Source organism: Lotus japonicus, chromosome 2 (assembly GCF_012489685.1).
Source record: "Lotus japonicus ecotype B-129 chromosome 2, LjGifu_v1.2".
Classification (NCBI taxonomy): Eukaryota; Viridiplantae; Streptophyta; class Magnoliopsida; order Fabales; family Fabaceae; genus Lotus; species Lotus japonicus.
In genome coordinates this window covers 24,787,272-24,853,661 of record NC_080042.1, presented here as the reverse complement: position 1 = coordinate 24,853,661, position 66,390 = coordinate 24,787,272, and the positions used below count along the sequence as shown (strand labels likewise).

Below are 66,390 nucleotides of genomic sequence, written 5' to 3'. Positions count from 1 at the left end.
GTCAACCAACGGATCCATTTCCAATCTCGCTCGTAGGGCTGGTGGGCTTTGTTATTCCTCGTCACTAGAGAACCTTCTTTGCACTACCAGATGTCAGGAGTTGGACCGCCCTTGGCAACATCGTGAACTTAACAACCCCAAGTATTCTCACTTCTTCTTTGTGTATGAATCATCGTTTCTCGATTTGGGCATTAAACTCCCTTTTTCACCTTTTCTCACCCAAATGCTATGCGACATCAACGTTTCTCCCTGCCAACTTCATCCTTGTTCCTGGACCTATTTGCGGGTTTTGAAATTCTTTGCCATAGTGTTGATGTGGCGCCTTCCCTCGCCCTCTTCTCCTTCTTCTTTGGAGTAGATTCTCAGCCTCGGGGGACCCACGGCTGGGTCACTCTGGTGCCCCGGCTAGGCCGAGAGCGGTTTATTCCTCATCAGGTCGGCTCTGAATCTTATTTGGCTCGCCGGTACTTCTGGGTCGTTGTCCACCCTGCTTATCCCTCGCTGTTTACACAGAGAGGAGGAAAAGCCCTCTTTCCGTTTTACTGGACACTGCGCCCCAAACTTTTATCCGATTTCCCCAAAATGTCCTCTTCTTCAAGAGAAAGTTTCGCTATTGGGGTCTTATCCCAAGTTCCCCTTTTTAGTTGTGCCAAACTGCTTGGCGCCTCCCCTGGATCTAAGTTGATCCCTCGAATAGGTTTCCTTCTTTTTCCCTCCATTGTCCCCTTCTCTCTTTTCTTTTAAGATTTTTATTTCTAATGGCTGTCCTTTGTCTTTTTGTCAGGAAAAATGAAATTCTCTACTGCTGAACTGTTGGAGGCCTTCCTCTCTGGGAACGTCAAGGCTCCTACTCCTGTTCGCGCCGAAGAGAAAAGGCAAGACTTGCCGGCAGACGATGGCTCCTCAAAAAATAAGAAATTAAGTGAGCCATACTCTCAAGCTTCTCAACTGGATACTGCGGGCGGAGGGGAAGTTATTCCCGCCCTCTCTGCTTCAGTTGGTTCACATGACTCCTCCCTTCCTGTTCAAGGCGACGAAGTGAACACTTCCTCGGCCGAGGATTTTCCTTACCCACTGGCTCAGACGAAGACTCAGCAATCGCCATCTTTCATTCGTCCTTCTTCTCCCGCCCATGTGACTCCAGATTCGTCTAACCCCGATTCCTCAAAGGTTGGTGACGGAGAAGGGGGGCCTTCTTCAAGCTGTCCAAAGAATCCTTCCCGCGATTCCACTTCTGACCCCTTTTCCTTTTTGCTTTCTCACCCCTATCTTGAGAAACTGAGGGAGGTTCCCAGTCAGAACCCACAGGATGCCGCTCAAGAGCCTGTGTCAAACCTTCTCCGTGCCGACTGTTTGTTCGCCCAGGTGGCCTGGCAGGACGAACCCCTCACCGGGATCGCGGGGCTTTGTCAGGAGGTGGAGAAACTGCTTGCTGCCAATCTCCAGGCCGATGAGACCTGTTCCAAGCTGTCCAACCAGCTGGCTTGTGAGGTAGACAAAAACAAGAAGATGCAGAAAGCCCTCACAGAGGCAAAATTTGCCCAAGCTGCAGCGGATGAAAAAGAAAAACGACTTGAGGACCAGGTTGAAGGGCTCTGCAAAGACCTCAGCTCCAAGGAAGCCATTGTCGCTTCTCAAGAGAATGACCTTTCCGCTAAGAGCGAGGAAGTTGCTGATTTGCGCAGAAGATTGGCAGATAGGAGCAAGACGCTCGCCGACGCCCAGTTGGATCTGGAGTCCAAGTGCAAGCTCTTGTTGGAGAAAGATGCTCAGGCCCTCGCCTTGGAGGAGAAGATAATGAGTGAAGCCGCCCACGCAGTTGCCAATGAACGTATCCGTGGCTTCCTGATCGCCAAAGCTCAAGTCAAGCACCTCCATCCTACCATCAACCTTGACCCTATGGGAGTTTTCAAGAAGATTACCCCCGCCGGGCTGGAGGGCCTTGATGATCCGCCAGAGGTCGCCTGTGTTGACCTTGGAGATGCTGTGGAACAAGAGGAAAAAGACAAATAGATATGAAACTTTCTAAATTTGGATTCTTGTAATGTCAGTACTTCTTTGTTTGATTTGCATTTTACTTTGAGTTAGTTAGTTCGATTTTAATTCCCTTATATTTTTATGCACGCTTTAGCGCTTTCCAATTTTTTTCTCTTGGGCCCTCACGATTTCCTTGTTTCTGAATTACGTCTGACGACATTGATGGTGTGCTGGGTTCAACTAGGACTTTTTGCTCAATTTTTGAACCGAGACTTTTGTTTTGTACACACGTATTTCCCGTAAAATCAGGTGTGGCCCCACAAGCCTTATTAGGCGGGGTCTTACAATTGCTCAGGGCCCAATGGCCATATGGGTTTACCCGAGACTTTGAAGCCTAGTTGAAAAATGATCGCCCATATTTCGGGGAGATTATTGGGATAAGAAGCTTATCCGCACACATCGCCGACGAGTGACGATGAGTTGCGTCGGCTTCTCTGGAGCAATCCCCAGACATCAAGGTCGTGTTGGGATTGCCACTTTCAGGGAAGTTTTCCCACCGAGCTCTCGCCGCAATTCAGTGTGATTGAAATTGCTGGATACAATTTTTGTATTTTCAATCAGACGTGATAGTCAACAAACTCCCGAGATGGAGAACAAGAACGTGTCTTTGCTTTTACCATTTAGGCACTTTGGCCAATAACTTCTTGAAATGGAGACCAAAAGTATACTTCTTCATTTTCATTTTCAACTCTTCAGCCTACGTGAGGCGCGCTCCTTGCCCTTGCATCAAATCCAGCTTTCTATCAATCCATTAGCTGTTGTAGTATTTTAAGCTCGCTGCGTTCCAGGATCGTGGCAATCGTTTCCCGTCCAAGCTTTCCTGGTGATAAGCTCCCTTTCCCAAAACTATCAAGATTTTGTAAGGTCCTTCCCAAATTGGGCTTAGCTTGTTTCCGGTGATCCCAGTTCGTTTCTTAAGCACCAAGTCCCCCTTCTGCATTTCCCTCGGCCGTACTTTCGAGACATATTTGGCCGCATCTCGTTGCTTCATCGCGGCCTCCCTGAGGCGGGCTTCATCGTGCGTTTCTGATACCAAATCTAGCTCTACCGCCATGTTTGAAGAATTCTCGCCCTCGAACTTCGGCGTTGTTCGCCACGAACTGTTGTCTATTTCCACGGGAAGCATGGCGTCCGCCCCATAAGTCATCCTGAATGGAGTTTCCCCCGTAGTTGAGTGTTGCGTAGTGTTGTACGACCAGATTACAATCGGGAGCTCATCCAACCAGGCCCCCTTTGCCTCTGAGAGCCGGCACTTCAAACCTCGCAAGATGACTTTGTTCGCGGACTCCGCCTGCCCGTTAGTTTGTGGATGTTCCACCGAAGAGAACCTCCTCTGAATACCCATCTCTTCACAGAACTCTCTGGTTTGATTACTCGCAAACTGCATTCCATTATCTGAGATGATCGCCCTCGGCACCCCGAACTGGCACACGATCCTTTTGCAGTAAAAACTTATGATCTTGGCCGTTGTAATGCTCGCAAGGGGCTCAGCCTCCACCCACTTGGTAAAATAATCCACCGCCACGAGGATGAACTTCATTTGTGACCTGGCGGTAGGGAAAGGTCTGACAAGGTCAACTCCCCACATGGCAAAGGGTCAGGCGAAGCTGATTGTGGTCAATTGCTTCGGCGGGGCTCTGGGCAAGTCCGCGAATACTTGACACTTTTCGCATTTCTTTACGAATTCCGCACAGTCTTTCTTTATTGTGGGCCAGTAAAAACCCGCTCTGAGAACTTTGCTCGCCAGTGACCTTCCTCCGATGTGGCTAGCGCAAACTCCTTCGTGAACTTCTGTCATAACAGCCTCGTATTTCCCCGGCGGGAGACACCTCAAGAGGGGCGAACTGAATCCCCGTCGAAAGAGAATCCCATCAAGTAATGTGTAGTGCCCAGCTTCTCTCCTTTGTGCCTTTGAGTATTTCACTACATCGCTTGGTTCCCCCGCTAGGATGTCGACGATGGGATCCATCCAAGTTTCCTGGCGATCAACCGACGCCACCAACTCTCCTTCTATGCTGGGATTGGCAAGCGTCTCCTGAATCACGCTTCGATTGTTTCCAGGTTTTCGAGTGCTCCAAATGTTCTATCCTGAGAACATTGAATGAGGTAGAGTACCCAAAGTGTGAGGAAAGTGATACGAATGTTTTAGAGAGAGAAGCTCTAACCGCTAGAGAAAGATAGAGTAACTGAATTTCAATCTGAATATTTCTCAATTGGTATTCCCCTCCTATTTATAGAGGCAGAGTTGGGCTTTCGCGCCTTTAATCTATCTAAATGGGTCGGTTGGGCCTTGGAGTTAGAGAGGCCCAAGTCCTTGGCGCGCTCCCTGTACGAGGTTAGTGCTCTTGGGCGAGGGACCCCAGTCCATGAAGTATAGATGTTATAATGTACATGTTGAAAACATTAACAAGGTGAAAGAATTCTGTATAATATAGTGTGATGAGTTGAAATATAGTCAAGAATATATCTGATAATGTGTGTGTGAAACAAAGAATTTGTGGTAGAAGTGTGATTTTATGTATGAAATTCAAATTTCAGTTTCCCGATAAAGACATGCATGTTTAGTATAAATAGTAGGGCAATTGATGTATTGAGCACATCAACTTGAACGCACATAGCATTTGAGAGGAGGTCATAGACATGGTTTTTGTTGTTGAGTTTTGTTTTGATGGCGAAGATGTTTCAGGTTGGTGATGAGGTTGCGAAAATTACCCATAAGAAAATTTATGTGGGTTATTATTATTTTTTTATATTAATTTAAATTTAAATTCTAAGTTAAAATAAGATGAATTTTAAAGATAGGTAGGTATATCATTGCTTTCCTAACAAATGAAAGAGTGATTTACATTTTTTTTTTAGCTTGAGGCTCATGCTGAGGTTAATGATGACGGTACAAATAATGGTGTTGATACTAAAGCAGTCAACAATGCAAATGGAATAGTTAAGGTTTAGTTATATATTTTTATGATATATATACGCATATATTTTTATGATATATATACGTATCTATATGAGAGGATTGTTCTCGTAATTTTTCTTCTTATATATTCATTTATTTTGCTCTTGAAAAAAAAAAAAGTTTTCTCTCTCAACAATATATTTCGTTAGATTTATTATAGGAAAACAAATATGTTATTAAGAAAGTAATAAATCTATTTATGAAGTCAAACTTAATTTTAAATTTTAGATTGACATATTGCATAAAAAGTGGCATAATTTTAGGAGATTCCAAATTAGGTCTGCTGTCAATTATGAAAACCTATAAAATTTATATAAAAACTCAAGTTGGAAAAGTGGAGATACTGTACCTCACGTTCATTTTGAATGGTTTTATTGGCAGGAAAGAAAATAATGTTTTTTCATCACTTTTTCCTTACATTGGAACTATAAGCAAGTTAGTTTTGTATATTCAAACGCTGCATGCTTTAAAATTTACCTTCCATGTCTCCTCATAATTTCAAAGGCTAATTTGTTGTGGACTGCATCAAACGTGTGCAGTGAGTTGGTTTGAAAATGGGGTCTGAACATATTTGTGAAATTCAGGAATATAACCTCTAAAAGAAGCAATCTGACAGACATTTTGTATATGATTAGAATGATATCAACAACTTTGTCTGTAATACTACAAAAATTAAAATACCATGTTGCGCTACTAAAAAAATGTGATTTACCGACGGATTTTAGCGAGGGAAAGAAATCCGTCGCTATTAGCGACGGAATGCGACGGATCGGCGTTTTGAAAATAAACATTCAATTTTAATATTTAGCGACGGATTTTACCCCTCGCTGTTGTTCCGTCGCTAATTCCCTCGTTAATTCCATTTTAATATTTTATATTGCAAATTAGCGACGAATTTATACCGTCGCTGATTACCTCTCGTCGCTAATACCCTCGGTAAATTTCGTAAGAAGTTAGCGACGGAAATGTAACAGAAATTCCGTCGCTAAATGAATTGTTTTTAAAAATGAATAATTTTCTCCAGGATTCGAACCTGGGTCTTGTCAGCCAAAGGGAATGCCTTAGCCATTTGAACTACATGATATTTTATGTTTTATGTTTTGAAATAAATATATTTAACTTTAAAAACACTAATAGGTTAAAAGATTTCCAAACACTTAACCAATCCCTCATGCTCGCACAGTACCATTTCCAAACACTGAAAACTCTCACATGGCTGCCGCCGCCCTCTCCTCTCATCTCACCTTCCCTTCGCGTGTCTGAACATGGCCGTCGCCGCCCTCTCCTCTCATCTCACCTTCCCTTCGCGTGTCTCGCGTGTCTGAATCTCACGTGGCCGCTGTCGCCCTCTCCTCTCCACCGCTAGTCGCTTGCAAACCACAATAAGCTTAAGGGAAAGATCCTCTCCTCTCCACCGCCGCCGCCCTCATCCTCCATTGCCAGTTAAGGAAAACGAAAAGGGGTAGTGTAAAGAAAACGAAAGGGGCAGAAAAGGGGCAAGAGAAACACAAGGAACAACAAGAGGTATGATATTGTTTTTAGGATTTTTCAATATTTGTGACTTTTCCTTTCAGATTTTGATTGTTTAAAATACAATGTAAAACATTTCATATACATTCATTCACCCAAATGCTTTATGGGAAAGATAGAGCATATCGCAGAGCTGATACTCTATGGGAATGCTATGACATTTCATATACATTCATTTCATATGTTGATTTGCTGCCAGTGGTGTTTTATGGGTCCTGATCTTTCCTGGGTAGAGAGGACAGCCGTGACTTGGCAGCTTTGGCGGGTGTTGTTATTTAAAACATTTGTTTCTGTCTTCTCTACTTTCTAGTGAAGTTGTGCTTCAGTTCACAAAATAAGAGTTTTATTTGAGATGTAAACATGAATTAATTAACATATTTAGTTGTATCATTACTCCATAGAATAGTTTTATTACAGAATGTTGCAATTGTGAAATTACTTCAATTGTGAAATTACTTGCTCATGAAACACATTGTAGAAATGGTGTTACTTGTTTGAAGTATTCTATCTTCTGTACCTTGTTCATTCATGCTATGGTGCAGATAGGACTAGAGAAGGCATCATTTAGATGTAAAAAGAGAGTAACATGCTTAAACTGGGTTGCTTTGAGTAGAAACATTTCCTGTTTACATTATAAGTTTTATGCTTCTAGTTTTATCATTAGTCTTCGTTTCTGTTGTATTTTTGTTCTGTTGTGTTAGGCTTCTTAGTTTTATCATTAGCCTTTTAGATTTTAGCTATTAGTTTTAGTTGGCTACTGTTCTATTTCTATTTGCCTATTTTTTGCACTCTGTAATGTTGAGCAAGCTCATCAATCTTCTTTTTAATATGTAATGTTGAGAAGTGTGATATACTGGCAGAGTGGCAGTGCTTGATTAACTTATTTTGGTAATTGACTTGTCTTAGTCACATTGATGAAATCTCTCGAATCAGTTCACATGTTGTGTCATATTTATTTCAGTTACCCTTGCATAATTAATTTTTTATGACGTGAAGGCTTACCAGTTAGTTCTTCTTGTAGATCCAGCTGTTGCCAGAACCAGAACACCAAGCCAAGAGGAACCAGTACAACTTTTAATATCAAGGTTTTTTTACTCAATCTGTCACTAACTGTCTTCTTCTCAATTCAGTATGGTGACAACTGTGATGAGGTTATTATTATAATATGTTTAGGGTTTATGATTATTCTTTTCAAGTGAGGAAAGTTCTGACCTCTTTTTAGTGAAAATTGCACTGTAAATGAAGCAACTTTTCATCCTCTTTACAAAACCTTTTAGTTAATCATGGTTGTAATCATGGCTTGTGATGTTTTCACTTTCTACCCCAGTACTTGGATATTCTGAAAATAATTATTAGAGTACAAAAGTGTAAGCCTATGCTGTATAATTATTAGAGTACAAAAGTGTAAGCCTATGTTGTTTTCATAGCAGCTACTAATATTTGGTACACCATTAAATTTAACAGGCCCAGAAATAATCAGAGCATAATAAAGTAAGCCTAAAGTAAGCATATGTTGTATATGTGTATATAATACCACGAAAGTTATTAGAAATACTTATTGGTTGATTAAAGTAATAGGGTTTCATTGAATGAACTAATACTTATTGGTTGATTAATGTGTTTGTGTGTTAGAAGCATAGATGTGCCTGAAAGTAGGAGATGGATGGATAATAGATTGGATTGTGATAGGCATGTGACTGAAGAATTCATTATAGGAATTCATGATTTTATTAAGTATGGTTGTGAACAAGATCAATTTGTTGTCGGAGGTCAGAAAATCAGGTGCCCTTGTAAGAAATGCAAGTGCATGAGATTTGAAGAAACAGACTTGGTGAAAGTCCATCTATGTAAGAAAGGTTTCATGCCTAATTATTACCATTGGACAAATCATGGAGAACCGATTCCTCAAATGCCCCCAATGGTTGATGATCACTCTTACTACAGTAATAGTGGGCCAAGGGAAATGTATAATACTTATGAGCAGTTGGTGATGGATGCTGCTGGACCAGTAGTTGGTAACTATCTTGAGCAAGAGGACATGATGACCGAAGATCCTAACCCTGAAGCATCTCAATTCTTTAATTTGCTGAACGCCGCAAATTCTTCTCTATAGGATGGTTGTGATAAATATTCTATGCTGTCAGCTTCTCTAAAAGCCCTAAGTTTGAAGGCAGACTATGGTTTATCTGAGGGGTGCTTTAATGAATGGGTGCAATTTATGGGTGATGCAATGCCCGATGGTAACTGTATGCCTAAAAATTTATACCATGCGAAGAAATCAGTTGCTGAACTAGGGCTAGAATGTGTGAAGATTGAATGTTGTCCGGGGGGTTGTATGTTGTATTATAAAGAAGATGAGATGTTGCAAAGTTGTAAGTTTTGTAAGGAGAAGCGATATAAAGAGGTAAAGAAACAAAGTAAGGTAAAGTTGGTTCCACTGAAAAATATGTGGTACTTCCCGCTTGTTCCAAGGCTACAATGATTGTATTCTTCGACACAAACAGCTAGTCAAATGAGATGGCATCATGAGCATCACAGGGAGCCAGATATCTTGTGTCATCCATCAGATGCAGAAGCTTGGATTCACTTTGATAAAGTCGAGGAGAACTTTTCTTTTGCTAAGGAACCCCGAAACGTAAGATTAGGCTTATGTTCCGATGGCTTTGCTACATTTGACATATCGGGAAAGAAATATTCTTGTTGGCCTATGATTATTACTCTGTATAATTTGCCACCATGAATGTGTAACACCCCGATTTCCGAGTGTCACTTTAGTAACTCAAAAATAAAATAAAGCGGAAAAGCAGGTATATTTTTTTTTCGATATTTGTTTTAAGTAAATAAAAGACTTGACGAATTAAAGACTCAACCCAATCGCGATTAACAGCGACTAATATACAGTATAAGTACAGCCCTCGCTGCAACTAAAAACATCGTCACGATAGTCCTCAAGTGACGGAAAGTAACATCAAATAACTGAAAGTAGTGCCCGCAGGCAAATAAGTGTGACTCATAAATAGAGTCATAAGTTTTATAAATACAGTCCTCCGAAGAGTAAGTCAGCCCAAAACGGCTTCCAAAAGAAAGACTTCTACGTCCGACAAACTCCTTGTGATCCTCATGGAAGAGAACCACACAAAAAGCTAATAGTCGGGGACCTACCCTGCCCCAAAATAAGAAATGACAGTCAGAGCTATGACAACGACACCCGATGTACTACACCCCTAACATCGACCCTCATCTGATCCTGCATGAAGTCCGGGTCCACGTCGAAGGCTCAGTAGTAGTCATTTCGCACCGGGTCCTCCCCGAACGACGAACCATCTCGAATCGGCTGTTGAACGTCTGGCAGCAGGCCGACCGCCCAAACACAAACATGAACACAAAGCCAAGGCGCGAGGGTCAACTCACAGAATAAAATAGATAATACAAGTGTAAGGCCCAAGTTTTAAAGCTTTGGATAAGTGAATAAAATAAAAGAGTTTATTTGATTAAGATAAATTTGTGAAGGAAAAAGGTTCAGGAAAAGTCCAAGAATTTATCGAAACACCGATAAGAGTTATTGCACGACTAACATACGCTTAATCCTAGGTCAAAGGTATTAGTGAATAGTTAATTTACGCTTTAGGACACGATGGAAACTAATTCCAAAAATCCTCAGATAAATGTTAGAACTTCTCTTTTCCGTCCTTAAACAATTATTTCGATGCGAAATCCTGGAAAGTACGAACGTCAAATTCCAATTCTCGGAAGTTTGCCGAAACAGAATCCCTGATAGTTCGAGAAAACCTAAGATCGACAGACGATGAAGACTTTTTCTATTCGGAGCTGCAAAAGAAGATTCCACCCGCGTTCTCCTATTTCTCTCGTCATTCCTAATCTTTCTTCAGAAGGAAGTTTTCTCGTCCGACGATCACTGCAAAAAGTAGTTTTTAGGGATAAACCGACTTACACCGACTCATGCCGACTTTGGATCATTTGGTTTAATTCCAAGAATCCTACTTTGAGTTCTGGAATTCTGTCGCCAGAACCTATCTTAGAATGCGCAGAGGAACGCGCAGGAAAAATCGGAATCGCAAAAAAATCATTTTTCCGTTTTTTTCCAAAACCTATAAATAGCTTGAAAATTTGTTTTTTTGCAAAAAAATACCCATTTCCCCTCCCCAAACCCGCGAGCATCAAGAGAGAGAGAGAGATCCGGATCTTCGTCGTTTCTTGCCCGTTTGCTTCACCGATCGTCGCTAATCGAAGACCTCGAGGTAGGTAAACTATACTCTCCTTCGAATCGTCGTTTCCGTCCACTTCTCCTACGTCTTTCTGAGTTCAAAATTTTGAGGTTTTTGAAAAACTGTTCAAATACGCTGATTTCAGTGTCTAAACTTCTTCCCTGCATGCTCCTGAGCGTGTTCTGCGGATTAGATTTTGTCAAATGTCGACGAAATGCCGCCGGGATCAATTTCTACCTTAAATACCCATTTTTCGGCAAAGTCGCAACCTTTGGGCTGAAATCTATCGACCTGGCTTAGTGCTAGTAGGATTTATCGTCATAAACGTCGTTGTTGACGTCCCCATCCAATTTGTTTTTCAAAAATCCAGTTTTGAAATTCTGAGTTTAAAATAATGACCAAACTACCCCTATATCAGTTTTCGATCCGGAAATTTTTCTGAGCTTAGATCCGCCTTAGTTACGACTTATGATAACCTAGGAACCAAGTTTGATCGAAGAAAAATCGACCCTCCCAATTAAGGAAAGTGGCCGAGAGCTATACCAAGGGGGGGAGGAAATCCGACTTTTTCGAAAACTTGTCTTAACGCGTTAGATTGTCGTACCGCGGAGTTTGTAATGTACCGTGTAATCCTAGGACTTATCGTTTGCTGAGTTTCTGATTCATCGTGTTAATTTCCGTGATTTTTGCTTAAGGTTCTGTTGAGGAGGTTCCTGGAGATCAAGGCGAGGAACGTGAAGGAGTTTGTGAGGAAAACGCTGGAGGAGCTACAGGTGAGGGCTACTCTCTGAATTACTAGATAATGCTTTAGGTGTCGATGAAATTCGACTTGATTTATGTGTTATGCACCTAATTGCTAAATGTCTGAAATGATTTCTGAGGCTTCGGCCGAACTTGTTGAGTACTTGATGCCATGATATTGTGTGCTAAATGATTCGCATGCTATGTGCTACATGGTTAACTTAGGATGTGTTGGAATATGCTGTTTATGCCTATTGGTTGAGCTGTTTCATTGATGCTATTCCACTCGTGCCTATGTTTCTGGAAAGTGAGGATTACGGGCAAGTCATGCCGAATTTTTATGAGATTTTGAGAGAGTTTGAAAGGACGAACGAAGTTCGGACCTTGTTATATTTTAATGGATCGAGACCTTCTCAGAAATTAATTGGTATTATGGGATCCCTGAAACTCATAGGAAGTATAATAAGACTAAACGAAATCTATTTTCTCAAAGAAAATTCATAAGACATTAATCAATCTCTAAACCCCTTGAACAATGATAACAACTTTAGATAAGAGCTTAGAGCCTGAATATTAGTCTTGAAGATATGATAAGTGTCGTCGAGTCCAAGTTTTGAGGAACTTACAAGTTTTCGAGTATGTTGATACTCTTTTCGCTCGATGAGCAGTTTATTGTTTGGCTATCTAAAGTTTAGCCGGAGACTATAAGTTTCCAAGTACTTCGGTACCTTTTCGCTCGATGAGCAGTTTATTGATTGGCTATCTAAAGTTTAGCCGGGAACCATGAGTTCCAAAGTATCTTCTTCTTCTTTTGATTAATTCATTTTGTCGCAGAATCGACGTTTGCCTTAGGGTAGGCTTTTTAGAGACAATAAGTTAGCTAGAACACGTGACGACGTGTCGAGTGAGGTCGGAGACGTTGTTTGGCTAATCACTTGCATTCATGCACTCATTTTGAGGTTAATACACGGCGTGATACCGGACCTCGGTGGATTCCAAAATGGTCATAAGACCCGGATTTCCATATTTAGGACACTACGGTGGTCCTTAGTAGCAGACGGAATGGCAGACCTACGGGTTCACTGCTGATCTGACTACTTTTGTGTGGTGTAAGAGGCGCCCGAGCGGAATGGTCCCACTTTGGCCGGTGTTAGGGCTGACTCGATGGTGTCCATCCTTCTTCCGGAATGCATTTTGTTACCCAGCATTGCATTTCATGCAACATACATGCTGACTTAGTTGCTGAGTGTGATTGGTACCTGTTTATCCTACTTGAGGCATGCTAATTGTTATTATGATCTTTATATTCATTGTGATATATGCAACCCTAGGATGTTATCCCTAAACGTATAAGCCTGAGAGGCTAAATAATTATTACCCTATATATCTGGTTTTATTATTTATATAATTCTTTGGAGTTGACCCTCGCGTCTTCTGTGTGTGTTTGGGCGGACTACGCCATTGTCAGTTGAGTATGGCGGACCGGTTCACGATGGTTCACCCTTCAGGGGAAACTAGGTTGAAGAAGCTTGATCAGGAGGACTACGGTTCGGGGGTGGTCGACCCCACTGGCCACCGAGAGACTTACTCGAGATGGGATTAGTGTAGGAGTAGTGTCGATGCTCTGACCGTCATGCTTCAGTTTTGGGGACATGGTAGTTTCCTACCGGTAGCTTTTTGTGTGGTTTCCTATGGAGATCACAGAGAGCTGGTTGGATTTAGGGGGTCTTTTCTTAGGCCGCTGGGCCAACTTGTTCTCAGATTTTGAGGTTTAGTGTTGCGGACACAGTATTTTTACCTTGGTTTGTACTTTTGCCTACGGGCGTTACTCTCTTTTACTTTCCGTCACTGGAGGGTTACTCGTGACGTGGTTTACAACTTACAGTGGGGGCTGTAATCATATTGTATATTAGTTCTGTTATCTTCGTTTTAGAGTTTCATCTCTTTCTGTCTTTACTTACATTATCGAAAAAAAATAATTCACGTTTTTCCGCTTAAGTTATTTCTTTGGTTACTAAAGTGACGCCACCGAAATCGGGGTGTTACACTGTGGTATCAGAGCTTGTCGAGTCTTTCGGGAGTCTTTGGGGAATAAGTTGATATGTAAATAAGTAACACAAGAAAGGGGGGTTTGAATTGTGTTCTTAAAAATTACTTGTTAAAACTTTAGTTTATGAAAAGAAGATAAGTTCTTAAGAAAATTGTTCTGGTGACTTTTCAAAAACTGTTTAGTGCAGCGGAAGTAAGTAAATAAAGCAGAACGATCAGCACACAGGAATTTATACTGGTTCACCCTAAACGATTGGGCTACGTCCAGTACTTGGCCACCACCAAGATTTTCACTAGCAAGTATCAAGGACTTCTCCAATACAAGTATTAGACAGGACTTCTCCAAGTATTATCACGGACTTCTCCAAGTATTGTACAGGACTCCTCCTAGTATTATCACAGACTTCTCCAAGTATTGTACAGGACTCCTCCTACAATCAACAAGATTGTTTGGCTCTACAAGAAATCTCTTCTCAAAAGAGTTGGTGTAGACAATTTATGGCACTGGAACTCTCAAGTGTTTTGGGTTCTGAAAAGACGTTGGAACACACAGGAGTTCAGAATCTAAGAGAGAAGTAAGGGAAGAGGTTTGACTCTTTTAAGGTTTGGTATTCTCTCTTGATTTAGCAGAGGTATGAGATCGGATTTGACTCTTAGGAAATCTGCTGTGAGCTTTTAATGCTTTGAAGAATGTTTTGATTAACTGCTCTGAGTTCTTTCTTTTCTCGCAATAAATTTTTCTCTTCTTCTTTTCTTCAATCTTCAGATATGTCCTTTATATATGACCTTGCTAGTTGTGTAGCCGTTGAGACACAAAATCTGGCCTTTGTTCGTAGCCGTTGTGAGTGTCATCTAACCATTGATTCAAATCTCCGGTTGGTAGCTTCATTAAATGCATGCTGCTGTTCAAAGCTATCCTTTAGCCAAAAAGGTGTACTTTGTCAGCTAGTAGGTGGTGATAGCTTTGGGCTACTTTGCAGAAGAGAGACATTTTGGAAAAGTGATGTTGACGTGTTGTCCTTTTTCCTCTTCATTGGTCATCGAGACTTCTCTCTTCAAAGTAAATCAGTTTGCACGTGACCAGTTTAGTTTCCTTCTGACTAAAGCATGGAGCAAATAGTTGAGATACAATTTTGACTTTCCCGCTCAAAGGCATCTTCTGAAATTCTGAGGTATGACGTGGCATGAAACGATACAGAACAAGTGTCTTCCTTGTTTACTAGACGATGCGGTCATATCTTGTGTAAACTTCTTTTTCCTTATAAGGCTTAGACATATTCGTTGAAGCATGCGACCTTATAATATATATTTCCTGAAAAATGTCATTAACATCTGGAATTAGATTTTAGTAGAGAAAAGTATTTATAAAAATTGTTAGGATCAAAATAAGATTGAAACACGTAACACGTTTGAACTTAACAATCTCCCCCTTTTTGATAATGACAATTTTTATTGAAAAGGATAATGATCAAGAGTAAAAAGAATTTATGCTCCCCCTCAATTGGGTAAGATAAATGTTAAAAAACAACTTATTCAAAACATATTACTCCCCCTGAGTTGTATAAAACTATGGTGTTAGGTTAAGGAAGCAACCTTGAACTTGATCTTAACTTTTCTATAATTCCTAATTCCTATTTTCTCCCCCTTTGGCATTATTAAAATGAAAGGGAAAAGAATGTAGTAGAAAGGTATAATATGCATAGTAAACATGGCAAACGTTAGTTATAAAACGATAAGCATGATGGAACGATAAAAATATGCATAATCAGAGAACAATTGTCTGAAAACATAAAAGTAAATGCGAATTGTTCAGGATAGAGAGTTGGCCATTAGCCAAAGCGTGTCAGCAGCTGATCGATTTTCTGGGCAAGAGTCATGAACTGCTGGTTGATGTGGTCACGGTGGTCTTCAAAGTCTTCTCTGGTGACAAATTGAGTCGCCAAGACTTGAGCACTTGAGCTTCCACCTTCAGTCTTGAAATCAGCTTGGAGTCCCTCAGATTCATCTTCATCAGCAGAACTGTTCAGTTGTGACTCTGTATCATCTGCCTCTTCAAGCATCTTCTCCTTTCCTTTGTCAGCGTTGGCTTTCTTAGGATGAGAAACAACTTCAGGAATGTGAGTGGGTAGGAGTACAAACACCCAAGTTCCAAATTTCAGTGAGAGCGCGGAGGTCCGATTCATGAGAGAATATGGCAGAGTACCAACATATCCCTCAGGGACACTCAATTTCCAGAACTCTGGATCAGGAACTTTGCAAGCGTGAAGTTGGAACAAGTAGTTGTCATCCTCTTGTCGTTTCCATGTGGCGGTGAGTTGATTGCTTGAAGACTTGTCAATCTTTCTTGCCAGAAGGTTCAGGTAGCTTTTGAACGATCCCTTGGTAGTCCTCAAGGTGCGTCTGCGTTGGATAGCAGAGGACACTTGCGTCTGAAGGCGCCTCTTTCTTGCTTGAGAAAAATAGAGAACAGTACCGGATCTGCTTGCCTTCTTAGTGCTTGCTTCCGTGAACGGTTTGGGAGTAGAAGTCATATGCTCATCAGCAATCAATGACTTAGGCAAAGATTGAACAAGTTGGAATGCAGAGGCATTCTCTTGTGCAACGACAGTTTGGTCAGAGATGAAAGCAGTGTTCATGGTAGGGTTTGGTTGAGATGTGAGGGGTTCATTTGTTGTTTCAGTCAAGGGTTCATTGAGGTTTGTGTTTGGTGGGAGTTTTGGCAATGGTTCAGTGTGGTGTTGTGAATGTGTTGGAGAGGAGTGTGGTGTTTCAGTATTGTCAACAAACAGTGAATCCAGAAATTCTTTGTTGGACATTTCAGAAGGAATTTCTTGATAAGGTAAGAGAGAGTTTGCTAACCTTGTGTGAAGGACAAAGTCCTCATCAAAGAAGGGCTCCTCAGGTTCAGCAGAGAGAATCTTCCTTTTCTGATATGCAGGTTGTGGTTCAACAGTAACTTGAGATTCTTCAAATTGCTTCCTCAATCTCTTTAGCTTTTTGGGTTCAGCATTCTTGACAGGCGGAGAACCTTTTCCTGATCTGGTTCTGGAAGCGATGGGGTTGGATTGAGACTGCAATGGTTCACCACTCTTCACAATCTTGATTCGAACAGACTGTTCTACCTCGTCCTCAGGGAACGGTGCGATGCGGAGAGATGCAGGAACAGTTCTCTTGGACGGTTCCTTCTTTGACACATCGGACAGTTCTGTCAGATTTTTCTTCCTTGTCTGGACAGTCTGTACATCAGATACCTTTTCTTTTCCTCTGGTGTTTTTCCTTGTTCTGGGCAAGTATTCTTCAGGAACTTCAGAGGCATCAAAGGGAATGTGCATTTTGCTCACATCTCCCAGTCTGATTGGTGAAGGAAAGATCACATCTTCATTCAAGCGATCCTCTGATTCCAGAAACTCTTTGATAACACCTTTCTTTTCGAAAATAACGGTCAGCAGCGAGCCAAAAGGAAGGTATCCTTGGCTTTTCTCCAGATAGTTGATCAAGTAGTTCCACATCAAGTGTGCAGGGTTAATTTTCACTCTTTTCAAGATCTTGTACAATGCGTACCTTGCGTGCGCATTTACATAATTTCTTGCACCATCCTTTGGTAAGACAACCTTGCTAATCACAGCATTGTTGAACTTGACATCATCAATGAGATTGCCCACTTCCACAGTCAGTGGTTCCTCTTGGTTCTTCCAAATGCACTTCCAGTCATCAACTTTCGCAAACCAATTTGGGGAATATTTTTCACCAACTTCCAACTTCACATTCAGTGCTTCAGCCATGTCGTTGAGAGTCACTAAGATGATCTTGTCATTTACTTTGGACTTAATGACTTGTCTGTGATTTATCACAACGGCACAGTCATAAAATTCCTTTACCAAAGGCACATACACTTCTCGCTGAGCCATGGTGTACACCGTCTCCCAGTCCTGATGAAGTAAGTCTGCAAGCCCAGCCATCTTCACGAAGGCAAACACCTTCAGATCAAAGTACCTTGGGGACACAAGAGAGTTGTCACCTAGTTTCTCAGTTTTCACGGCTCCAACCTCCTTGAGTTGAACAGAGCGTTGGCGGTTGATCCTCTCTGATCTCCTCTGGATGATCTCCATTTCTTCAGCAGAGTAAGGTGTTTTACCACCTTTCTTGGATTGGGCCTTAGATTTGGAAGGGGCTTTGGAAGAGGTAGCAAGAACTCCGGCCATTTGGGAATGAGAGGAAGTTTCAGAGAAGGCTTAGGGTTTCTTTACTTGGAAGAGAGAGAGTAAGTGTCAAATGAAGTGAGGTGAAAGAGAGAGAAGGAAATCTTTTGGATATATTTGATTTGGAATAAGGAATGACAGTTTTGGATGGTGTGCAGATGGCGGTTTTCTTTTCATGAGTGAGAAACTATTAAACAATTGAGCAGTTGAGATCACGCGCGTTAAAAGTAAGAGAGATAACTGCTTCGCATTTAATGTGATGGGACCTTTCAAAGTTCACTGTTGTAGCACGTGCAAGAGTAATGATGCATTGAACTAAACAATGTCTTTGCCAGCTGTTAACCAAACGATATAGATTTCCTGAGAGCAACTTCATTGAACAGAGAGTTGTTGAACGATTTGATCTACTGGTTGAACAGTGAGGAGACAGAACAGTGCGGATGTTCTTCGAAGAACGAAACCTGCAAAATAGAAACCTTTGTTTCCATACCTTTTATTGAGCAGAGTGCATATTTATCCTTGTTCTTAGATCTGAGAATCTGCCTTCTAAAAGAGGTTTCGTGAGTATGTCAGCAAGTTGATCTTCTGTGTGTATATGAGATATATCAATGTTTCCCTTTGCCACAAGGTCTCTAATGAAATGATGTTTGATCTCAATGTGCTTTGTTCTTGAATGCTGAACTGGATTCTTGGCAATATTGATAGCACTTGTGTTATCACATAAAAGAGGTATCTTGTTTTCATGAATGTTGTAATCCTCAAGTTGATGCTTTATCCATAGGAGTTGTGTACAACAAGAACTTGCTGCCACATATTCAGCTTCAGCAGTGGATAAGGAAATAGTGCTTTGACGTTTACTTGTCCAGGATACTAAACAGTTTCCCAGAAAGTGACATCCTCCACTAGTGCTTTTCCGTTCAACTCGATCACCAGCATAATCCGCATCACAAAATCCTTTCAACCTGAAATCTTCACCTTTCTCATATAATAGACCAAGATTAGCAGTACCAATTAAATATCTAAAGATTCGCTTAACAGCACTAAGATGAGATTGTTGTGGGTTTACCTGAAACCTTGCACATAGACAAACACTAAACATTATGTCTGGTCTGCTGGACGTTAAATAAAGAAATGAACCAATCATCCCTCTGTACGATGTTGGGTCAACTTGTGAGCTTTCATCACTTTTGTCCAGAACAGTGTTGGGATACATAGGAGTACTCATTTCATTTGACTTGTGCATGTTGTATTTCTTGAGCATATCCTTTATGTACTTGGACTGATGTATGAAGATCTTGTCTTTCTCTTGCTTGATTTGAAGTCCCAGAAAGAATTTCAGTTCTCCCATCATACTCATTTCAAATTCACTTTGCATGAGAGTGGAAAATTCTTTACACAGTTTATCGCTAGTTGCACCGAAGATGATATCATCAACATACAATTGTACAAGGATGTAGTCGTCCTTCAATTGCTTCTTGAAGAGGGTGTTGTCAATCTTTCCTCTTGAAAAACCATTCTTCATGAGAAAGTTGCTTAGACGATCATACCAAGCCCTTGGGGCTTGTTTTAAACCGTACAGAGCTTTCTTCAACCTGTACACGTAGTCTGGAGTGGATGGTTCTTCAAAGCCTGGAGGTTGCTTCACATAGACTTCCTCTTCAATTACTCCGTTCAGAAAGGCGCTTTTGACATCCATTTGATATAGCTTGATGGAATGTTGACATGCAAAAGCTAGGAGTATCCTTATTGCTTCAATTCTTGCAACTGGTGCGAACGTTTCAGTGTAGTCAATTCCTTCTTATTGGTTGTAACCTTGTGCTACTAGTCTCGCTTTGTTTCTAGTGACTTTCCCATTTTCATCCATCTTGTTTCTGAAGACCCATTTAGTACCAATGATAGATTTTCCAGTTGGTCTTGGAACTAGGGTCCATACTTGACTTCTTTCAAATTGATTTAGTTCTTCTTGCATAGCCAGAATCCATCCTTCATCTTGTAGAGCCTCTTCAACGTTCTTTGGTTCAATCTCTGAGATGAATGTGCTGTTTGATTCTTCTCTGAATGCTGATCTGGTCTTTACTCTTTCTGATACACTTCCAATGATTTGTTCTGGTGGATGATCACTTCTGTACTTCCACTCCTTTGGAAGTGAGATTCCGCTTGAAGTCATGACTTGGTCAGACTGTTCAGGAATAGTACCAAGAGGTGACGGAGATTGATCTTTATGAACTGATTCTGATGGTTGAGCTCTTGTTGTGTCGTCATCTGCTTCATCATGATCTGATAGGTCTAGATTGAGAAAATCTCTTTCTAAACGATCAACGACCTTGATTGAACTATCATCGAACTTGACATTGATAGATTCTTCAACAACTTTTGTTCTTGAGTTGTAAACTCTATAGGCTTTGGAGTGAGAGGAATATCCAAGGAGAATTCCTTGATCAGACTTATTGTCAAATTTTCCGATGTTGTCCTTGGTGTTGAGAATGTAACACTTGCATCCAAATGGATGAAAGTACGATACAGTTGGCTTTCTATCTTTCCATAGTTCATATGGAGTCTTTTTCAACATGGGTCGCATAGATATTCTATTCTGAATGTAGCATGCAGTTTCAATAGCTTCAGCCCAGAAATACTTTGGTAGGGAAGTTTCACTGAGCATTGTCCTTGCCATTTCTTGAAGTGATCTGTTCTTCCGTTCAGCTACACCGTTTTGCTGTGGTGTCCTTGGAGCTGAGAACTGATGGCTGATACCTTCTTGTGCACAGAATTTTTCAAAATCTTCATTCACAAACTCTCCTCCTCTGTCACTGCGAATGGCAACAGTTCCTTCTCCAACAATGAATCCTTTTTGATTTCCACCAAAGGTTACAAATCCACCATCAGATCTAACTTGAATCTTGGGGAACATAGACTTTTCTCCCGTCATATGACGCGAGCATCCACTGTCCAGGTACCATTGTTGGCGTTTCCTTCGTTCTGTTAAGTAAATCTCATCATCTTCATCGTCATCTGATCCATCTACTGAAGCCATGAGAGCGAATAGAGATTCTTCATCTTCTTCTTCCTCGTCATCTTCAGAGTTGTTTTCAGAATCATCCCAGCCAGTTACTAGAGCTTTCTTCTTCTTGTAGAATGGTTTCCTGACAGGCTTTTTAGCTAGTCTAGGACAGTCTGGTTTGATGTGACCTGGCTTTTTGCATTCGAAACATGTAATGTTGCTTTTGTCTGCAGTTGAGGTGCTTTCACCTTTGTGTGGAAAGGATTTCTTTTTCTGACTTGATTCTCTTTTGTTGTCCTTCTTCAGGCCTTTTCCTCTTTGTTGTTTGATCCACATCTTTTTGAACTTTCTGTTGAACAGTGCTTGCTCATCATCGGACAGTTCTTCTGAGGAATCTTCTTCATCAGACATTTCTGTCGTCTGACTGTTTTTGGAGATGTTAGCTTTGAAGGCGATGCTTTTCTGCTTCTTTAGACTTTCATCTTGAGAAAGTTCAATCTCATGAACCTTCAGAGATCCCAGGAGATCTTCAAGTTTTAGTGTGCTAAGATCTCTTGCTTCTTGGATAGCAGTAACTTTGGCTCTCCATCTTTTAGGAAGGCACCTCAGTATTTTTGTGATTTGATCAATGTGTGCGTATGTGCGATCGAGATTTCGAAGACCATTGATAATGGTTTGAAATCTTGCGAACATTTCATCAATGGTTTCATTTTCCTTCATTTTGAAGGTTTCATATTCAGCCACTAGTAAACTTACTTTGGCTTGACGTACATTTGCTGTACCTTCATAGGCAAGCCCTAGAGCTTCCCATACTTCTTTGGCAGTTGCGAGTCCATCAACTTTGTCCAACTGAGCTTTGCTTAAGGCACATAAGAGAAATAGTTTTGCCTTTGAATTGAGTTGATAGTCTTTGCGTTGAGCTTCTGTCAGCTGATCTTTCTTGATGGGTTCACCAGCATCATCTTTATGGACGATGTTGCCATTTTCAATGATATCCCACAACTTGTAGCTTGAGGATTCTATGAAAAGTTGCATGTGCGTCTTCCAGTAGGGATATTCGGTTCCATCAAAGAAAGGAGGCTTGTTGGTGGATGAGCCCGTAGCGATAGCTTGATCTTCGGCCATGGATCTTTACTCTACACCTGTTAAGATGTTAGTTCTAGAGCCTAAGCTCTGATGCCAATTGATATGTAAATAAGTAACACAAGAAAGGGGGGTTTGAATTGTGTTCTTAAAAATTACTTGTTAAAACTTTAGTTTATGAAAAGAAGATAAGTTCTTAAGAAAATTGTTCTGGTGACTTTTCAAAAACTGTTTAGTGCAGCGGAAGTAAGTAAATAAAGCAGAACGATCAGCACACAGGAATTTATACTGGTTCACCCTAAACGATTGGGCTACGTCCAGTACTTGGCCACCACCAAGATTTTCACTAGCAAGTATCAAGGACTTCTCCAATACAAGTATTAGACAGGACTTCTCCAAGTATTATCACGGACTTCTCCAAGTATTGTACAGGACTCCTCCTAGTATTATCACGGACTTCTCCAAGTATTGTACAGGACTCCTCCTACAATCAACAAGATTGTTTGGCTCTACAAGAAATCTCTTCTCAAAAGAGTTGGTGTAGACAATTTATGGCACTGGAACTCTCAAGTGTTTTGGGTTCTGAAAAGACGTTGGAACACACAGGAGTTCAGAATCTAAGAGAGAAGTAAGGGAAGAGGTTTGACTCTTTTAAGGTTTGGTATTCTCTCTTGATTTAGCAGAGGTATGAGATCGGATTTGACTCTTAGGAAATCTGCTGTGAGCTTTTAATGCTTTGAAGAATGTTTTGATTAACTGCTCTGAGTTCTTTCTTTTCTCGCAATAAATTTTTCTCTTCTTCTTTTCTTCAATCTTCAGATATGTCCTTTATATATGACCTTGCTAGTTGTGTAGCCGTTGAGACACAAAATCTGGCCGTTGTTCGTAGCCGTTGTGAGTGTCATCTAACCATTGATTCAAATCTCCGGTTGGTAGCTTCATTAAATGCATGCTGCTGTTCAAAGCTATCCTTTAGCCAAAAAGGTGTACTTTGTCAGCTAGTAGGTGGTGATAGCTTTGGGCTACTTTGCAGAAGAGAGACATTTTGGAAAAGTGATGTTGACGTGTTGTCCTTTTTCCTCTTCATTGGTCATCGAGACTTCTCTCTTCAAAGTAAATCAGTTTGCACGTGACCAGATTAGTTTCCTTCTGACTAAAGAATGGAGCAAATAGTTGAGATACAATTTTGACTTTCCCTCTCAAAGGCATCTTCTGAAATTCTGAGGTATGACGTGGCATGAAACGATACAGAACAAGTGTCTTCCTTGTTTACTGGACGATGCGGTCATATCTTGTGTAAACTTCTTTTTCCTTATAAGGCTTAGACATATTCGTTGAAGCATGCGACCTTATAATATATATTTCCTGAAAAATGTCATTAACATCTGGAATTAGATTTTAGTAGAGAAAAGTATTTATAAAAATTGTTAGGATCAAAATAAGATTGAAACACGTTGTAACACGTTTGAACTTAACATAAGTCTTCTGTGCTAGGTTGTGTGACTCTGCAAAGAGTAAAAATTGATTGTCTGCCAAGCGATTTGTCGCTTAGAATTGATTGAAGTTATTGCTTAATCATATTGTATAGTATGTTAGATGCTATCCGATGATGAGTACTAACTGTTTGTTGACTAAGCATAGGATGGTGAGCCCTGACCGTATGGCGAAGGCAATAGCTACCATGATTGAGGCAATGATGAATCAGGCTACTGAGGATGCTTACAGACGCGCTGAGGAGGCGGCACGTGAGCAACCTCAACCGCTAATCGAGGCGTCCCAGTACCAGCAAAGTAGGTTGGACCGAGCTGGAACTGGAGGACCAGTGAGGTCAGGTTCTCAGGAGTACCGTCAGTTGGGGCCGTATCAGCATCCGAAGGAGAGGGGTTTTACCCCAAGCTCTTTTAAGCCTTCGACTACTGCCACTCCAGGGGCAGGAAGCCAATCGGCACATCCTGAGGTGACATGTTTCAGGTGTGGAAAGAATGGACACTATGCTAATGCATGTCTGGACCAAGGGCCTCGATGTTTTAATTGCAACCAGATAGGGCACTTGGCCGTGAACTGTAGGACGTTCCAAGCGGGACCGTCAGACAACAAGATGAAGGGTAAACTTCCTGCCAAATCTAAAGGGGCGAGGAAGCAAGTAACGTGTTACAGGTGCAAGAAGGTGGGGCACCACTCTAACAAGTGTCCAGACGGGAGACCTCTATGTTTCAACTGCAATCGCCCGGGGCATCAAGCCAAGGATTGCAATGTAACCAGGGTTGAGCCATATGTGCCTACGGTAAGAGGAAGACATCCTGCTGCACGGGGAGGAGTCTATGTCTCGTGCGGCGAGGGAGCTGACGGACTAGTCAGAGGAGAGCGCACAAACGATGGTAACCTTCTAACTATTCCTTCTCATTCTAGTATAATACGCTCCATTACTCTCGTAGCACATGCGACGCACCAATTTTACTTAAATTGTTTAAGCATTGACTTTATAGTTATTACGCCTAATAATACTTTATTTGACCGTTGCTCGTGTTTAAACTATAGAAGTTACACGAGGTTCAGAATAACACGTTAAGCCTAGAAAGTAGTCTTGCACCGATGCGTTTAACAAGAAGCTAGAAGCTGAAGGATGAATCTCAGGGAGATTCCGTATGGATAGTATATGTATGGTGTCGAGAGTGTGTAGTTCCGTAGCGGCATCATTGAGGATTTAATATCAAGATCTCTGTGACTACTGGATGTTAGGAACTCATCGACTGTTCCAGTGGGTTTTTCTAAATCTTCACCTTCGATGTATTAGGCCTGATCAACTTAATATTGAGGGGGTGATATTCGGAATCAGAACTGGCAATGGACTTTGATAGATGGATTGGTAAGATTAATTTGATTGGATCGAGGATTAGTGGAGTCGGGAAGTAAAGTTTTTGTTAAGTAATTGATTTCCTTTGGGGAGGAGTTATGGTTTAAGAAATGGATATTCATTTAAGAAGTATTGAAGAATTAAAGGACATTTGAGGTCCAAACGTGGTGAAAGTTTAGATTTTAAGTCTATGAATTCTTGTCTTAAGTGCGTAGGACTCAAGGTTTGTCAGGTTTTGATCGAGAGACTAAGTATCGGATTGATGGGAGGACGATCTAGTTACGGAAATAAAGAGTTAGTATTAAGATTAATACTTGAGGTTGTTATATGTGGACAAATTTCTTAGAGTCTAAGAGTGAATGGAACTTTGTTATGGATTCCGATATTGCATGCTGGGGTTAGCAAGTGAATTTCACTAAGTTAAGTGAGGATTTAAGGGTTAAGATTGACCTTGGGAGGTGAAAATCATGTTCGAATCAGAGATTTAGTGGTGTTGGCATTAATGATTGTAGTTAAACCTCCGAATGTTGAGGGATCGGATGATAAAATGACTAGTTAAGTTTCCTGAGGTACAGCTATGGTTTGATCTTCTAGGGAATAAGTTCGGATTTGGGGGAAGTGTTAAGGATTTTAGGTAATTGTAAAGTGGGTTGTGAATAAGTGAAGGTTGGTTTTATGGTTCAAGTAAGGGAAGTCTCGAAAAAGGGGAGATGACAATAATGGATTGTAAGATATTAAGATGGTGATTAGCTTATAAGTTGCTGATGAATGGATGTTAAAAGGGATTGGGTCTAGCGATGCACAAGGTATTAAGACTCACGTCGAGTTTTACTTTGAGTGATGACTAAGTAGAAGATTGATTTCATGGTGCGAATGAGGATAGTTACGAAGTTGGAATCGACGTTAATGGACTAGTAGATTCCAAGGGAATAGTTCGTCTATGAGTTATAGAGCGATCGAGTTAAGTTTTGAATCATGAGTGGAGATCACGAGGACAGGTTGAACATTCACTCTGGAATGCCAGAGGTGTACTGAGTTTAAGCAGAATTTTTGGACGAACAAAAGTAAAGGATCAAGTGGTTAAGGTTGTGCAATTGCACGTAGCGTCAACCAATGTTATTTCCAACATAGAACCGACACGAGTGGTCGAGCAGGACGACATAGAGCTTAAAGTACTTGTTTGACCAGAAGGAGTTGAACATGAGACAACGACGCTGGATGAAATTTCTCAAGGATTACGATTTTACCTTACAATACCATCCTGGAAAGGCTAATGTCGTTACTGATGCATTGAGCAGGAAGATGCATATCTCATCAATGATGGTTAAGGAGCTGCAACTGCTGGAACAATTTTGAGATTTGAGCTTAGATGTGAGAGCATCTGAGGGAGAACTGAAGTTTGGGACGATCAAGATCACCAATGGATTGATGGAAGAAATCCGAGACCAACAGTTACAAGATGAATTTTTACTCGGAAAATAAGAATTTAGTAATTCAGGGTAAGGACCCGGAATTCAAGGTAGGGAGTGACAATATCCTGCGATGCAAGGATAGAGTGTGCGTACCTAACAACCCTGACTTAAGGAGGTTGATTATGGACGAAGGTCACAAAAGCAAGTTGAGCATTCACCCTGGAAGGAAAAAGATGTATCAGGACTTGAAGGTGAATTTTTGGTGGCCAGGGATGAAGAGACAAATGGCAGGATATGTAGCTGCATGTTTAATCTGTCAAAAGGCGAAGGTGGAACATCAGAAATCTTCGGGTATGCTACAAAGTTTGGATGTACCTCAATGGAAATGGGATAGCATATCGATGGATTTTGTCGTGGCATTGCCAAGGACTCAAAAGGGATATGATTCGATTTGGGTAATCGTGGATCGACTGACTAAGTCGGCTCATTTCATACCTGTGAGAACTACGTACAACGTGGAGAAGCTATCAGAGATATATAAAGCTGAGATTGTGCGACTTCATGGAGTGCCAACAAGTATCGTTTCCGATAGAGACCCGAAGCTTACTTCACATATGTGGAAAGCTCTTCATGAGGCTTTGGGGACGAGGCTGAGATTAAGTTCTGCTTATCACCCACAGACTGATGGACAGACTGAGAGAACTATCCAATCATTGGAGGATTTGCTACGAGCTTGCGTGTTAGACAACAAGGGCAGTTGGGATACCCTATTGCCACTGATTGAGTTCACATACAACAACAGTTTTCATACGACCATAGGCATGGCACCGTATGAGGCTTTGTATGGCCGCAAGTGTAGAACACCTTTATGTTGGTATCAAGATGGAGAGAATTTGTTAGTTGGACCGGAACTTCTGCAACAGACGACTGAGAAGATTAAACAGATCAGAGAGAAGATGAAGGCTTCTCAGAGTAGACAGAAGAGCTATGCAGATCAAAGGCGCAGAACCCTGGAATTTGAAGAAGGAGATCATGTGTTTCTGCGAGTTACTCAGACTACAGGAGTTGGTCGAGCAATCAAGTCAAGAAAGCTTACGCCAAAGTTCATTGGACCTTATCAGATTACTCGTCGTGTAGGACCGGTAGCTTATCAGATCGCACTACCGCCTTTTCTATCAAACATTCACGATGTATTCCATGTGTCACAACTGAGGAAGTATATTGCTGATCCGACACATGTTATCGAGCTGGATGACATTGAGTTGAAGGATAACTTGTCTTTCGAGACACCGCCAATCAGCATTGGTGACACAAGGATAAAGCAATTGAGGGGAAAAGAGATCGAGTGAGTGAAGGTTATCTGGAACAAGGACACCGGTGATGCGAAGTGGGAGCTGAAGGAAAAGATCAAGGAACAGTATCCAAAACTTTTTACTGAACCATAAGTTTCGAGGTCGAAACTTTCTTTTTGGAGGGTAGTAATGTAAGGCCCAAGTTTTAAAGCTTTGGATAAGTGAATAAAATAAAAGAGTTTATTTGATTAAGATAAATTTGTGAAGGAAAAAGGTTCAGGAAAAGTCCAAGAATTTAACGAAACACCGATAAGAGTTATCGCACGACTAACATACGCTTAATCCTAGGTCAAAGGTATTAGTGAATAGTTAATTTACGCTTTAGGACACGATGGAAACTAATTCCAAAAATCCTCAGAGAAATGTTAGAACTTCTCTTTTCCGTCCTTAAACAATTATTTCGATGCGAAATCCTGGAAAGTACGAACGTCAAATTCCAATTCTCGGAAGTTTGCCGAAACAGAATCCCTGATAGTTCGAGAAAACCTAAGATCGACAGACGATGAAGACTTTTTCTATTCGGAGCTGCAAAAGAAGATTCCACCCGCGTTCTCCTATTTCTCTCGTCATTCCTAATCTTTCTTCAGAAGGAAGTTTTCTCGTCCGACGATCACTGCAAAAAGTAGTTTTTCGGGATAAACCGACTTACCTCATGCCTACTTTGGATCATTTGGTTTAATTCCAAGAATCCTACTTTGAGTTCTGGAATTCTGTCGCCAGAACCTATCTTAGAATGCGCAGAGGAACGCGCAGGAAAAATCGGAATTGCAAAAAAATCATTTTTCCGTTTTTTTCCAAAACCTATAAATAGCTTGAAAATTTGTTTTTTTGCAAAAAAATACCCATTTCCCCTCCCCAAACCCGCGAGCATCAAGAGAGAGAGAGAGATCCGGATCTTCGTCGTTTCTTGCCCGTTTGCTTCACCGATCGTCGCTAATCGAAGACCTCGAGGTAGGTAAACTATACTCTCCTTCGAATCGTCGTTTCCGTCCACTTCTCCTACGTCTTTCTGAGTTCAAAATTTTGAGGTTTTTGAAAAACTGTTCAAATACGCTGATTTCAGTGTCTAAACTTCTTCCCTGCATGCTCCTGAGCGTGTTCTGCGGATTAGATTTTGTCAAATGTCGACGAAATGCCGCCGGGATCAATTTCTACCTTAAATACCCATTTTTCGGCAAAGTCGCAACCTTTGGGCTGAAATCTATCGACCTGGCTTAGTGCTAGTAGGATTTATCGTCATAAACGTCGTTGTTGACGTCCCCATCCAATTTGTTTTTCAAAAATCCAGTTTTGAAATTCTGAGTTTAAAATAATGACCAAACTACCCCTATATCAGTTTTCGATCCGGAAATTTTTCTGAGCTTAGATCCGCCTTAGTTACGACTTATGATAACCTAGGAACCAAGTTTGATCGAAGAAAAATCGACCCTCCCAATTAAGGAAAGTGGCCGAGAGCTATACCAAGGGGGGGAGGAAATCCGACTTTTTCGAAAACTTGTCTTAACGCGTTAGATTGTCGTACCGCGGAGTTTGTAATGTACCGTGTAATCCTAGGACTTATCGTTTGCTGAGTTTCTGATTCATCGTGTTAATTTCCGTGATTTTTGCTTAAGGTTCTGTTGAGGAGGTTCCTGGAGATCAAGGCGAGGAACGTGAAGGAGTTTGTGAGGAAAACGCTGGAGGAGCTACAGGTGAGGGCTACTCTCTGAATTACTAGATAATGCTTTAGGTGTCGATGAAATTCGACTTGATTTATGTGTTATGCACCTAATTGCTAAATGTCTGAAATGATTTCTGAGGCTTCGGCCGAACTTGTTGAGTACTTGATGCCATGATATTGTGTGCTAAATGATTCGCATGCTATGTGCTACATGGTTAACTTAGGATGTGTTGGAATATGCTGTTTATGCCTATTGGTTGAGCTGTTTCATTGATGCCATTCCACTCGTGCCTATGTTTCTGGAAAGTGAGGATTATGGGCAAGTCATGCCGAATTTTTATGAGATTTTGAGAGAGTTTGAAAGGACGAACGAAGTTCGGACCTTGTTATATTTTAATGGATCGAGACCTTCTCAGAAATTAATTGGTATTATGGGATCCCTGAAACTCATAGGAAGTATCATAAGACTAAACGAAATCTATTTTCTCAAAGAAAATTCATAAGACATTAATCAATCTCTAAACCCCTTGAACAATGATAACAACTTTAGATAAGAGCTTAGAGCCTGAATATTAGTCTTGAAGATATGATAAGTGTCGTCGAGTCCAAGTTTTGAGGAACTTACAAGTTTTCGAGTATGTTGATACTCTTTTCGCTCGATGAGCAGTTTATTGTTTGGCTATCTAAAGTTTAGCCGGAGACTATAAGTTTCCAAGTACTTCGGTACCTTTTCGCTCGATGAGCAGTTTATTGATTGGCTATCTAAAGTTTAGCCGGGAACCATGAGTTCCAAAGTATCTTCTTCTTCTTTTGATTAATTCATTTTGTCGCAGAATCGACGTTTGCCTTAGGGTAGGCTTTTTAGAGACAATAAGTTAGCTAGAACACGTGACGACGTGTCGAGTGAGGTCGGAGACGTTGTTTGGCTAATCACTTGCATTCATGCACTCATTTTGAGGTTAATACACGGCGTGATACCGGACCTCGGTGGATTCCAAAATGGTCATAAGACCCGGATTTCCATATTTAGGACACTACGGTGGTCCTTAGTAGCAGACGGAATGGCAGACCTACGGGTTCACTGCTGATCTGACTACTTTTGTGTGGTGTAAGAGGCGCCCGAGCGGAATGGTCCCACTTTGGCCGGTGTTAGGGCTGACTCGATGGTGTCCATCCTTCTTCCGGAATGCATTTTGTTACCCAGCATTGCATTTCATGCAACATACATGCTGACTTAGTTGCTGAGTGTGATTGGTACCTGTTTATCCTACTTGAGGCATGCTAATTGTTATTATGATCTTTATATTCATTGTGATATATGCAACCCTAGGATGTTATCCCTAAACGTATAAGCCTGAGAGGCTAAATAATTATTACCCTATATATCTGGTTTTATTATTTATATAATTCTTTGGAGTTGACCCTCGCGTCTTCTGTGTGTGTTTGGGCGGACTACGCCATTGTCAGTTGAGTATGGCGGACCGGTTCACGATGGTTCACCCTTCAGGGGAAACTAGGTTGAAGAAGCTTGATCAGGAGGACTACGGTTCGGGGGTGGTCGACCCCGCTGGCCACCGAGCGACTTACTCGAGATGGGATTAGTGTAGGAGTAGTGTCGATGCTCTGACCGTCATGCTTCAGTTTTGGGGACAGGGTAGTTTCCTACCGGTAGCTTTTTGTGTGGTTTCCTATGGAGATCACAGAGAGCTGGTTGGATTTAGGGGGTCTTTTCTTAGGCCGCTGGGCCAACTTGTTCTCAGATTTTGAGGTTTAGTGTTGCGGACACAGTATTTTTACCTTGGTTTGTACTTTTGCCTACGGGCGTTACTCTCTTTTACTTTCCGTCACTGGAGGTTTACTCGTGACGTGGTTTACAACTTACAGTGGGGGCTGTAATCATATTGTATATTAGTTCTGTTATCTTCGTTTTAGAGTTTCATCTCTTTCTGTCTTTACTTACATTATCGAAAAAAAATAATTCACGTTTTTCCGCTTAAGTTATTTCTTTGGTTACTAAAGTGACGCCACCGAAATCGGGGTGTTACAACAAGCAACATGTGAAGAATAAGGGGGGTATATATATATGTTGTATATATACGTATAACTTACGTATTTCCTACCCTAAGGTATATACATAACATTTATCAACATCAAATCATCAAGATATATAACGATGTTTATCATCATCAAATCACAAATAACAATTGGATCTCCAACCCATCAACAAATATAGTTAGGTGCATGGCGTGCCAATGCAATGTCATGCTCAAAATATGATCCGGATAAAATGTCACCATCTCGATGGATGGGACGAGCCAAGCATCTCGCTCCGCTAAAGCATCTCGCTCGTATGAAGCATCTCGCTTCTGTAAAGCATCTCGCTTTTATAAAGCATCTCGCTTTTATGAAGCATCTCGCTCCTGTGAAGCAGCACGCTCCTGTGAAGCATCTCGCTCCGATGAAGTTCGATCTGAGATCGTCCTTCGGAAAGCAGCACACTTTCGAAGAAATGTATGCATGAATGCAATATGGTTAGCCAAACAACGAAACGTCCTCACCAAGGTACGCGTGTCTAGCTAGAGTACTTTGTCTCTACAATACCCTGAGGTAAACAAAGAAGTGCTAGTCGCACTTGGTAACTTTCCTAGTCACTTTGGCTCACCGTCTCGATGGCCAACCAAACTGCTCCACGAGCAAAAGAATGCATCTCGCACTCAGTGACCTTTCAAGTTACCCTGGCTCACCATCTCGATGGCCAAACAACTGATCAACGATTAGAGAGAATGCTGCTCGCATTCAGTGACTGTCCCAGTCACAACGCTAGGATCGCCGACACTTCCCGTTTTCAAACTTATTTCAGATCCTAAGTCTTTTCCAAGAAATTGTTATTACTATTTGAATACGTTCTATCTTTGGTTAATGCATTATGAATTTCATTTATGAAGTCAAGTTTCGTTTCTCTTTGTTCCAAAACTCTATAAGTAAAAAGATCCCAATAAACCTAAGTAATTCCCCGGGAAGGTCTCGATCCTAAAATGACTATGGCTTAGACCTCCGGTCAAAGCCTGCCTAACATTTCCCAAACCTCGTCATTAGCATGGCATAACATCACGTTTTCCCACACTCCGAAATCATATAATCATGTACTATCTCAAATCAGTACAATTCAATAGAGCATATGCAAAACATCATAAACTCAGCAGAAATAATGGCATATAGCTCAGTTCAATAACAATATCAATATAATATCCAACATTCAAGCAATATTCAAGTCGAATTCATCGACGCCTATAAAGCAATAGCTAGTAAGTAAGTTGCCCTCACCTCGAGTTGTTCCAGTCTCGCGGTGTAGGTCTCCCTCACAAGCTTGTTCAATCAATCCCAAAGTTTCCACAATTGAACCTTTGAGCAAACAAAGCAATAATGAATTAACACAAGTCGATACAGTCGAAACAATCCTAACTAATGTTCGACAAAGCTCAAGAAGCTTCAGAGTACAACATTTAGGCACGAATGGAAGGGCTTCCCCCGAATGGATGAGTTTTGACTCGATTCAAGTTTTGTACAAAAACACTTTATTCGCTAAAACGTGCATAACTCGAGCTACAAAACTCGGAAGGACACGAAACCGGCGCCAAAAATTCGACAATTGAAAGAGCTACACAATGGCTCAGGTCATAGAGGCCCAAAAATTATTTTTGGACACGGTACCCAAGCAAATAGGTTTCGGCCACTATGGAAAATAGGGTTTTCGAACTTTTTCTTCGATCTAAATCAATTCCTAGGTATTCTTAGGCGATATCTAGGCCAGGGAAACTCTCAGAAAAATTATCGGGTTGAAAACTGTCGCAGGGGTATTTTGGTCAATATTTTTAGCTCAGAAACTCAAAATCAGAATTTCGAAAAACAAATTAGATGGGGTCGATCCTAACGACATTTATAACAACTAATCCTACTGAAGCTAAGCTCAGTCGAGAGTTTTTGATCAAAAAAAGCGGAACCTCAGCATAAAAATAGGTTTTTGAGCAGAATTGAAACTCGGCGGCAATTCGGCGAGATTCAACAGAAAACAACCGGATATTCATGCTCTAGAGCACGTAGGCAATTAGTTTAGACACTGAAATCAAGTTATTTGGACAGTTTTACAAAAAGCTCAAAACTTTGAGCACAGAAAGACATAGAGAAAAGCGACAGAATTTACGATCAGAGGTAGGGAAAAGCATCAGTACCTCGAGGTCTACGCGTAGCAACGAACGGAACGACGATCGGTCAAGAATTGGAAAAATCACTTTTCCTCCTTTTTCCTCTCCAATGCCTCGGCCGTGTGTGTGTGTTGTGAAGCTTTTGTTTTTTTTTTTTTCATTTTTCAAAGTATATATAGGAAATTGAAAACGTGAGAAAATGATTATTTCGCGATTCCGATTTTTCCTACTGATTCCTACGTATTTTAGACATGATATTCTTCCCGCTGAATCTTCTAATTCTCCAAAGAAATATCAGTATGATTTTTGGTTTTCGAGGCTTGTTTTTAATGTTTACCGGCTTAAAAATGCACTTTATGCACTTTATGCTTTTAACCTCGGATGCAGAAACTTCCTTCTGAAGAAAGATTCGGAACGTCGATTAGAGTGGGCGTACGCGAATGAAATCTTTATTTGAAGCTCCGAATAGAAAAAGTCTTCATCGTCCGTTGATTTTAGGGTTTGTGAACTATCAGGGTTTCGGTTTCGGCAAACTTCCGAGTGTTGGAAATTGACGTTCGTACATTCCAGGGTTTCGTATCGAAACGCTTGTCATGGAAATGAATAAGAGAAATTCTGACATTCCTCTGAATATTTTTTTTTGGAATTAGTTCCTATAGTGCTTTAAGGGTAAATTAATTGTTTACTAACGTTCTTGACCTAGGTTTAAGCGAATACTAATCGTGTTATAACTTTTATCGACTTTGATACAATCCTTAGCTTTTTCCTGAACTTTCTCCTTCACAAATTTATCCCATTCAATAAGCACTTGTTCAGGTTTTCCTTCACGTTACATCAAATTAATCGTGAAAAGAAATTTCATTCGATTTATTTCAAACTTAAAAACTTGGGTCTCACATTACTACCCTCCAAAAAGAAAGTTTCGTCCTCGAAACTTAAGGTTCAGTAGAAATTCCGGATACTGTTCTTCGATCTGTTCCTTAAGCTCCCATGTAGCATCGCATATGTCCTTGTTCCAAATGATTGTCACCAACACAATCTCTATTCCCCTCAACTGTTTTATCCTTGTGTCACCAATGCTAATTGGCGGCGTTTTCGAAAGACAGTTCATCTTTCAGCTCTATGTCGTCCGGCTCGACCACTCGTGTCGGTTCTGTGTTGGAAATAATATTGGTTGGCACTCTGTGCAATCGCACAGCCTTATCCACTTGCTCATATACTTTCGTTCGTCCGATATTCTGCTTAAAACTCGTACACCTCTGCCATTCCAGAGTGAATGTTCAACTTGTCCTTGTGATCTTCACTCATGTTTCAAAACTTAACTCGATCGCTCTATAACTCATAGACGAACAATTCCCTTGGAATCTACTAGTCCATTAATCATTACCTCTATCTTCGTAACTATCCTTATTCGCACCCTGAAATCTATCTTCTACTTAGTCATCATTCAAATTAAAACTCGACTTGAGTCTTGATACCTTGTGCATCGCTAGACCCAATCCCTTTTAACATCCATTTCTTAAAACTATAACTCCTTCGCAAGCAAACAAATACTTCACGCGAACTTTACCTCCCAACACAACTAGTCCTCGATCCAATCAAATCAGCCTTACCAATCCATCTATCAAAGTCCATTGCCAGTTCTGATTCCGAATATCACCCCCTCAACATTAAGTTGATCAGGCCTAATACCTCGAAGGTGAAGATTTAGAAAAACCCACTAGAATAGTCGATGAGTTCCTATCATCCAGTAGTTTCAATTACCCTGATATTAAATCCTCAATGATGCCGCTACGGAACTACACACTCTCGACATCATACGTATACTATCCATACGGAATCTCTCTGAGATTCATCCTTCAGCTTCTAGCTTCTTGTTAAACGCATCGGTGCAAGACTACTTTCTAGGCTTAACGTGTTATTCTAAACCTCGTGTAACTTCTATAGTTTAAACACGAGTAACCGTCAAATAAAGTCTTAATAGGTGTATTAACCATAAGGTCAAAGCTTGAACGGTATAAGCAAGTTAGGTGTGTTGCACATTCTACGAGAGTAACAAAGTATGTCATACTAGAAATCAGAAAGATTATTTAAAAGGTTACCTTCGTTCTTGCGCTCACCCCCAGCTAACCCCTCAGCTCCTTCACCGTTCATGAGGTAAACTCTCCCCCTTGTAGCTGAACGCTTTCCTTTCACAGCATTAATAGTTGGCTCCACCTTGGGTGCTCTACAATCGACGGCCAAATGCCCTGGCTGGTTGCAATTGAAACATCGAGGCCCTTGGTTCAGACATGCATTAGCGTAGTGTCCATTCTTTCCACACCTGAAACATGTCACCTCTGGGTGTGCTGATTGGCTCCCTGCCCCTGGAGTGGCAGTAGTCAAAGGCTTATAAGATCTTGGGGTAAAACTTCTCCCCTCCGGATGCTGATACGGCCTCCTCTGTTGGAATTTACCTCTTCCTTGGTAGTTCTGAGAACCTGACCTTACCGGTCCTCCAATTCCAGCACGATTCAACCTCTTGTTCTTCATCAGCTCAATCTCTGTGGCCTTCTCAACCAATGATTGGAAACGCATAATTCCCAATGGCCTCACAGAGTCCTCGATATCTGGCCTCAGTCCATTGACGAAACGCTTACACATGTAGCGCTCATCAACATGATCGTTGAAGAATTGGAAATGCTTGGCCAAAGACTCTAGTTTAGAAGCATACTCAGGTATAGACATGCTTCCTTGACGAAGTGTCAGAAATTGTGCCTCTCGCTCATCCCGAGCACTAGTTGGAAAATACTTTTCCAAGAATGCAGTTCGAAAGGAATTCCAGTTAATCTCCTCGTTATTGGCTTCCATAATTCCCCTGGTGCCTCTCCACCAGTACTCAGCATCACCAAGTAGCAGATAAGTAGCCATGCCAACCTTGGCACCTTCAGCAGTCTGCAGTACACCGAAAATCTTCTCAATCTCTTGGATCCAAAGATCCGCTTTATCAGGATCAGTTCCACCCGAGAACTTAGGAGGATCTTGTCTCCTGAAATCATTTAATCCCTTATTCTGATCCAGAGTTATTTCCCTCTGACGCTGATGTTGATCACGTGCTTCCTCAGCCGCACGTCTCAAAGCATTTTCATTTGCTTGGGCAGTCACAACTTGGGCCATAGTGGCCATCATCTCAGCTAGTTGGTTAGTGTTCACCATGTTCTGTTAAGTCAAACAAACAGTTAGTACTCATCATAAGATAGCATCTAACATAACTATACAATATGATTACGCAATAACTTCAATCAATTCTAAGCGAAAAATCGCTTGCAGACAATCAATTTTTACTCTTTGCAGAGTCACACAACCTAGCACAGAAGACCTATTTCCCAAAGACTCCCGAAAGACTCGACAAGCTTTGATACCACAATGTAACACCCCGATTTCCGAGTGTCACTTTAGTAACTCAAAAATAAAATAAAGCGGAAAAGCAGGTATATTTTTTTTCGATATTTGTTTTAAGTAAATAAAAGACTTGACGAATTAAAGACTCAACCCAATCGCGATTAACAGCGACTAATATACAGTATAAGTACAGCCCTCGCTGCAACTAAAAACATCGTCACGATAGTCCTCAAGTGACGGAAAGTAACATCAAATAACTGAAAGTAGTGCCCGCAGGCAAATAAGTGTGACTCATAAATAGAGTCATAAGTTTTATAAATACAGTCCTCCGAAGAGTAAGTCAGCCCAAAACGGCTTCCAAAAGAAAGACTTCTACGTCCGACAAACTCCCTGTGATCCTCATGGAAGAGAACCACACAAAAAGCTAATAGTCGGGGACCTACCCTGCCCCAAAATAAGAAATGACAGTCAGAGCTATGACAACGACACCCGATGTACTACACCCCTAACATCGACCCTCATCTGATCCTGCATGAAGTCCGGGTCCACGTCGAAGGCTCAGTAGTAGTCATTTCGCTCCGGGTCCTCCCCGAACGACGAACCATCTCGAATCGGCTGTTGAACGTCTGGCAGCAGGCCGACCGCCCAAACACAAACATGAACACAAAGCCAAGGCGCGAGGGTCAACTCACAGAATATAATAGATAATACAAGCAACATGTGAAGAATAAGGGGGGTATATATATATATGTTGTATATATACGTATAACTTACGTATTGCCTACCCTAAGGTATATACATAACATTTATCAACATCAAATCATCAAGATATATAACGATGTTTATCATCATCAAATCACAAATAACAATTGGATCTCCAACCCATCAACAAATATAGTTAGGTGCATGGCGTGCCAATGCAATGTCATGCTCAAAATATGATCCGGATAAAATGTCACCATCTCGATGGATGGGACGAGCCAAGCATCTCGCTCCGCTAAAGCATCTCGCTCGTATGAAGCATCTCGCTTCTGTAAAGCATCTCGCTTTTATAAAGCATCTCGCTTTTATGAAGCATCTCGCTCCTGTGAAGCAGCACGCTCCTGTGAAGCATCTCGCTCCGATGAAGTTCGATCAGAGATCGTCCTTCGGAAAGCAGCACACTTTCGAAGAAATGTATGCATGAATGCAATATGGTTAGCCAAACAACGAAACGTCCTCACCAAGGTACGCGTGTCTAGCTAGAGTACATTGTCTCTACAATACCCTGAGGTAAACAAAGAAGTGCTAGTCGCACTTGGTAACTTTCCTAGTCACTTTGGCTCACCGTCTCGATGGCCAACCAAACTGCTCCACGAGCAAAAGAATGCATCTCGCACTCAGTGACCTTTCAAGTTACCCTGGCTCACAATCTCGATGGCCAAACAACTGATCAACGATTAGAGAGAATGCTGCTCGCATTCAGTGACTGTCCCAGTCACAACGCTAGGATCGCCGACACTTCCCGTTTTCAAACTTATTTCAGATCCTAAGTCTTTTCCAAGAAATTGTTATTACTATTTGAATACGTTCTATCTTTGGTTAATGCATTATGAATTTCATTTATGAAGTCAAGTTTCGTTTCTCTTTGTTCCAAAACTCTATAAGTAAAAAGATCCCAATAAACCTAAGTAATTCCCCGGGAAGGTCTCGATCCTAAAATGACTATGGCTTAGACCTCCGGTCAAAGCCTGCCTAACATTTCCCAAACCTCGTCATTAGCATAGCATAACATCACGTTTTCCCACACTCCGAAATCATATAATCATGTACTATCTCAAATCAGTACAATTCAATAGAGCATATGCAAAACATCATAAACTCAGCATAAATAATGGCATATAGCTCAGTTCAATAACAATATCAATATAATATCCAACATTCAAGCAATATTCAAGTCGAATTCATCGACGCCTATAAAGCAATAGCTAGTAAGTAAGTTGCCCTCACCTCGAGTTGTTCCAGTCTCGCGGTGTAGGTCTCCCTCACAAGCTTGTTCAATCAATCCCAAAGTTTCCACAATTGAACCTTTGAGCAAACAAAGCAATAATGAATTAACACAAGTCGATACAGTCGAAACAATCCTAACTAATGTTCGACAAAGCTCAAGAAGCTTCAGAGTACAACATTTAGGCACGAATGGAAGGGCTTCCCCCGAATGGATGAGTTTTGACTCGATTCAAGTTTTGTACAAAAACACTTTATTCGCTAAAACGTGCATAACTCGAGCTACAAAACTCGGAATGACACGAAACCGGCGCCAAAAATTCGACAATTGAAAGAGCTACACAATGGCTCAGGTCATAGAGGCCCAAAAATTATTTTTGGACACTGTACCCAAGCAAATAGGTTTCGGCCACTATGGAAAATAGGGTTTTCGAACTTTTTCTTCGATCTAAATCAATTCCTAGGTATTCTTAGGCGATATCTAGGCCAGGGAAACTCTCAGAAAAATTATCGGGTCGAAAACTGTCGCAGGGGTATTTTGGTCAATATTTTTAGCTCAGAAACTCTAAATCAGAATTTCGAAAAACAAATTAGATGGGGTCGATCCTAACGACATTTATAACAACTAATCCTACTGAAGCTAAGCTCAGTCGAGAGTTTTTGATCAAAAAAAGCGGAACCTCAGCATAAAAATGGGTTTTTGAGCAGAATTGAAACTCGGCAGCATTTCGGCGAGATTCAACAGAAAACAACCGGATATTCATGCTCTAGAGCACGTAGGCAATAAGTTTAGACACTGAAATCAAGTTATTTGGACAGTTTTACAAAAAGCTCAAAACTTTGAGCACAGAAAGACATAGAGAAAAGCGACAGAATTTACGATCAGAGGTAGGGAAAAGCATCAGTACCTCTGAAGGTATGAAAAACGGTAGAAAGGGGGGGTTTGAATAACGTTTTTAGTATAAAGCTTCCACCTTAAAGATTTTGACAAATCTTTCGAGAACTTTAAGTGCTAAAGATAAGAGATAGAAAAGCACACAAGGATTTTATCCTGGTTCACTTGATAAATCACTCAAGCTACTCCAGTCCACCCGTTAAGGTGATTTCTTCCTTCTTAGAATGAAGGCAATCCACTAATCAGGTAAGAGTTACAACTGCACTTGAAACCTACAAGTGACTAACAATTAAACTGACTTAGCTCACACTAAGATTCACTCTCTTAGTCTTCTCTAGGATCCGATCAGCCTTGATCTCCTAAAGGAACTAAACAAACTGTTTATCAAAGAATTGTTTACAAGAGATTTGCTTCTCAAAAGCTAATAGTAAACTCAATGAATTTCAGATAAAAGAAAGCTTAGAAGAATTTGAATATGTCTTGCGCGTATGTGAATGCTTCTAGCCGTTTCTTTCAGTCTTCAGCCTCTTTATATACTCCAAGGATTAGGGTTGAGCGTTGCATGGGGAATGCTACCGTTGGAGGGCAGTTCTGGAAAATCCAGCTTCTGCTGTGTCTGAGACTGTTAGGTAGGTCGTCAGGAAGGTACAGTTGCTTTTGTACTTGGATAGCGACTTGACCTTTAAACCTAGGAGACTTCTGATCAGGGGAATGCTTCATATTGGAACTTGTGAAGCCGGTTGATCAGAGTCAGAGGGAAAGCCCAGATCCTCTGACCAATGTTTCTTCTGATTCTGAACTCAGAGGGAAGAACATGGCCTTCAGAGTATCTAGCTTCTGGACAACAGAATTTCACTAATCAGCTTCTAGATCTTCAGAGTCTTCTACACCATCAGAATATCTGAGCCTTCAGTGTTTCTTGGTTATCAGACTTTCTGGATCTTCAGAACTTCTAGTGACTGAGTCCACATCAGAGTTTGTATAACTTCAGAACTTCTGAAGCTTTTCCACTGTTCATACTGAACATGGTGAATGCGAAAGCGTTGCTTGGGTCGCTCTTTATACACAGTGCTTCTGATTTGTGTGAGATTGAGTTGAGGTCAGAGCCTGTAAATAGCACACTCAGAAAAACACGTTAGAGTACCACAATTGTTCATATCAAAAGGTTAACTTGTAATCATCAAAACATAGAGTTGTACTACTAGATCAAAACTTGATCTTACAATCTCCCCCTTTTTGATGATGACAAAACTAAGATTTTTGATGAACAATTCTTAAACATTAAACTGAATTCATTCAGAGTTTAGAGATATAGAATAAGACTTATCCTGATGTGAATATTTTATCTTGCTCATTCTGAATTCAAGTCACTGCTTGATTATGAGCTTAGCTCCCCCTGAATCTAATACTTGATGAAAACGTTAGTAAAGTCTAGATTCTGAGCTAAATGATATAAGAGTTCAGAGTGAAAAACTTATGACATAGATGAAAATCGAGTAATCAGAGCGCATAAGTAATCAGAGTCACGGACAAGGTATCAGAGTCTTGGGTATCAGAGTCAACTTGGAATCACTTCAGAAGAAGTGAAATGTATTCCTTGTATTTGCCCAGTGACACATCTATGGTCATGAAGGTGGAACTCTTAAATTCTCCAAAAGAGAAAAAATAAATCACACTAACACATCTTACACATCAAAAACTGGGTTTACTCCCCCTTTTTGTCATAAGCAAAAAGCTTGGGGTGTGAAAAACTTAGCTTGAAGTACAAGGTACTCCCCCTTAGAGAAGGTCTAAGTTTAAAGAAAATGAAAACGATGCAAGAATCAGAGTTAGGCGAAATGAATAGAAGAGTTAATGCAAGAGAAGAACGTTTACCACCGGTCAAGGGAGTAAAGAGAAGGGTCAGTTACCAAGAATTTAATCTCGAGAAACTGTAGGAGCATTAACTTTCAGAGAGAAAGTGAAGCCTATATAATGCGATGGAGAGAAAGGTAAGCATCACACCTCGAATAAGTTTCAGAAGAAAAATGGCATCATACATCGTAGCACTAGGAGAGCTGAGGAAGAAGGCCTTCGAGGAGGACTTGTTCCTTAACATCAGGCATCCAGAGGGTACAACGACCATCTCGGAGCTGACACGGACACTGCTGGAGGAGGACCTGCGTCCAGAGTTGAAGAGAGACCTGAGGGAATTTCTTGCCTTCGTGGAGGAGGTGCAAGAACTCAGCCGGCTTGAACTCAAGCTGCTGGAAGAAAAAGAGAGTTTGGAAGAGAAGCTCAAGACTGCAGAAGAGATTCTGGAGAGGGATGAGCTAAAGGACAGGCTCAACAACATCCAGCATGCACTGGAGCGTCTGGAGAAGGATAGGTCAGAGCAGCGCCAGGAGTGCAGAAGAGTGAGGAGGGATCCTCCATTCTAGACTTTAGGGAAAGAATGTATGATGTAAACATAAAGAGATTATAAATAAAAAGATTTTTGCAAACATATGTGACAAAAATATATATAGATATGCATAGATAACCACAAACGAACAAAGTAGAATAAATAAGTAAAAAGAAACAGAAGTTAACAAAATAAAACAACGTTAAAGAAAAAGAAAAGCGAAGAGATCCTAAAACTAGGGTTTATCAGTTCGACGCAGAAGTTCCATCATCATGTGCTTCATTTCAATTAGCATGGATTCATGAGTGTCAAGACGCTGTTCCATGATGTCGAGTCTGGACGAGCTTGACTGAGTAGAACCGGAAGGAACATTCTGAGCAGATTGAGGAGCTGGAATGGAAGCAGAAGCAGCAGAAGTAAACACTACTGGTGCAAGTGCTTGGCATCTAAGAGCTTCAGCCTCAGCTTCAAGTCGTTCTGCCTCTAATCTGGCTTGTTCAGCTTGAGCTGCTGCTTGACGTGCAGCTTCTTCTGCTTGTTCTTTCTTTCTCTGAGCTTCTTCAATAGCTTCAAGAAGCTTATGTCTCTGTTCTTGTTCATGAAGAGCCACCCTTCTAGCAAACCTTTGCTTTGCAGCCTCAATCCTCTGACTTCCTTCTGCATGCAGGAGCTGCATCATAATTGGAACTTGAGCCACTAGCCAAGTGCCCAGAGTGTTCCACTCATCAGCCACACGTTCAGCATTCTCACTTAGGTCAGTCTGACCGTGCACATTGCGTAGCATCAAAGAGGCTTCATGATAGAAAATATTGATGCACTCAGAGAGAGATGTGGGTCGGAGGTGAGTGTAAGGAATTATGGAGAGGTTGGTTTCAGGAGAGGCTGGGTGATTGCTGCTGTGAGCTTCAGAGGCACCTTGTGGAGAGCCAATGTTAAACATTTGAGCATTGGGTTCAGAGGTTCCAAGGTGAGGTTCTGAAGTTTCAACCAGAGGATGGGGTGATCTAACCGAGGATTGGTTAGACACAGATTGTTCTGGTTCAGGTTCTGGTTGATTAGGCTCTTGTTGGTCTGGGGCAGGGTGAGCTTGTTGAGCCAAAGGGTCTGCCTCATGTAAAGGATTGGCCAAGATAGGTTCATCTGGGTCAACTAGACGTTCAGGTCTAGGGCCAGGATATCTCCTAGGGCTTGGACAAGTGAGATAATACTCTTCTAAGGTAGACACTTTTTCTTTTCTGACCTCCATGAATTTTCTAATGGATTCAGAGTTATTGGAGGGAGAAGAGTCAGCAACATTGGTTGGGAAGGATACAGGTGTAAGGGCTGTGGAAGAGTTTGTATCCGTGGGTCTGAGAGCCAGACGTTCTGATGCTCTTGGGACAGAGTGATCAGAGGTTCTGGGTCCAGGTTCTGTGTGGGTAGGCTCTGGTTGTTCATGAATGATGGGTTCAGAAGTTAATGGATTGTACGAAATGGAAATGGGAGAGGTTGGTTCTTCTGACCTAGAGGGTTGGTTCTGGAGCAAATTCCAGAGAGGTGCTTCAGTAGGGGAAGGTTGAAAGAACGAAGACCTTGGGGAATGTGGTGGAGAGGTGGTTTGTGCAGCTGGTTGGGATTCAGGAATAGGAGTGAGGAGATTTGAAGAGTGTTTGAGCATGGCAGATATGGGGAGTGCATCAAATAAATTCAAATCATCATCAGAAGCAATTGTAGACTTACTTGAATGTGCTGATGATCTTGTCACTCTGGCAGGAGGTTCAGTCCTGCTGATCACTACAGCAGCTGGTTCCACCCGAGTAGGCTTCACCACAATTCTAACCTGCTTCTTCTTCTTCTGAGGAGGACCATCCTCATTATCACCATCATCACCATCATCAGGCTTGCTGGTTTCATCTTGCTTTCTCTTGGATTGACCAGCCTTCTTCTTTTTGATCAGAGGGACATCTGATTCCTCAGAAGATTCTTCTAGGATCATCTTCCTCTGAACTTTCTTCTTGGGAGGAGAAGGAAACTCTGGAGCTGGCGGCAGTCTGCTGAAGAATTCATCGAGATCAATTTCAAATCCTTGGGCCCTTAGGTCTTCAACATAGCACCTAATGGCGTCAGGATTGTCAGCCTGTGTCCACAGAGGGTAGTCATTCAGAGGCATCCCTCTACTTCTGATCTCAGAAGATGTTTCTTCATGGGCAGGAGCAATCTTCTTCTTGATGAGGCCCATCTTCTTTAGAGAATTTGCCGTGAAGACATCACTGACAATGGTGGTCAGATCCTCTGTGCATCCAGCATTTATCAGATCTTGAATGAGGCCACTCTCAATGAAGAGATCAGACAAAAGTCTCCCGAAGGGAATATACTTGATTGCTGACTTGATGGAGGCAGTGGTACGAGACTTCCGGATACATTCCTTCAAGTAGGAGAACAGGAAGTAGGGAAGGCAGATCTTCTTCTGGTCTTGGATGAAGAACAACATCACCTTCTGGTTGAAGTTGATGTAGTCTGGGGAACTGCCCTTTGGTCTCTGGTTTATGCAGTGGAGCAAAATTTTGTGCCAGATCCTGAGCTTGGGATGAAGATCCATCACCTTGTAATTCGTCTTGCCCGGTTTGTAATTGGTGTACAGGGCCTTGTTGATCTCATCCTTCGTCTTGGGTTTCAGCTTCGATTCCGTGAATTGGAAACGATACCCAAAAGCAGTGTCTGCACCCAGCAAATTCACGAAAGACTTCTCTGTGATGATGATCTTTCTTCCAAGAATGTGAGATACCACCTGAGTATCATCGCAGTCGGCGTGCTTCCAGAATTCCTTGATCAGTTTATCATACACCGGTCCTCGAAGTCTGTTGAAGTAATTTCCCCAACCTTGAACTTGGACTTCAGGACGAAGATCATACCCATTTGTAGCCAGGTTGTCGAGGTCGAATCTCCATTCTGCTAGGACTTGAAGTTCCTCAGGAGCATATACGCAGTGAACGGCACAGCCCCGTTCTGCAATCGGAATAATCTGCTCTTGAGCTTGACCTTGATCTTGTGTCTGATTCTCAGGGCCCCTTTGACCCGTTGCTAGACCAACTACCATGTGAGGGAACTGGGTTGCATCTGCAGTAGCTCTTCTGGTTTGACTCACCATTCTTGAAGCGGTTGAAGGTTTGAGGTAGAAGATGAAGGTTGAAAGATGAAGAGAGATCGAGAGAGAAAACGAGGATAAGCGGTTTTGAAATAGCGGAGAGAGAGAGAGTAAAAACCGGAAGTGAAAGAGATCGTGTGTGTATAGTGGGTTTTGACAAATAACCGTTGTTGATTCAAAAAGCAATTTAAGATCAACGGTTGAAAATTAAATATAGATAGTAACAGTAAATACACAAATCACACACAGGAGAGAAGCACATCTACACGCAATCATAACAGACTGTCACACGGGCACAAGGAACTATGCATCAGAAATACTGACACACGTGTTGCTGTCTCAGCTTCAGAGTCAGTACCAGTGGGTACACACACTCTGATTGAGTTACCTTCTGGACTAGACATCTTCTGATCAAGAAGTATCATAGTCAGAGGTTCTGATCCATCATCACTCTGGACAAAAATCCATGTTCAGATTTTTCAGAATAAAATTAAATCTATCCTCTGCTAAGGGCTTTGTAAAGATATCTGCCCATTGATGGTCAGTATCAACAAACTTCAGAAGAAGTACGCCCTTCTGTACATAATCTCTAATAAAGTGATACTTTACCTCAATGTGCTTTGCCCTTGAATGCAAGATAGGATTCTTACTCAATGAGATTGCAGCAGTGTTATCACAATAGATTGGGATATTGCTCTCAAGGATCTGATAATCCTCCAGCTGATGTTTCATCCAGAGCATCTGAGTGCTGCATATTGCTGCTGAGATATATTCTGCCTCTGCAGTTGATAGTGCAATGGTTGATTGCCTCTTGCTTGCCCATGAGACTAGATTGCTTCCCAGAAATTGACAATTTCCAGAAGTACTTTTTCTCTCTGTTCTATCTCCAGTATAATCAGCATCACAATAACCTGAAAGCTTATACTCTGATGTTTTCTTATACATCAAGCCAAGGTTAGTGGTGCCTTTCAAATACCTTAGGATCCTCTTAACAGCAGTTAAGTGGGTTTCCCTTGGATCTGATTGGAACCGAGCACATAAATGAACACTAAATAGTATGTCTGGCCTAGATGCAGTTAAGTATAGAAGTGAACCTATCATGCCACGATAGAGCTTCTGACATACTTTACCACTTTTATCTTCTTTCTCCAGAATGCATGTAGGATGCATTGGAGTCTTGGCCACTGTAGATTCCAGCATATTGAACTTCTTCAGAAGTTCTTTAGTGTACTTGCTCTGATGGATATATGTTCCTTCTGGTGTTTGATCAACTTGTATTCCCAGAAAGTACTTTAATTCTCCCATCATACTCATCTCAAATTCAGCCTGCATCATCTCAGAAAATTCTTTGCATAGAGATTGATTAGCAGAACCAAATATAATATCATCAACATAAATTTGCACAATTAAGATATCATCTTTATAAGTCTTGCAAAAAAGAGTTGTATCTACTTTACCCCTTACAAACTCATTCTCCAGAAGGAATGAGCTGAGTCTCTCATACCATGCTCTGGGAGCTTGCTTCAGACCGTAGAGAGATTTCTTCAATTTGAACACATGGTCTGGTTTCTTCTCATCTTCAAAACCTGGGGGTTGATGAACATAGACTTCCTCTGAGATATAACCATTTAGGAAGGCACTCTTCACGTCCATCTGATGTAGAACTATGTTGTGATTTACTGAGAAAGAGATCAACAGTCTGATTGCCTCCAGTCTTGCTACTGGAGCAAATGTTTCAGTGTAGTCTATTCCTTCCTGCTGGCTGTAGCCTTGAGCAACTAGCCTTGCCTTGTTTCTGACTACATCTCCTTTCTCATTCAGCTTGTTTCTGAATACCCACTTCGTTCCAATAACATGGACACTCTCAGGCTTCTTCACTAAGCTCCAAACATCGTTCTTGGAAAATTGATTCAGTTCTTCTTCCATGGCCAGAATCCAATCCTTGTCCTGAAGAGCTTCATCTATGGACTTGGGTTCAATTAAGGACACCAATCCTTTCAGACTGAGCAAGGTCTCTTCAGAGGGTCTGAAGGCAGATCTGGTTCTGACTGGTTCGTCTTTGTTGCCCAGAATCAATTCCTTAGGGTGAGCTGCAGTGATTCTGCTCTTCTTCAGAGTTTGTGAGTTAGAGGGACCAGCTTCTTCCTCTGGTTCATCTTCCTCTGGCTCAACTTCCTCTGGAGCTTTGCCTTTGTCAGAAACATTAATGCTTAAATCTGCAAACTTTTCAACTAGCTTTGACTGGTCAGAGTCAAGCTTATCGTCAAATCTAACATGAATAGATTCTTCAATAGTCTTAGCATCAGTATTATAAAATCTAAAACCTTTAGATCTCTCAGAGTAACCGAGTAATAGACACTTAGAAGACTTAGCATCAAATTTATGCAATCTATCCTTAGTATTGAGAACATAGCAAACACAGCCAAAAGGATGAAAATAAGAAATGTTGGGTTTTATGTTCTTCCACAATTCATAAGGAGTCTTATTCAGAATTGGTCTCACAGAGATTCTGTTCTGAATGTAACATGCTGTATTTACTGCCTCTGCCCAAAAGTGCTTAGCCATGCCTGTTTCTTGGAGCATGGTTCTAGCCATCTCCTGAAGAGTTCTGTTCTTCTTCTCAACAACACCATTTTGTTGAGGAGTTCTGGGACAAGAGAAATCATGTGCAATTCCATAAGAATCAAACAGACTCTCAAACTTGTCATTCTCAAACTCTCCGCCATGGTCACTTCTGACACGCACAATCCTACAAGCCTTCTCGTTTTGCACTTGAGCAATGAAGGTAGAGAACACAGCATGAGACTCATCCTTGCGGGTTAGAAACTTTACCCATGTCCAGCGGCTATAGTCATCAACGATAACCATCCCATATCTCTTGCCACCTATAGACTCAGTTTTCACTGGTCCAAAAAGGTCGATATGCAGAAGTTCCAACGGCCTTGAGGTTGAGACAACATTCTTTGCCTTGAAGGGGACTTTTGTGAATTTGCCTTTCTGACATGCTTCACAAAGAGCGTCTGAAGCGAACTTCAGATTGGGTAAGCCCCTGACAAGGTTTAGCTTGCTCAGCTGAGAAATCTTTCTCATACTGGCATGCCCTAACCGTCTATGCCATACCCACTGCTCTTCATTAACAGACAGAAGGCACTTCACATTCTGAGCCTCCAACTCAGATAATCTGATCTTATAAATGTTGTTCTTCCTCTTGCTGTTAAACAGAACAGAGCCATCGATTTGACTTACAGCCCGACAGGACTTTTGATTGAATATAACATCATAACCCTTGTCAGCTAATTGACTTATAGACAATAAGTTATGTGTTAAGCCGTCTACCAATAACACATTATCAATGCATGGACTACTATCTACACAAATAGTACCAGTACCAACAATTTTACCCTTTTCATTTCCTCCAAAGCCAACTTCGCCTCCAGGCTTAAGTTTCAGCTCTCGGAACATACGCCTTTCTCCCGTCATGTGACGCGAGCATCCACTGTCCAGATACCATGATTGGTGTTTCAGTGGAGCTATCAAGGATATCTGCAACATAGATAATCTTGTCCTTAGGTACCCACTTTCTGGGTCCTCTCTTGTTAGTTACCCCAGAGGTTCTGATCACCTTGGGTGTCTCAACATGATATTTTAAAGGAATATTTGCATGATATTTAGTCATAGAGAAGGATCCCTTTTTAAGAGGGTTTTTAGCAACTTTAGCAGGTACAGGATCAGGCAATATGGTACCAGAGGGAACAAAGCATTCATACAAGGATTTAGCTTTAGACACAGAGGGCTCATTTCTAATTGGTTTAGAATAGCCAATGCCATGCATTCCATTTCTGCTTACGCCATAGATCATTGAAGCCATTAAGCTTCTATCCACGCTTTTAGCTAGGAATCTTTGAAAAGACTTTTCATACTTAGATTCATTTCTACAATCAGAGGCATCACAGGCAACAATTTCTTCTAACTTAGCAATCTGGTTCTTAAGCACAGAGTTAGAATTGATCAAGGCATGATTATCATTTTTCAAATCAGAAATAATTTTCTCATGTTCAGAAGGAGTCTTGGAAACAGCAGATAAGTTCTTTTTCAGCTTCTTATGCTTAGACAATAAGGAGTTATACTTATCCATAATATCAGACAATGCATGTTTCAGTTCAGAGGTAGAGAAAGAAGCGAATACCTCATTTTCATCGTCTGAGTTAGGATTTCCTTCTGATTCTGAGTCAGAGTCAACAACTCCCTTTGAATCTGCTTCCTTGACTTTGACAATAGCCATGAGTCCTTGGACTACACCATCAGAGTCAACATCCTCTGACTCTGATTCATCAAATGTCACCGTCAGACTCTTCTTTGTCTTGAAGTGCTTCTTTGGCTTCTTGTCCTTCTTCAATTTTGGACAGTCACTTTTGTAGTGCCCTGATTCTTTGCACTCAAAGCATGTGACTTCCTTAAGTGAGGACTTCTTCTGACCTGAGGATTCAGACTTTCCTTTTGCCTTTCCAGAGCCTTTGTATTTGCTCTGCCTGTGCTTCCAGATGCGATTGAGTCTCTTGGAGATCAGAGTCAGCTCATCTTCATCAGAATCTTCTGATGCTTCTTCAGATTCCTCTTCTTCAGCTTGAAGAGCTTTTGACTTCTCAACCTTAGCCTTTTCAGATTTAGATTTCAAGGCTATGGACTTTTTCCTCAGATCTTGCATCTCTGAGCGCTTCAGCTCATGGCATTTCAAAATGCTGATGAGTTCTTCTAAACTCATATTCTCAACGTCTCTCGTGAGCTCTATTGAAGTCACTAAAGGCATCCAACTTTCAGGAAGACACCTGATGACCCTTATGACATGATCTTTTGTTGTGTAGCTCTTGTTGAGAGGTCGTATGCCAGCTACAAGCAACTGAAATCTGGAGAACATTTCTTCAATGGACTCATTTGGCTCCATGATGAAGGATTCATACTTTTGGATCAAAGACAATGCCTTTGATTCTTTGACTTTCTTGTTTCCTTCATGAGACATCTTCAGAGATTCGAAAATGCCTTTCGCAAACTCACGATCTGTAATCTTCTGGTACTCTTCATAGGAAATAGCACTTAGAAGAATTGCTCTTGCTTTGTGATGTTGTGAGTACAGCTTCTTTTGATCTGCAGTCATCTCTGACCTTGGGATCTTCTTGCCATCTGCATCAACTGGACGCTCGTAGCCATCCACAATAATATCCCAGAGATCTGCATCGAAACCCAGAAAGAAACTTTCCAGTCTATCTTTCCAATATTCGAACCTTTGACCGTCGAACATAGGAGGCTTTGCATTGTAACCATCTCTTTGAGTTTCACTGGTGGTGGCAGCCATTGTTTTTCACACCGGCCCGGATCACTGAACACTGTTAGGTGTGGTAATCAGAACTTGCGCTCTGATACCAATTGAAGGTATGAAAAACGGTAGAAAGGGGGGGTTTGAATAACGTTTTCAGTATAAAGCTTCCACCTTAAAGATTTTGACAAATCTTTCGAGAACTTTAAGTGCTAAAGATAAGAGATAGAAAAGCACACAAGGATTTTATCCTGGTTCACTTGATAAATCACTCAAGCTACTCCAGTCCACCCGTTAAGGTGATTTCTTCCTTCTTAGAATGAAGGCAATCCACTAATCAGGTAAGAGTTACAACTGCACTTGAAACCTACAAGTGACTAACAATTACACTGACTTAGCTCACACTAAGATTCACTCTCTTAGTCTTCTCTAGGATCCGATCAGCCTTGATCTCCTAAAGGAACTAAACAAACTGTTTATCAAAGAATTGTTTACAAGAGATTTGCTTCTCAAAAGCTAATAGTAAACTCAATGAATTTCAGATAAAAGAAAGCTTAGAAGAATTTGAATATGTCTTGCGCGTATGTGAATGCTTCTAGCCGTTTCTTTCAGTCTTCAGCCTCTTTATATACTCCAAGGATTAGGGTTGAGCGTTGCATGGGGAATGCTACCGTTGGAGGGCAGTTCTGGAAAATCCAGCTTCTGCTGTGTCTGAGACTGTTAGGTAGGTCGTCAGGAAGGTACAGTTGCTTTTGTACTTGGATAGCGACTTGACCTTTAAACCTAGGAGACTTCTGATCAGGGGAATGCTTCATATTGGAACTTGTGAAGCCGGTTGATCAGAGTCAGAGGGAAAGCCCAGATCCTCTGACCAATGTTTCTTCTGATTCTGAACTCAGAGGGAAGAACATGGCCTTCAGAGTATCTAGCTTCTGGACAACAGAATTTCACTAATCAGCTTCTAGATCTTCAGAGTCTTCTACACCATCAGAATATCTGAGCCTTCAGTGTTTCTTGGTTATCAGACTTTCTGGATCTTCAGAACTTCTAGTGACTGAGTCCACATCAGAGTTTGTATAACTTCAGAACTTCTGAAGCTTTTCCACTGTTCATACTGAACATGGTGAATGCGAAAGCGTTGCTTGGGTCGCTCTTTATACACAGTGCTTCTGATTTGTGTGAGATTGAGTTGAGGTCAGAGCCTGTAAATAGCACACTCAGAAAAACACGTTAGAGTACCACAATTGTTCATATCAAAAGGTTAACTTGTAATCATCAAAACATAGAGTTGTACTACTAGATCAAAACTTGATCTTACAACCTCGAGGTCTACGCGTAGCAACGAACGGAACGACGATCGGTCAAGAATTGGAAAAATCACTTTTCCTCCTTTTTCCTCTCCAATGCCTCGGCCGTGTGTGTGTGTTGTGAAGCTTTTGTTTTTTTTTTTTCATTTTTCAAAGTATATATAGGAAATTGAAAACGTGAGAAAATGATTATTTCGCGATTCCGATTTTTCCTATTGATTCCTACGTATTTTAGACATGATATTCTTCCCGCTGAATCTTCTAATTCTCCAAAGAAATATCAGTATGATTTTTGGTTTTCGAGGCTTGTTTTTAATGTTTACCGGCTTAAAAATGCACTTTATGCACTTTATGCTTTTGACCTCGGATGCAGAAACTTCCTTCTGAAGAAAGATTCGGAACGTCGATTAGAGTGGGCGTACGCGAATGAAATCTTTATTTGAAGCTCCGAATAGAAAAAGTCTTCATCGTCCGTTGATTTTAGGGTTTCTGAACTATCAGGGTTTCGGTTTCGGCAAACTTCCGAGTGTTGGAAATTGACGTTCGTACATTCAGGGTTTCGTATCGAAACGCTTGTCATGGAAATGAATAAGAGAAATTCTGACATTCCTCTGAATATTTTTTTTTGGAATTAGTTCCTATAGTGCTTTAAGGGTAAATTAATTGTTTACTAACGTTCTTGACCTAGGTTTAAGCGAATACTAATCGTGTTATAACTTTTATCGACTTTGATACAATCCTTAGCTTTTTCCTGAACTTTCTCCTTCACAAATTTATCCCATTCAATAAGCACTTGTTCAGGTTTTCCTTCACGTTACATCAAATTAATCGTGAAAAGAAATTTCATTCGATTTATTCCAAACTTAAAAACTTGGGTCTCACAGAATGTGTATGAAAAAAGAGTTCATGTTCCTAACCATTATAATTCCTGGGCCTTCTGCTCCAAAACAAAGTATTGATGTGTATTTGCGCCCCCTTATAGACGAACTGAAAATGTTGTGGGAGGATGGAGTTATGACTTATGATGTCTCCTTGAAGCAAAACTTTTTGATGAAGGCGGCTGTGATGTGGACAATCAATGACTTTCCTGCGTATGGTATGTTAAGTGGTTGGATGACAATGGGAAAACTTGCTTGCCCGGTTTGTATGGAGCGCTCTAAGGCATTTTCTCTTGCATATAGTCGGAAGGTCTCTTGGTTTGATTGTCATCGCCAATTTTTACCAGAAGATCATGAATACAGGACATGTAAGAAGAAATTTACAAAAGGTAAAGGTGAGACCTCAACTACTCCATGAAGGTTGACAGGTGAAGAAGTGTGGGAAAGAGTTAGACATTTACCCAGTGTGGAGGAATCAAAGGAAGATCATTCACAAGGATATGGGGTAGAGCATCATTGGACTAAACGAAGTATATTTTGGGAATTACCATATTGGAAAACTCTTCTACTCCCACATAATATTGATGTAATGCACACTGAACGAAATGTATTTCTCAATATTTTGTACACTGTAATGGACACCAAAGGGAAAACAAAGGATACCTTCAAGTCTAGGAAGGACTTGGAAGAATATTGTATGCGTGGAGGTTTAGAAGTACAACAAACTGAGAATGGCAACTTTTTGAAACCAAAGGCACAATATGCATTAACAAAACAGCAAAGACTAAGTGTTTGTGAATGGGTTTCAGATCTTAAGCTTCCAGATGGTTATGTTTCCAATTTGGCCAGATGTGTTGATAGGACTGAAGCAAAGTTGTCTGGCATGAAGAGTCACAATTGCCATGTATTCATGCAGCGGTTGCTTCCAATAGCATTCAAAGCTTTACCGAAGCCTATTTGGAACACACTTACTGAATTTTCCCAATTTTGGAGAGAAATTACTTCATCATTGTTGATGGAAAGTAAATTGCGCATTATGGAGGAAAACATTCCAATAATTCTGTGCAAATTAGAGCAAATATTTCCCCCAAGTTTCTTTGACTCAATGGAACACCTCCCAATTCATTTGGCATATGAAGCAAGAGTCGGAGGTCCTGTCCAGTACAGATGGATGTATCCGTTTGAGAGGTTAGTGCATAATTATATCTTATCCCTTTGAAATTCATTATTTCTTTTTCTCTAAGATCGATCTTCAATTTTCTTAATAGGTTTATACGAACATTAAAACAAAAGATAACAAATAAGGCTCATGTAGAAGGCTCAATTGCCAAAGCGTATTTGCTGGAAGAGATGTCTACATTTGCTTCATATTATTATCCTTCTGATGTTCCATCAAGGAGAACAAGAGTGCCACAGAATGATGGAGTAGGCTCATCTGAGAATCCGCCATTGTCTATTTTTAATCATCCAGATCGTAGTTATGGAAAATGTATCACCTCTACCTTGAATGAAAAGGAAATGAAAGCTGGACATTTGTATATTTTGTTGAATTGTCCTGAGGTGGTACCTTACATCAAGTAAGTCATTCCAAAACACACTATGATACATCACTTTTATGTAAAGTTGTGTTTAACCAGTGTGTTGCTTATGTAGCATATACTCAGATCTTCTACGAGAACTAGATCCAGAGATAAATGATGAAGACTTGGACAAACAAATTTCCATGAAGTTTCCTACTTGGTTGAAATCATATGTGGACTGGGCGAGCCCCTAGAGGGGCAACGCCCAGGGTTCACACCGCCCCGTGGCGGGTCCCCAAGCCAGTAGGGTTGGGCCTCGTTCAGCCAGGCCCACACGGCCCATTAAGGACACTAGCATATGGGGGCCCAACACTACCTCTATAAATAGGTAGCAGATACCAATTGTAAGGGACCTTGGCTCATTTTATGAATACACACATGAAATTCAATTATTCTCTTGCTAGATTTCTCTCTTGAGTGCAATCACTTCTCTCTCTAGGGGTTACACCCTTTCTCAATGTTCTTACCCGGAACATTTGGCGCCGTCTGTGGGGATCGATAAAGTTTTGATTCCCGGATCACGTGGATTGATTGCACCACTGATTTTGCTTGAGATTTTCATTGTTTTTCGTGGATTTCGTGGGACGGATTTTGATGACGGAAATGGATCTTGGATGATCTTTTTGGGCTCTGGATTGGAAAAGGAATACAATGCACCTTGACCTTCAAGAATCCGTGTCGCCACAGGTCTCCCGGCAGCCTCTTCTTCCACAAGGTTCGCCAACAGTGGCGGCGGAAGTTCGGGAATAAAAGCATCGAAGACAAGCCACGTATTCTGAGGCGGAACCGCCTGTGCTACTGGGAGGAGGGGATTTGCGATTTAGAGTGGACGGATCTGTTGATTATTGCGGCATCACAGGCGGATCGTGGCGGAAGCTTGATCGCTGTTGTCAATCGACGGAGCGGGAGCTAATTCGAGACTGAGAAAGGAATCGATGAAACTCAGTGGCTATAGTGGACGGGAGAATGACGGATCAAGAAAGCTGATCAGGTTTCGAAACGGGAGAAAAAGCAGCGATAAAAGGAGGAGTTTCAGATCGGTGGCAATGCGGAGGGGAAGGAACAGGGTGCGTTCACGAGAGAATGACAGATCGAGATTCAGCGTGTAGAAGTGTGTTAGTTCTTCATGGCGCATCCAGCGATGGCAGATCGGAGCAACACGGTTCAGACCGACAATGAAGAGCGTAAACAGAGGTGAAGCTTCAGATCGAGGAAGCATGTAGGCAAGGGAGAGCAGATCGGTAATGACGAAGAAAAGAACGAAGGCGAGGAATCTGTCCAGAGCACAATACATGAGGAGCAGAGCCAATCCCGAGACGTTTTTTGATGAGGCGTTGGAATTCTGGCGGGCACGCTTTTGCTTTGGCGGTTGAAGTTCGGCGAGCAAGTGTCGGCGGCGTTGAAGTTAGGCGGTGAGCAAATTCTTGCGAGCACGTTTGCTTTGGCGAGCACGTTTGCTTTGGCGAGCACGTGTTGGCTTTGGCGAGCACGTTTTGAAGTTAGGCGGCGAGCAAGTGTTGTTGGCGATGGAGTTCGGCGGCGAGAGAATGTCGCTGGCGTTGGAATCTGGTAAGCACGTTTTACTCCGGCGGCGGAATTCTGGCGGGCACGTTTTGTTTTGGCCATGGAAGTTTGGCGAGTAAAGCGTTGCTATGGTTAAGATCGCTGGCAAACAAATTTTCCAATTCCTTCAAACTTTTCCTCCATCTTTCATTTGATTCCCTTCTCAGTTGTTGTATTTCCTAATTTTCTTATTTTGAAGTTGATATTAGAAGTTATATTGTCTTCACTAGTTTTGATTCAGACAGAGAGGAGCAAATCGGATCAAAGAGAAGGAGTGGGTGAGTTGAGACACACCAACTGCTCGATGAAATGTCACAGAGGAACATTGTCCTTTCCAACACCACGAGGGATGACCTTTTCCCTGCTGCTGGTGATAGCACGTCCAGTGTCGGCGTTGCGGCAAGTGACTGCCGAGCAAAATGGCAGATTACTGATTTTGGTTGAGTAAACTGAGGCAATGGAGGCTAGTTGAACTGAACAATAGTGGTGTTCGAACAAGGCTCAGAAGCTGGAGTTGGAATGATACGCCGGAGTGAGTTTGATTGGGTAACTTTGGTAATGGATTGTGTTTTGCTTCTTCCTTTGGTCTTAAATTGATGAACCTTTCTTGCCTAAGTGATGCTTGCAACATTGATGTTACCATATTAGGAATAAAGTGAGATTACTGGTTTAAATCACTTTGGAACTGAACTTGTCTTAGATGTTACCATATTAGGAATAAAGTGAGATTACTGGTTTAAATCACTTTGCAACTGAACTTGTCTTAATGTGACATTGAATAACAAGTGACAAATAAGCTATTGCAGTTCTCTCTGGCTTAATTTCATGGATTGTGGCAGATTCTTATACAATATGCTTTCCTGGTTTAGTTTATCAGTTTTATATTAGCTTTTTTAGTTGCACAAGGAAAATTAGAGAACTTTTGGTCTTGTAACTTTAAGCCCATGTGCTACACAAATAAACATGGTTTGTCTTAGCTGTATTGCTTGGTTTTGGTTCCCCAACAACTGCATTATATCTTTGCTGGTCCTGCTTCGTGCCTTATACAAAATACAAAATTGTCCCTGTCCATGGTGCCTTTTCAGATTTCACATGTTCAATAAGGTTTTCTTTAGCACCATGGATGATTGTTATGATTATGAAGTTGCTGCAGGAGCTGAGTTAATTTATTCTATTATCAACCTTCTGATTCTGAGTGCAATATTCATCTACGGTCAGATTTAATTTGACATTTCTAGAGAATGATATTAATGATATCTGTTGATTACATTAGAGTATAAAGTTCTCTCATTTCACCAAAATGCCCTTTACACTTTCTGTTATACAAGTATGAAGTTCAGGAAAGGCATGTGCACATGGTCAATTTGCTAGGAGAAGGAGTAACAGTGCAGAGGATGATAACAACATGAGATGCAGCACATTGGGTTTGCACAATTTCCTACTTAACTTCCTTATTGATCTCTTGACATGATTAAATGGATTATTTGACATGGAGGGTAAATTGTTGGCTTCATACTGGGGACTTAGCATGTGAAAACTTGTTCTTTTATTTAGATATGAACATGGCATGAACTAGTTGCGAAGTGTTATAATCTTTGCGTGGTAAGGAAGCATAGGTTAATGCTTTGAGTACAAGTCATGTTTCTGTCATATTTCAGATTCAACAAATTGCATAACTTATCCCATTTGATTTATTTTAAGATGAGTATGCAATTGATACCAGCATGATAGGTCTCATACTTAGCAAGAAATGATTTTGTTTGTTGAAGTTAAATGAATTGGAAGATGCAATGATCACTTGCTTATATGTTTAATAAGTACCATATGCCTCCTCTACTGAGGTGATTGGCTATTTTCCTTTGAATAAAACTTCATTTTGGAAATTGAGGCACACCATTAAAGTTTTGTGAAAGTATGTGAAGGTTGCATATGAAAGTTATGAAAAACCATTTGCATTCTAAATGTTGATTTCAGTTTTCAAATTCTGATGAGATTATGGTTTAGCTTGGAAGACTCTTCCATAAGCGGTTTGTTATTGGGTGGGACAAGCTCCTGATGGCGCGATTTAGTTATAAAGTGAAACAAGTTTCACGATGAACTAAATTAGCCCCGGAAAAGCCCACGTAACAACCGAATTCATTGGCGATGTGTGGGGTACAAATTGCCCATTCTACTGAGCACCGCTTTGGTAATCCAACTGGCCATTGGAACCCAAAGCACTTTGAGTCCCGAAATGGGACGATCACACCAAGGGTGGCGACCTACCGCTAGGGTGGTGACCACATGCCAAAGGGTGGCGACCAAACGCTATGGGTGGCGACCTGTAAGACTCAGTTTCTAGACACACAAAAGTCGCCAAAAGGGTGGCGACCTGACGCTAAGGGTGGCGACCTACCGCAAGAGGGTCGCGACCTACCGCAAGAGGATGGCGACCTACCGCTAAATTATCGCGACCTACCGCCAAAAATGAGGGTAGCGACCTACCGCAAAATGGTGGCGACCTACCGCAAGAGGGTCGCGACCTACCGCAAGAGGGTCGCGACCTACCGCCAAAAATGAGGGTAGCGACCTACCGCAAAATGGTGGCGGCCTTACGCTGAGAGTGGCGAGCAAGCCAAACTAATTTCTTATAAGGCACAAAATTCTTTGACAAAATTGGTTTTAACTTAGATTTATAAGAGCACATCTTTGGTGGTTGATTTTTCTTTGATGATTAGGTGATTGCATGCTTATAACTGAATTGTATGATTTGATAAACCTGCTGGAAATGATGAAATTTGAATTATGATCCCTGAGGCAACTGATGAGTATTTGTAGTTGAGAAATGTTCTAAACAGGAAACAGGCTAAAGCAAGATGGTGATGGCGATGCGGCGAGTGAGGACACTCCTACTCCTCATGACTTGGACGGAGTCTGGTGGACTTGTGGACTCTGGCGAGAGAAGGAGCATGCGTGCTGGGCGGACCTTCTCCTAAGGACGATGCGGCGGCGACTTCGGCTTGAAGACACATTATGCTCTCATGCTTCGAGCTCGGTGTCTCGTGGACTGGTTGAGTCCTTTCACCATATTAAGGGACTCGCCCCGGAAGCAACTTGATCCGTGAAGATGCTACGAGGGGCGGATGCGGGAGAGATTGGCGGGAGACCATGTCACCAGGCGAGCCGGCTTCTATTCAGCGAGTCACGTCATATGTGGCGGGCCACCACGACTCCTTAATCTTGTAGGCGTTTGTACACCATCTTTCTAGGTCCCGCGTCAATCGGTGATTCATGTATTTGTGTATTTCCTTGCGCCTATTAGCGGTTTGTGTTTCATTCGCGCCATGTCGGCGACCTACACGCTTTATATATTCTTTGTTGATCCCGCCAAGTAGCGTGGTTAGGTGATCTTCTAGGCGGGGAAGCTATTGCAGCTAGAAGCTTGGGAATAGTTCCTGCGCGTTGGTCGAAACCGCCAGCCGAGGAACGCCGTACCAAGTGGAAAGTGGCAACGGGCGACCTGCTAGGGGAATCACAAGGGGACAGAGATTGGCGGTCACATTTTGAAGACACACTTCGCTCTCCTGCTTCGAGCTTGTGGACTTGCGGACCAAGGGCGCTCGCCCTTCATCTTTTCACACCATGTTGGCGACTTGGATTTTTTGCATACACGATGGATAAGCATTAGGCAGTTATAGTTTTCTTAAAGACACACTTAGCTCTCATGCTTCGAGCTCGGTGTCTTGTGGACTTGTGGACTGGGTGAGCCCCTAGAGGGGCAACGCCCAGGGTTCACACCGCCCCGTGGCGGGTCCCCAAGCCAGTAGGGTTGGGCCTCGTTCAGCCAGGCCCACACGGCCCATTAAGGACACTAGCATATGGGGGCCCAACACTACCTCTATAAATAGGTAGCAGATACCAATTGTAAGGGACCTTGGCTCATTTTATGAATACACACATGAAATTCAATTATTCTCTTGCTAGATTTCTCTCTTGAGTGCAATCACTTCTCTCTCTAGGGGTTACACCCTTTCTCAATGTTCTTACCCGGAACAATATGTATGTGAAACTATTACTAATCTCTTCAAAAGTTTAGTGTAGCATATCTTAGGTTGTATTAACAAAATGATACATGTTTTAGGTGCTTGACTCAAGAAATCAAATTGATGATGTGCTTTTGAAGAGTTTGGCATGGGGTCCTCTTAGAAATGTCAAAAAGTGGCGTAATTATATCATTAATGGATACAAGATTGTCACAAAATCACAAAATGAAGGAATGAGTACGATAAATTATGGTGTATGTGTTAGATGTGGGCAAAATGATTCAGTGGGCAATGATTATTATGGGATGTTGATTGACATTGTTGAGTTGGAGTACACTGGTAGCCCTACTAAGAAGGTGGTTTTATTTCAGTGTGATTGGTTTGATCCTAGCCCTCAAGGAACAAGGATTGATGCTTATGGAAATGTTGAGATTAAAAAATCTAGGAGATACCCAAGTTATGATCCATTCATACTAGCTCAACAAGCAGAGCAAGTGTATTTTTCATCCTATCCTGAAGGGCAACAAAGCTGGCTAGCTGTTATAAAAACCAAGGCGCGTAATGCCATTCAATTTTTGGGGAAAAATAAACCTGATGATGCTTATCAAGATGATGATGTACAAGAAATTCCCACAATGGTTGCAAATGACGATCTTGAGGAAAGTCTTATTGACATAGCTGATGAAGGAGAAGAATTACCATGGAACCAAATGGATTTGGAAGATTTAGAAGAAGATGAAGAAGAAATTGAATACTCAACAAGTAGTGAAGAAGAGGAAGAACTTATAGAAGAAGATGGGAATTCCGACTCTGACATGGAGTAGTCACAAGTTTTTATGTCTTTCATGTCTTCTCTTTTAAGAACAATATGTCATCTTTTATGTCTTGTCTTTTATGTATTTCTAATGAACAATGTCATCTTTTATGTCTTCTCTTTTATGTGATTTCTTTTATGAACTTTATGTTCTCTTTTGTGTGTTTTCCCTTATGTATACTTTTATGAACAATGTGACATCTTGTGTATTTTCTTATATTTTTCCTAGTTGGTTATAATTTGATATGTATGTAGATGGAAGACAATGGTGGTAGAGGTTTTGGTAGAGGAAGGAATACTAATAGAAGTCTTGGAAAAGGTAGGGGAAGAGGGAGAGGTAAAAGGAATAGTACTATGACAACACCCCCATCTACTGGGGAATCCACACTACCTTCCACTACCCATGCAGCGCCTCGCCATTTTCAACCCACCGCAGATTCCACATCTAGTCATGATCCACTTGTTGGGCAATCCACACCACCTTCCACTACCCATTCAGCGCCTAATCATTCTGTTGTTCCATCTGAGGATATTGGTACTCTTAGCGCTGATGGAAGAATGTTGATCCGTCCAGCTCCATCAAACGAGTAAGTTTTTACAATTCTGTCATTATTTTTAGTAATAATCTTTATGTTGAAGATTTGACAAGTTGTTTAACTTTGTTTCATAGGTTTGAACCGTCCGGTATGGTCCGCGATATTATGACGATTATAAAAAGTAAGTTTGTAGGGTCTTGGCTAAGCATGATAAAGACTTGACTGACATGTGGTTTAATGAATTTAAGGTATGAATATATCAGAGTATGTTTTATTAAATCTGTAAATGAGTTGCTGTGGTTCATAGCATTGTCTTGTAGGGATTTTGATCACAATCTGCCTTCATATTTGTTTTACAAAATTTCCTTCTTGGAATATTTGTTATGTAGAGGCAGTATAGATGGCTACCTGAGCATGACATCCAAATCCGGAAGTCTTTTGACCACAAAGCATCTACTGGGCTAGCAGACACATTGTATAGGGTGCGTACTAAGAAAGATAGTGGAATCTGGATTCCCGAACGAAACCGTAAGGAGATGGAACAAAAATGGAAGGAAGACGACTGGAAGAGAAAGGCAGCAAAAAATGCTAATAATTGAAATTCATCTAGTGGTCCCCTACATACAGGAGGATTGATTCCTTCATCTGAGCACTTTAGGAGATTAGTAAGTAACTCTTACCTTAATTTTTTTTTGAGACAAATAGTGTCTCTTGGATATGTGCGATAAGTTACAAGTTTACATTTTTTATGCAGGAAAATTCGACTGAAAAGAAACCTGATCATTGGGACTTATTTGAAAGGACTCACAAACGAATAAATGATCCCACAAAATGGGTTTCCCCATTAGCAGAGCAGTTTGCGGTAAGTTTCTATATTTTGCCAAATTTATGATGATTACATGTCATTTTTGTGTACTTGGTCCTGATCTGAAGTTGCCCTCAATCACTTTATCAAAGCTAAACCAATCTAGAATAGTGCAGAGGACAGTCCTAAACATTGCAGGGAATGAAACTTACTGTGTTGGTTGGAATGCTCCTTTTGAGGTTTCAGTGGAAGTGACTCCAAGTCACTTCACTATTGCCAATGGTGAAAGGAAAGTCTTGTCTGTCCTCTTGAATGCAACCCTTAATAGCACTGTTGCCAGCTTTGGGAGGATTGGGTTGTTTGGTAATCAAGGTCATGTTGTCAATATTGCTGTTTCAGTCACTGTCAAAATATCAAATAACATCACTAAGAGTTAATAAGGGTGACATTTAGATTATCTGTGTTTCTGTGGGGTTCTAAAATATATTAGCTATTTTTTGATTCATTAGTCATGTAAAGTTGTTAAAATTTAACCTTGTATAGTTATAGAGAGATGTGATCATGTGAGATCAGCCTTCCTTTCAGGGTTAATTCTGGAACCAAACAGCCATCGCCCATCAGAAGCATGTATTCTATGGGTTCTAAAATATACTAGCTTCTGTTAGCTTTGCACAACCCTTTTGTAGGTGCAAAAATAGCTGCATGTATTTAACAGGCAGATTGTTTGTCATCCAAAACATGGCTGAGATGTTAATATCTAAACATGGCTGAGATTTTTCTAGTTGTCCTACTGCTGTAGTTTTCAGTTTTCATGATTTCTAATATCTAAATCTTATGTGAAGGTTGATTTTGAAACACAAATTGCTGCAAAAGACTCACGGGAGAATGAAGATGGTGCCCACAAAAAATCAAATGATGACATCTACTTAGAGGTTGTTGGGGGTGCGAACAAGAAGGGGCGGATTTATGGATTAGGTGCAGAGGCTGGAAAGTTCAAACGTTCTAAGGTCACATCATCTCATGGTGTCTCATCCTCAGAGTATGAGACAATGAGAAATCTTGTTTCTACTTTAACAGAGGAGAACAAGAAGCTAAAGGGAAAAATGAAGACATATGATGAAAAATTTGAATACATGGACAGATTCATGGAGAGCTTTCCTCAAAGCCTGGCTTCACGCTCTGTTGAACAACCACCTACAAATCAGCATAACATAGATGATGAAGAATTAGAGGATGATTTGGATGACATTTGATTTAGATGAATATATGTATTTGATACTATGTTTTTAATTATGCTAGACATTTTAACATGACTATGTATGGATTCACTACTATGGTTCTGTATGTTGATGAACATGATATTAGATATGAAACTTCAAATCAATAGTATATTTTGGATTACTTCAATTTGGGGAAAATTTTCAAATTGAATTGTTATTGCACAGGAAAAAAAAAACTGCTAAAAATAAAAATTTGTCATTTACCCGGTGGGAAATTAGCGACGGATTTTATCCCTATCTACCATTGATAAATTAGAGAGGGAATTTATATAAAAATGACAGGTAGTTAGCGACGGACAATTCCGTCGCAAACAGCGACAGAGAGCTACATTCCGTCTTAAATAGCGACGGATCATTCCGTCGCAAATAGCGACGTCTAGTTATATTCCGTCGTAAATAGTGACGGAATCATGAGTTAATCATGTAAACGAATTAGCGACGGATTTAATATTCCGTGTTTGAATTTTTAGCGAAGAGCATTTACACGGCGAATGCCCTTCAGTCGGTAATTCCGTCGGTAAACATTTAGCGACGGATTTTTGCTTATTTAGCGACGGATTTTGCCCGTCGCTAAATAGCTTTTTTTTAGTAGTGTTGTTTGATATAGAACTTCTTTGTGTTTGAAGAAGATCACATGTATCAGAATATAGATAATTAAATAAATTAATAAAAAAGGATATTTTATATTATTTTTATTAGGTAAATATTTTGTTTTAAAATTTACTAGGCAAATGTTAGTTGTTATGAATAGTAACAGATTATTTATACCCGACCGATAGTTGGAATCCTAGAAGATTACCATATGCATTTCATGATGACAGTATTATACTAACGAATGGTGGGTTCAAATAGTACATGCTTGATTATCCTTAAGTAAAGTCTAGCGTTAGAGTTTTGTGATTGAAAAAAATCCTCGATGGCAGATTAACTCCATCATGATGTAGATGTTCCCGAATTAAACATGTTTGACATGAAATATAACACCTATCTTACACCAAAAAATGAGAACATTGTGCAATGTAAATTTTATAAAGATCGAATTTTGATTCGGTAACTATATTAAGATTAAATAACAAAATGGAATAGAGTTCAAAAAAAATGGAATAAGCTATAATAGGATTGGAAAAAAAAATTAAAATTGTATGATGTGATGCATATACAAGTTATATATATTTTACAGCTATTAAATAAATGGAAATAATAGATAAAGTTTGTTGAAAAAGACGTTAAAAAATAAAGGATATTCTTTATAAATTTTGAGTTATATAAGAGGAAAACTAATTCCCAGTATGTTTATCGATGATGATAAAGTTTTATTTAGGTTTCATTTAAAATATTGGTATATTAAAAACGGGAAGGTATATGTAGTAATAACTGTTACAACCTATTCATTTATATATATATATATATATATAGAGAGAGAGAGAGAGAGAGAGAGAGAGAGAGAGAGAGAGAGAGAGAGAGAGAGAGAGAGAGAGAGAGAGAGAGAGAGAGAGAGAGAGAGAGAGAGAGAGAGAGAGAGAGAGAGAGAGAGAGAGAGAGAGAGAGAGAGAGAGAGAGAGAGAGAGAGAGAGAGAGAGAGAGAGAGAGAGAGAGAGAGAGAGAGAGAGAGAGAGAGAGAGAGAGAGAGAGAGAGAGAGTGGTATAGCTATAGATGTGTTCACTACACTGAGTATATGGTGTAAAGTTTTCCAATTTGAGAGAAAGAATAAGTAAGAGATTTTGCTGAGAACTTGAACCTGAAAGATGGAGCTTGACTTGAAACTAATGGTGCAGAATTATAGGTGTGCAATCTGTTTTCAGATCGCTGAAGGACAGGTTGATTTATTTTTTGCATGTGTATATTTAAATAGTCAAGTACATATTTATGATAGTAATTTTTTCGTTTGAAGTTTCTAATGTATACTTTCTATGATGTAGAACTTTTTGGAGGTTGATCCATCTTTTGCTGCTAAGTACAATAAAGAGTTAGGATTGAAATGGAGACTTAAAGATCCGAAAGGCAATGTACATTATGTTCGGTATCACCTGTGTTATTTTCATCCAAGATTACATGGTTGGATGCAAATTCGCACTTTTTATGGATTACAAAAACTTCATTATGTTATGTTTAAGTATGTAGGAGCTTCCATGTTTGATCTTTTCATATGTGATGAGAGATCAAATGAAATTTCCTATAACAAATTGCCTTTGAATCCAATTCTTGCTCCTTTAATTGTTGGAGGGCCTGGAACAACTTTCAAGTATTGCTTTACTGTGCAGCTCACCGCATTGAACTGTTTTGGATGCCATATGGTAAAATGATTTTATGTATGTTCTTATTATTGTGAGTACTTTTTGTTTTGTTTGTGGTCTCATGTAATTAACCACTTCAAATTATTCTCAATATTATACTTTTTACCGGATGAAGTCGCTCATTACATTCGGAGGACCAGTGATGCTCCCTGGATTTTGCGAGGTCCAAGAATGTGTGATATAGAATGTTTGATTCATTCAGCCAAAGGGAGAGCATATGCAAGTCTAGGTCAAGGGTGGCTTGATTTCTACCATCAGGAGAAACTCAAAATGGATGATATTGTCACATTTAAATTTACAGATGCAACAACAAGAATCAATATGGTGGACGTAAGGCGTCCTGCAAGAAAGGCAGTATTTCAAAAAACCACAAGAAAGAATGATATCCAAAAAAACGAGGTTTTGTAGGTTGATATTTCATGACAAAGAATGTAGTTAAGTCTCTTGTGTGATAAGGCTAAAGTAGTAGGTCCGTGTGTCTTGTGTCTTAAACAAATGTGATAAGCATTATGTAGGTGTTCAAAGTTTATTGAATATCATGTTGATATTGTGCAAGTTGAAAGTTGTGTGTTGTTTATGATGCTTTCTTGAATGGTGAAAGTTATGCTAATATATTTTGTTCTCTTTTTTCCATGGTTAATGAAGGGAAGTGCTTTGGCTTTATTGAGTTTGATTAATTATTTTTTATTAGAAATTAGAAATATAGTATATTGGATAAAATTATTGTCTTATTCAAATATTTTACTCCAATTTAAAAATTATTTATTAAAAAAAGAACGTAAAAGCAATGAAAATTCAAATGTATGTAAAATATTTATATATTATTTACGTATAAACTACTAACTGATCCACTGCATATTGATAAAAAAGTAATAGTTAAAATTATGATTGTGCATGTATTATTTTTTTTTTTTGAAACTGAATTGAA

The 66,390-nt window shown here is 40.8% G+C and overlaps 1 protein-coding gene and 1 long non-coding RNA gene across 3 annotated transcripts; both read left to right on the top strand.

Annotated features, from left to right (window-relative positions):
- The first annotated feature begins 6,163 nt into the window (after positions 1 to 6,163).
- On the top strand, positions 6,164 to 13,414 carry LOC130737825 (uncharacterized). Of its 2 annotated transcripts, XR_009018970.1 has the most exons (4): positions 6,164 to 6,520; positions 7,548 to 7,611; positions 11,448 to 11,525; positions 12,962 to 13,414. It is a non-coding gene; the product is annotated as an uncharacterized LOC130737825 (long non-coding RNA). The 2 variants fall into 2 exon arrangements; XR_009018971.1 differs by lacking the exon at positions 11,448 to 11,525.
- Positions 13,415 to 53,201: 39,787 nt separating this feature from the next.
- LOC130736267 (uncharacterized) lies at positions 53,202 to 60,556 on the top strand. Its single transcript, XM_057588108.1, has 4 exons — positions 53,202 to 53,755; positions 53,836 to 54,144; positions 54,221 to 54,320; positions 59,831 to 60,556. Exons 1-4 carry the CDS (start codon positions 53,202 to 53,204, stop codon positions 60,554 to 60,556), a joined length of 1,689 nt encoding a protein of 562 aa, XP_057444091.1.
- Positions 60,557 to 66,390: the final 5,834 nt, after the last annotated feature.

Coding starts and splice junctions, on each gene's coding strand:
- LOC130736267 (XM_057588108.1), top strand. CDS start 53,202: ATGGACACCAAAGGGAAAACAAAGGATACCTTCAAGTCTAGGAAGGAC. Junction 53,756..53,835: donor TGGATGTATCCGTTTGAGAG/GTTAGTGCATAA, acceptor TTTTCTTAATAG/GTTTATACGAACATTAAAAC. Junction 54,321..59,830: donor CTACTTGGTTGAAATCATAT/GTGGACTGGGCG, acceptor TACATGTTTTAG/GTGCTTGACTCAAGAAATCA.